Source organism: Arachis stenosperma, chromosome 6, assembly GCF_014773155.1.
Source record: "Arachis stenosperma cultivar V10309 chromosome 6, arast.V10309.gnm1.PFL2, whole genome shotgun sequence".
Taxonomy (NCBI): Eukaryota; Viridiplantae; Streptophyta; class Magnoliopsida; order Fabales; family Fabaceae; genus Arachis; species Arachis stenosperma.
In genome coordinates this window covers 12,192,536-12,264,624 of record NC_080382.1, presented here as the reverse complement: position 1 = coordinate 12,264,624, position 72,089 = coordinate 12,192,536, and the positions used below count along the sequence as shown (strand labels likewise).

The 72,089-nt window shown below is 35.0% G+C and overlaps 1 protein-coding gene and 1 long non-coding RNA gene across 2 annotated transcripts; both read right to left on the bottom strand.

The window, feature by feature from the left end:
- Positions 1 to 54,260: 54,260 nt before the first annotated feature.
- On the bottom strand, positions 54,261 to 57,766 carry LOC130936157 (uncharacterized). Its single transcript, XR_009068067.1, has 3 exons — positions 57,602 to 57,766; positions 55,089 to 56,250; positions 54,261 to 54,654 (listed from the first exon to the last, which is right to left on the bottom strand). It is a non-coding gene; the product is annotated as an uncharacterized LOC130936157 (long non-coding RNA).
- Positions 57,767 to 62,579: 4,813 nt separating this feature from the next.
- On the bottom strand, positions 62,580 to 65,682 carry LOC130936681 (probable F-box protein At1g53815). The gene is made up of 4 exons (XM_057866808.1): positions 65,608 to 65,682; positions 64,717 to 65,513; positions 64,573 to 64,628; positions 62,580 to 62,927 (listed from the first exon to the last, which is right to left on the bottom strand). The coding sequence occupies exons 1-4, from the start codon at positions 65,658 to 65,660 to the stop codon at positions 62,919 to 62,921; spliced, it is 915 nt and encodes a 304-aa protein (XP_057722791.1). The 5' UTR covers positions 65,661 to 65,682; the 3' UTR covers positions 62,580 to 62,918.
- Between the last annotated feature and the right edge of the window lie 6,407 nt (positions 65,683 to 72,089).

Sequence of the window (72,089 nt, the reverse complement as noted above, 5' to 3'; positions counted from 1 at the left end):
CCAGAAAAGGGGGAAAAGTTAGCGTTTAACGCCCATTTTCCACCCATTCCTGGTGTCCAAACGCCCAAGGAGGATCAGACACCTGAGAGTGCTGATAATTATCCCTCTAACAAGGCTTCTTCAACCACTTCTGTAAGGAATAAACCTGCAGCATCTAAGGTTGAAGAATATCAAGCCAAGATGCCTTATCCTCAGAAACTCCGCAAAGCGGAACAGGATAAGCAATTTGCCCGCTTTGCAGACTATTTAAGGACTCTTGAAATAAAGATTCCTTTTGCAGAGGCACTTGAGCAAATACCTTCTTATGCTAAGTTCATGAAAGAGATCTTAAGTCATAAGAAGGACTGGAGAGAAACTGAAAAAGTGTTTCTCACTGAAGAATGTAGTGCAGTCATTCTAAAAAGCTTACCAGAAAAGCTTCAAGATCCTGGAAGCTTTCTGATACCATGCACATTGGAAGGCACTTGCACCAAGACAGCTTTATGTGATCTTGGAGCAAGCATTAATCTAATACCTGCATCTACTATCAGAAAGCTTGGGTTGATTGGAGAAGTCAAACCAACCAGGATATGCCTCCAACTTGCTGATGGCTCCATTAAACACCCATCAGGCATAATAGAGGACATGATTGTCAAGGTTGGGCCATTTGCCTTTCCAACTGACTTTGTGGTGCTGGAAATAGAGGAGCACAAAAGTGCAACTCTCATTCTAGGAAGACCATTCCTAGCAACTGGACGAACTCTCATTGATGTACAAAAGGGGGAAGTAACCTTGAGAGTCAATGAGGATGAGTTCAAGTTGAATGCTGTAAAAGCTATGCAGCATCCAGACACACCAGATGACTGCATAGGCGTTGACATTATTGATTCTCTGGTAGAAGAGATCAATATGGCTGAAAGCCTAGAATCAAAGCTTGAGGACATCTTCAAAGATGCTCAAACTGATCAGGACGAGCCAGAGGAGGCAAAAGAATTTTCGAAAATTCCTCAGGAGGAGGATAAGCCTCCTAAGCCTGAACTCAAACCACTACCATCATCCCTGAAATATGTATTTCTGGGAGAGGGTGACACTTTTCCAGTGATTATAAGCTCTGCTTTAAATTCACAGGAAGAGGAAGCACTAATTCAAGTGCTAAGGACACACAAGACAGCTCTTGGGTGGTCCATAAGTGATCTCAAGGGCATAAGCCCAGCTAGATGCATGCACAAGATCCTATTGGAGGATAATGCCAAACCAGTGGTTCAACCACAGAGGAGGCTAAATCCTGCCATGAAGGAGGTGGTGCAGAAAGAGGTCACTAAATTACTGGAGGCTGGGATTATTTATCCTATTTCTGATAGCCCCTGGGTGAGCCCTGTCCAAGTTGTTCCCAAAAAGGGAGGCATGACAGTGGTTCATAATGAAAAAAATGAACTGGTCCCTACAAGGACAGTCACAGGGTGGCGCATGTGTATTGACTACAGAAGACTCAATACAGCCACCAGAAAGGATCATTTTCCTTTACCATTCATAGACCAAATGCTAGAAAGACTAGCTGGTCATGATTACTACTGCTTTTTGGATGGCTACTCAGGCTACAACCAAATTGCAGTAGATCCTCAAGACCAAGAGAAGACAGCATTTACTTGCCCTTCTGGCGTGTTTGCCTATAGGAGGATGCCTTTTGGTCTGTGCAATGCACCTGCAACCTTTCAAAGGTGCATGCTCTCTATCTTCTCAGATATGGTAGAGAAATTTCTGGAAGTCTTCATGGATGACTTCTCAGTGTATGGAGACTCATTCAGCTCCTGTCTTAACCACCTATCACTTGTACTGAAAAGATGCCAAGAGACTAACCTGGTTTTAAACTGGGAGAAATGTCACTTTATGGTGACTGAAGGAATTGTCCTTGGGCACAAAATTTCAAGCAGGGGAATAGAGGTGGATAAGGCAAAGGTAGAGGTAATTGAAAAATTACCACCACCTACCAATGTTAAGGCAATCAGAAGCTTTTTGGGGCATGCAGGATTCTATAGAAGGTTTATCAAGGATTTTTCGAAAATTGCTAAACCTTTGAGTAACCTGTTAGCTGCTGACACACCATTTGTGTTTGACACACAGTGCCTGCAGGCATTTGAGACCCTGAAAGCTAAGCTGGTCACAGCACCAGTCATCTCTGCACCAGATTGGGCATTACCATTTGAATTAATGTGTGATGCCAGTGATCATGCCATTGGTGCAGTGTTGGGACAGAGGCATAACAAACTTCTGCATGTCATTTATTATGCTAGCCGTGTTCTAAATGATGCACAGAAGAATTACACAACCACAGAAAAAGAATTACTTGCAGTGGTCTATGCCATTGACAAGTTTAGATCCTACCTAGTGGGATCAAAGGTGATTGTGTACACTGACCATGCTGCTCTTAAATACTTACTCACAAAGCAGGATTCAAAACCCAGGCTTATAAGATGGGTGTTGCTTCTGCAAGAGTTTGATATAGAAATAAGAGACAGAAAAGGGACAGAGAACCAAGTGGCTGATCATCTGTCCCGGATAGAACCAGTAGCTGGAGCGTCCCTCCCTTCTACTGAGATCTCTGAGACTTTCCCAGATGAGCAACTCTTTGCCATTCAGGAAGCTCCATGGTTTGCAGACATTGCAAATTATAAAGCTGTAAGGTTCATACCCAAGGAGTACAGCAGTGTGCAAAGAAAGAAATTAATTTCAGATGCCAAGTACTACCTTTGGGATGAATCATATCTCTTTAAGAGATGTGCTGACGGAGTGATCCGCAGGTGTATACCCAGAGAAGAAGCACGAAGGATCCTATGACACTGCCATGGATCACATTATGGAGGACATTTTGGAAGTGAGCGAACAGCTACTAAAGTTCTCCAGTGCGGCTTCTACTGGCCTACTCTCTATAAAGATTCCCGAGAGTTTGTGCGTAACTGTGACAGTTGCCAAAGAGCTGGTAACCTGCCTCACGGATATGCCATGCCTCAACAAGGAATATTAGAGATAGAATTGTTTGATGTATGGGGAATTGACTTCATGGGGCCATTCCCACCATCATACTCAAACACTTACATTCTGGTGGCAGTGGACTATGTATCTAAGTGGGTAGAAGCAATTGCTACACCCACTAATGATACCAAGACCGTGCTGAAATTCCTCCAGAAAAACATTTTCAGCAGGTTTGGCGTCCCCAGAGTGCTAATCAGTGATGGGGGCACTCATTTCTGCAATAAACAGCTATACTCTGCTATGGTTAGATATGGAATCAGCCATAAAGTGGCAACTCCGTATCATCCACAGACAAATGGGCAAGCTGAAGTCTCTAACAGAGAGCTAAAAAGAATCCTGGAACGGACTGTAATGGCCCGAAGAAAGGATTGGGCAAAGAGCTTGGATGACGCTCTGTGGGCATACAGAACAGCATTCAAGACTCCTATAGGAACCTCTCCATACCAATTGGTGTATGGGAAGGCCTGTCATTTGCCTGTGGAACTGGAACACAAAGCCTACTGGGCAACCAGATTCCTAAACATGGATGCACAGTTAGCTGGTGAGAAAAGACTGCTCCAGCTAAATGAGCTAGAGGAGTTCAGACTCAATGCCTTTGAAAATGCAAAAATTTATAAGGAAAAGGCAAAGAAGTGGCATGACAAGAGATTGTCAACCAGAGTCTTTGAGCCAGGACAAAAAGTTCTGCTCTTCAACTCCAGGCTCAAATTGTTTCCAGGAAAACTCAAATCCCGGTGGAGGGGTCCGTATGTGATTACAGGAGTATCACCATATGGATATGTTGAGCTTCAGGATATGTTGAGCTTTAGGATATTGATTCTGACAAGAAGTTCATTGTTAATGGACAGAGAATCAAGCACTATCTTGAAGGAAATTTTGAACAGGAATGCTCAAAACTGAGACTTGAGTGATTCTCAGTGAAAGTCCAGCTAAAGACAGTAAAGAAGCGCTTGCTGGGAGGCAACCCAGTCATTAGAAGGTTGTATGAATTGTTCTTACAAAGGCAAGTATCAAAAATGAAGGAATTCACAGAGTTACAGAAGGATTCAGCTCAAAAAGCAGAGAAAATGAGCTTACTGGCGAAAAAATGCCAGTAAGGGGCATTTTGGGCGTTAAACGCCAGAATGGGCACCATTCTGGGCGTTTAACGCCAGTAATGGTACCATTTTGGGCGTTAAACGCCAGAATGGGCACCATTCTGGGCGTTTAACGCCAGGTGTGCAGCATCCTGGGCGTTTTGGAAAAACGCCCAGTGATAAAGGATTTCTGGCGTTTAACGCCAGCCAGGGCACCTGGCTGGGCGTTAAACGCCCAAAAAGGGTAGCAAATGGGCGTTAAACGCCAGAATGGGTGCCATTCTGGGCGTTTAACGCCAGAAAGGTGGGGGGACCACATTTTTGTTTTCAACTCAATTTTCTTCAAACTTTCCTCTTTTTAACCATACTCTTCTACATAAATGCACTTCAATCCTTCATCATTCACTTTCAAATCTTCACAAATCAAAACCATTCTTCAAATCTATTTCAAATTAATCCCAAATCTTCTTCAAAAACTCACCCTTTTCTCAATTTCTTTCCATATCTTTTCAAATCCCTCTCTTGTTTTTTGAAAACTCCCCTCCCCACCTTATAAATACACGTTTGGCTCCCTCATTCCACCACACCATTCGAATTTTCTCTTCCTCCCCCTCTCTTCTCTCTTTTATTTTGCTTGAGGACAAGCAAACCTCTAAGTTTGGTGTGCTTTTCCGTGATCACTAAGCCAAGATTCATCAATATCATGGCTCCTAAGGGAAAACAAACCAATTTAAGAGGCAAGAAAGAGAATAATCCAAAGAATCTTTGGAATGAAGAGAAGTTCTTAACCAAAGAACATGAAGACCATTATCATAAAATAATGGGTCTGAGGTCAGTGATCCCGGAAGGGAAATTTGATCTGAAAGAAGATGAATATCCGGGGATCCAAGAGCAAATTCGAAACAGAGGATGGGAAGTTCTAACCAATCCTGAGACAAAGGTTGGAAGGAACATGGTTCAGGAGTTCTACTCTAATCTGTGGCTAACAGATAAGCAGAGAATGACTGGAACCGCTTACCATACCTACAGAACCATGGTCAGAGGGAAAGTTATATACTTTCATCTGGACAAAATAAGAGAAATCTTCAAGTTGCCTCAACTGCAAGATGATCCTGATTCCTTTAATAGGAGGATGGTGAGAGTAGATAAGGGGTTGGATCAAGTTCTAGAGGACATATGCCTCCCTGGAACTAAGTGGATAACCAATTCTAAGGGTATCCCAAACCAACTCAAGAGGGGAGACCTCAAACCAATTGCAAGAGGTTGGCTAGACTTTATTGGGCGTTCCATACTACCCACTAGCAACCGTTCTGAGGTCACCATCAAGAGAGCAGTGATGATTCATTGCATCATGCTTGGAAAAGAAGTGGAGGTGCATCATGTGATTGCTTGTGAGATCTACACAATTGCAAATAAGAATTCCACTGAAGCCAAATTGGCTTATTCAAGCTTGATTTCCTTGCTCTGTAAAGAGGCTGGGGTGAAGATGGGAGTGGATGAGTTCATACCCATTGAACACCCAATCACTAAGAAGTCAATGGAAGGACAAGTGCAAGACAACTCCATCAAGAGGAGGGCGCAGGAATTCCTCCCTGAATTCCCAAGAATTGACTACTGGTCCAACCTAGAAGCATCTATTAACAAGTTGCAAGAGACTATGGAGCAACTGAAGGAAGAACAGCAGAATCAGAACTGCATGCTCTGCAAATTGCTGAAGGAACAAGAGAAGCAGGGGCGTGAAATTCAAGAGATGAAACGCCAAAAGTTCTCCTCTCAAGCTGAGGGAGCATCCACTTCTCAAAATCAAGGTTGTTGAGTTCTAACTCTGTGAAAACCTCTATCATTAGGAGCCTATGTTTGCGTTTTTCTTTGTTTTATTTTCTCTTTATAATTTTTTAGTTTCATCTTATATCTATATTTAAGTCATGTTCTTAGTTCATAATTAATAAAATTTAAGTTTATGCCTTAAAGTTATGAATGTCCTATGAATCCATCACCTCTCTTAAAAGAAAAATGCTTTAATCACAAAAGAACAAGAAGTACAGGATTTCGAAATTTATCTCTGAAACTGGTTGAATTAGTTTGATGTGGTGACAATACTTTTTGTTTTCTGAATGAATGCTTGAACAGTGCATATGTCTTTTGAATTTGTTGTTTTAAGAATGTTAAAATTGTTGGCTCTTGAAAGAATGAGGAGAAAGAGAACTGTTATTGAGGATCTGAAAAATCATTAAATTGATTCTTGAAGCAAGAAAAAGCAGTGAAAAAAAAATTTCGAAAAAAATAGAAAGAAAGAAAAGAAAAGAAAAAAAGAGAAGGAATAAAGTTGTGATCCAAGGCAAAAGAGTGTGCTTAAGAACCCTGGACACCTCTAATTGGGGACTTTAGCAAAGCTGAGTCACAATCTAAAAAGGTTCACCCAATTATGTGTCTGTGGCATGTATGTATCCGGTGGTAATACTGGAAGACAGAGTGCTTTGGGCCACAGCCAAGACTCATACACTAGCTATGTTCAAGAATCAATATACTTAACTAGGAGAATCAATAACACTATCTGAGTTCTGAGTTCTTATAGATGCCAATCATTCTGAACTTCAAGGGATAGAGTGAGATGCCAAAACTGTTCGGAGGCAAAAAGCTACTAGTCCCGCTCATCTAATTGGAGCTATGTTTCTTTGATATTTTGGAGTCTCTAGTATATTCTCTTCTTTTTATCCTATTTTGATTTTCAGTTGCTTGGGGACAAGCAACAATTTAAGTTTGGTGTTGTGATGAGCGGATAATTTGTATGCTTTTTGGCATTGTTTTTAGTATGTTTTTGGTATCTTTTAGTTAGTTTTTAGTATATTTTTATTAGTTTTTAATTAAAATTCACTTTTCTGGACTTTACTATGGGTTTGTGTGTTTTTCTGTGATTTCAGGTATTTTCTGACTGAAATTGAGGGTCCTGAGCAAAAATCTGATCCAGAGACTGAAAAGGACTGCAGATGCTGTTGGATTCTAACACCCTGCACTCGAAGTAGATTTTCTGGAGCTACAGAAGCCCAATTGGCGCGCTCTCAACGGCATTGGAAATTAGACATCCTGGGCTTTCCAGCAATATATAATAGTCCATACTTTTCCCAAGATTTGATGGCCCAAACCGGCGCTCAAAGTCACCTACAGAAATTCCAGCGTTAAACGCCGGAACTGGCATAAAATTTGGAGTTAAACGCCCAAACTGGCATGAAAGCTGGCGTTTAACTCCAGAAAAGGTCTCTACACGAAATTCCTTCATTGCTCAGCCCAAGCACACACCAAGTGGGCCCGGAAGTGGATTTTTCTGTCATTTACTCATTTCTGTAAACCTTAGGACACTAGTTTACTATTAATAGGATCTTTTGACATTGTATCCAGACACCTTATGACCCCATAACATTTTGTACACGTTTCTTTCCACAGTATGAGCCTCTAAACCCCATGGTTGGGGGTGAGGAGCTCTGCTGTGTCTTGATGGATTAATGCAATTACTACTGTTTCTTATTCAATCATGCTTGCTTCGATTCTAAGATAACACTTGTTCTTAATCCGGATGAATGTGATGATCCGTGACAATCATCATCATTCTCAACTATGAACACGTGCCTGACAACCACCTCTGTTCTATCTTAGATTGAGTAGTTATCTCTTGGGTTCTTTAATCGGAATCTTCGTGGTATAGGCAGGACCTGATGGCAGCATTCAAGAGAATCCGGAAGGTCTAAACCTTGTCTGTGGTATTCTGAGTAGGATTCAATGATTGAATGACTGTGACGTGCTTCAAACCTGTAACCTACTGGGCGTTAGTGACAGACGCAAAAGAGGGATTCTATTCCGGTAGGGGAGGGAACCAAACCGGTGATTGGCAGTACTGTGACAGAGTGCGTGCATTAGCTTTCACTGCGAGGATGGGAGGTAGCCATTGACAACGGTGAAACCCTACACGAGCTTGCCATGGAAGGAGACTTGCGTGTTTGATGAAGAAGACAGTAGAAAAGCAGAGATTCAGAAGATGGAGCATCTCCAAAACCCCAACCTATTCTCCATTACTGCAAAACAAGTAACCATTTCATGTTCTTTTGCTTTTCACAATCAATCCTGATAATTTCTGATCTCCTGACTAAGATTTACAAGATAACCATAGCTTGCTTCAAGCCGACAATCTCCGTGGGATCGACCCTTGCTCACGCAAGGTATTACTTGGACGACCCAGTGCACTTGCTGGTTAGTTGTGCGGGATTGCAAAAGTGTTATTGCAATTTCGTGCACCAGTTGGGCATTAGTGACAGACGCAAAAGAATCAAGGGATTCTATTCCAACCTGATTGAGAACCGACAGATGATTAGCCGTGCTGTGACAGAGCATTTGGACCATTTTCACTGAGAGGATGGGATGTAGCCATTGACAACGGTGATGCCATACATACAGCTTGTCATGGAAAGGAGTAAGAAGGATTGGATGAGTGAGTAGTGAAGCAGAGTTTCAGAAGGAGCACAGAATCTCCATACACCTATCTGAAATTCCCGCCATGGAAATACATGAGTAAATTTATCTTTATTTTATGTTTATTATTTATTATTAATTTTCGAAATTCCATAATCAATTATTATCTGCCTGACTGAGATTTACAAGATGACCATAGCTTGCTTCATACCAACAATCTCTGTGGGATCGACCCTTACTCACGTAAGGTTTATTACTTGGACGACCCAGTACACTTGCTGGTTAGTTGAACGGAGTTGTGTCCACACATAGCAAAGAGCCATTATAATTATTCCATACAACAACAAAGAATACAACATTGATGATCACAATTTCGTCCACCAACGAGCTTCAAACTCGCGATTGTAAAGCGTAGTGACAGACGCAAAAGGATAGTAAATCCTATTCCTACATGATCGAGAACCGACAGATGATTAGCCATGCGGGAAACCGTAGAGGACCTTTTTCACTGAGAGGACGGGAGGTAGCCATTGACGCCGGTGAAACCCAACATACAGCTTGCCATGGAAAGGAGTATGAAGGATTGGATGAAGGCAGTTGATGAGCGGATAATTTGTACGCTTTTTGGCATTGTTTTTAGTATGTTTTTAGTATGATCTAGTTAGTTTTTAGTATATTTTTATTAGTTTTTAGTTAAAATTCACTTTTCTGGACTTTACTATGAGTTTGTGTGTTTTTCTGTGATTTCAGGTATTTTCTGGCTGAAATTGAGGGACCTAAGCAAAAATCTGATTCAGAGACTAAAAAGGACTGCAGATGTTGTTGGATTCTGACCTCCCCGCACTCAAAGTGGATTTTCTGGAGCTACAGAAGCCCAATTGGCGCGCTCTCAACGGCATTGGAAAGTAGACATCCTGGGCTTTCCAGCAATATATGATAGTTCATACTTTGCCCAAAATTTGATGGCCCAAACCGGCGTTCAAAGTCACGATCCGAATTCCTAGCGTTAAACGCCGGAACTGGCACCAAAGCTGGCGTTTAACTCCAAGAAGAGTCTCTACACGAAAATGCTTCAATGCTCAGCCCAAGCACACACCAAGTGGGCCCGGAAGTGGATTTTTATGTCATTTACTCATCTCTGTAAACCCTAGGCTACTAGTTCTCTATATATAGGACCTTTTACATCTTTTGATCTTGACATCTTTTGATCACTTTAGATCTCTAGATCATCTTTGGACGTCTAGTTCTTAGATCATGGGAGGCTGGCCATTCGGCCATGCCTAGACCTTGTTCTTATGTATTTTCAATGGTGGAGTTTCTACACACCATAGATTAAGGTGTAGAGCTCTGCTGTACCTCGAGTATTAATGCAATTACTATTGTTCTTCTATTCAATTCCGCTTGTTCTTGTTCTAAGATATCACTTGTTCTTCAACTTGATAAATGTGATGATCCGTGACACTCATCATCATTCTCACCTATGAACGCGTGCCTGACAACCACCTCCGTTCTACCTTAGATTGGGTGGATATCTCTTGGATTCTTTAACCGGAATCTTCGTGGTATAAGCTAGAATTGATGGCGGCATTCAAGAGAATCCGGAAGGTCTAAACCTTGTCTGTGGTATTCTGAGTAGGATTCAATGATTGATGACTGTGACGAGCTTCAAACTCGCGATTGTGGGGCGTTAGTGACAGACGCAAAAGAATCACTGGATTCTATTCCGACATGATCGAGAACCGACAGCTGGATAGCCGTGCTGTGACAGGGTGCGTTGAACATTTCCACTGAGAGGATGGGAGGTAGCCACTGACAACGGTGAAACCCTTGCATACAACTTGCCATGGAAAGGAGTAAGAAGGATTGGATGAAGACAGTAGGAAAGCAGAGAGACGGAAGGAACACAGCATCTCCATACGCTTATCTGAAATTCCCACCAATGAATTGCATAAGTATCTCTATCTCTATCTTTATGTTTTATTCATCATTCATAACCATTTGAGTTTGCCTGACTAAGATTTACAAGGTGACCATAGCTTGCTTCATACCAACAATCTCTGTGGGATTGACCCTTACTCGCGTAAGGTTTATTACTTGGACGACCCAGTACACTTGCTGGTTAGTTATGCGAAGTTGTGTTTATGCCATGGTGTTGAACACCAAGTTTTTGGATTATTTGAGTTGTAGTGATCACAATTTTGTGCACCAAGTTTTTGGCGGCGTTGCCGGGGATTGTTGAGTTTGGACAACTGACGGTTCATCTTGTTGCTTAGATTAGGTATTTTTCTTCAGAGTTCTTAAGAATGAATTCTAGTGTTTCAAGGTGATGTTCTTATCATCACCAAAGCTGATTGATCTTCATCAATTTAGCTCTTGAATGCAATGTCCTGCTGAAGCTTGGCTAGCCATGTCTAATTTCCTTAGACTGAAGCTTTAGACTAACATTGCATGATTCCTGGAATTCTCATTAAGAATTTTGATACCTTTATTTTCTTTTCCACTTAATTTTCAAAAAAAAAAAAGCACAAAAAAAATTTACAAAATCATAAAAACCAAAAATATTTTATGTTTCCTATTGAGACTCTAGTCTCATTTTAAGTTTGGTGTCAATTACATGTTTCTGTTTTTCTTGCATTTTTCATGTGTCTTCAGTGATCTTCAAGTTGTTCTTGATGATTTACTTGCTCTGATCTTTGAATTCTCTTGACTTGAGTGTTTTGTTGTTTCTCATGTGCATTCTCATTCTGTTAGTGTCAATAGTATACAAACTTTTAAGTTTGGTGTCTTTGCATGCATTGTTTATTTGATTTCAGTTGTATTTTGATTATTCCTCATTATTAAAAATCCAAAAATATTTTTTATTTGTGTCTTTTCAAGTCAATAATACAGAGAATTGAAGATTCAGAACATACAGCAGAGAAATTACACAGAAAAAAGCTGGGCGTTCAAAACGCCCAGTGAGGAAAGCAAACTGGCGTTTAAACGCCAGCCAGAGTGCCTGGCTGGGCGTTTAACGCCCAAAAGGGTAGTAGTTTGGGCATTAAATGCCAGAATGTGCACCATTCTGGGCGTTTAACACCAGGATGGCACAAGAGGGAAGATTTTGTTTTCAATGCAAATTTTTTTTCAAGTTTTCAAAGTTTTTCAAAATCAAATCTTTTTCAAATCATATCTTTTCAATCAAATCTTTTTCAAAATCAATTTCTTTCCATTTTCAAAAATACTTGCTATCAATTAATGATTTGCTTCAACATTTCAAGTATGTTGCCTTTTCTGTTGAGAAAGGTTTAATGTTTGAATCATATCTTTTCTTGTTAGCCAAGTTATTAATTTTTAAAATCAAATCTTTTTAAAATGTTTTTCAAATCATATCTTTTCAATCACATTTTTTTAAAACCAATCATATCTTCTTAATCACATCTTTTTCAAAATAGTTTTCAATCATATCTTTTTGATTTCTAATTTCAAAATCTTTTTCAAAAATCACTTTACTTCTTTCTCAATCTTGATTTTCGAAAAACAATTAAAGTTTTTCAAAATGTATTTTTTTTAAATGTTTTTAATTAATTTTCGAAAATTTCTTCCCCTCTTCTCACATCCTTCTATTTATGGACTAACACTATTCCTTAATGCACAATTCGAACTCCATCTCTCTTGATAAGTTCGAATTCCTCTACTTCTACCTTCTATTTTTCTTTTCTTCTGACACCTCAAGGAATCTCTATACTGTGACATAGAGGATTCCATATTTCCTTGTTTTCTTCTCTTTCATATGAGCAGGAGCAAAGACAAAAGCATTCTTGTTGAGGCTGACCCTGAACCTGAAAGGACCTTGAAGCGAAAGCTAAGAGAAGCTAAGGCACAATTCTCTGTAGAGGACCTAACAGAAATCTTCAAAGAAGAAGACCCCATGGCAGCCGAAAACAACAACAATGCCAACAATGCAAGGAAGGTGCTGGGTGACTTTACTGCACCTACTCCCAACTTCTATGGGAAAAGCATCTCTATCCCTGCCATTGGAGCAAACAACTTTGAGCTTAAGCCTCAATTAGTTTCTCTAATGCAACAGAATTGCAAGTTCCATGGACTTCTATTGGAAGATCCTCATCAGTTCTTACCTGAGTTCTTGCAAATTTGTGACACTGTCAAGACTAATGGGGTTGACCCTGAGGTCTACAGACTTATGCTATTCCCTTTTGCTGTAAGAGACAGAGCTAGGATATGGTTGGACTCACAACCTAAAGAAAGCCTGAACTCTTGGGAAAAGCTAGTCAATGCCTTCTTGGCAAAGTTCTTTCCACCTCAAAAATTGAGTAAGCTTAGAGTGGAAGTCCAAACCTTCAGACAGAAGGAAGGAGAATCCCTCTATGAAGCTTGGGAAAGATACAAACAATTAATCAGAAAGTGTCCCTCTGACATGCTTTCTGAATGGAGCATCATAGGTATTTTCTATGATGGTCTCTCTGAACTATCCAAGATGTCTTTGGATAGCTCTGCTGGAGGATCTCTTCATCTGAAGAAGACGCCTACAGAAGCTCAAGAACTAATTGAAATGGTTGCAAATAACCAATTCATGTACACTTCTGAAAGGAATCCTGTGAACAATGGGGCTAATCAGAAGAAAGGAGTTCTTGAGATTGACACTCTGAATGCCATATTGGCTCAGAACAAAATATTGACTCAGCAAGTCAATTTGATTTCTCAAAGTCTGTCTAGAATGCAAAATGCACCAGGCAATACTAAGGAAGCTTCATCTGAAGAAGAAGCTTATGATCCTGAGAACCCTTCAATGGAAGAGGTGAATTACATGGGAGAACCCTATGGAAACACCTATAATACTTCATGGAGAAATCATCCAAATCTTTCATGGAAGGATCAACAGAGACCTCAATAAGGTTTCAACAACAATAATGGTGGAAGAAACAGGTTTAGCAATGGCAAGCCTTTTCCATCATCTTCTCAGCAACAGACAGAGAGTTCTAAGCAGAACACCTCTGACTTAGCAACGATGGTCTCTGATCTAATCAAAACCACTCAAAGTTTCATGACTGAAACAAGATCCTCCATTAGAAACTTGGAGGCACAAGTGGGTCAGCTGAGCAAGAAAATTACTGAACTCCCTCCTAGCACTCTTCCAAGAAATACAGAAGAAAATCCAAAAGGAGAGTGCAAGGCCATCAACATGGCCGAATTTGGAGAGGAGGAAGAGGCAGTGAACGCCACTGAGGAAGACCTCAATGGACGTCCACTGACTTCCAATGAGTTCCCCAATGAGGAACCATGGGAATCTGAGGCTCAAAATGAGACCATAGAGATTCCATTGGACTTACTTCTGCCATTCAAGAGCCCTGATGAGTACTCTTCCTCTGAAGAGGATGAGTATGTCACTGAAGAGCAAGTTGCTAAATACCTTGGAGCAATCATGAAGCTAAATGACAAGTTATTTGGAAATGAGACTTGGGATGAAACCCCCTTGCTCACCAAAGAACTGGATGACTTGTCTAGGCAGAAACTACCTCAAAAGAGACAAGATCCTGGGAAGTTCTCAATACCTTGTGCCATAGGCCCCATGACCTTCAAGAAGGCCTTGTGTGACCTAGGGTCAAGTGTAAACCTCATGCCTCTCTCTATAATGGAGAAGCTAGGGATCTTTGAGGTGCAAGCTGCAAGAATCTCACTAGAGATGGCAGACAACTCAAGAAAACAAGCTTATGGACTTGTAGAGGATGTTCTGGTAAAAGTTGAAGACCATTACATCCATGCTGATTTCATAGTCCTAGAGACTGGGAAGTGCATGGATGAATCCATCATCCTTGGCAGACCCTTCCTAGCCACAGCAAGGGCTGTGATTGATGTTGATAGAGGAGAATTGATCATTCAAGTGAATGAAGAATCCTTTGTGTTTAAGGCTCAAGGATATCCCTCTGTCACCATGGAGAGGAAGCATGAAGAGCTTCTCTCAAAACAGAATCAAACAGAGCCCCCACAGTCAAACTTTCAGTTTGGTGTTGGGAGACCACAACCAACTTCTAAGTTTGGTGTTGAACCCCCACATTCAAACTCTAAGTTTGGTGTTGGGAGGTTCCAACATTGCTCTGAGCATCTGTGAGGCTCCATGAGAGCCCTCTGTCAAGCTACTAACATTAAAGAAGCGCTTGTTGGGAGGCAACCCAATGTTATATTTTATCTATTTTCCTTTGTTATTTTATGTTTTATGTAGGTTGATGATCATGAGAAGTCACAAAATTAATGGAAAAAGTAAAAACAGAATGAAAAACAGAAAAAAAATAGCACACCCTGGAGGAAGATCCTACTGGCGTTTAAACGCCAGTAAGGCTAGCAGATGGGCGTTTAACGCCCAGTCTGGCACCATTCTGGGCGTTTAACGCCAGAAAGGGGCACCAGACTGCCGTTAAACGCCAGGAAAAGGCAAGAAGTTGGCGTTAAACGCCAGAAATGGGCACCAGCCCGGCGTTTAACGCCAGAATTGGCACAAAGAGCAATTTTGCTCGCCACTTGGTGCAAGGATGACTTTCCCTTGACACCTCAGGATCTGTGGACCCCACAGGATCCCTACCTACCCCACCACACTCTCTCTCTTCTTCACCCATTCACCAATCACCTCAACACCTCTTCCCCAAAAACCTTTCACCTATCAAATCCCATCTTTCTCTTCACCACTCACATCCATCCTTCATAAAACCCCACCTACCCCACCATTCAAATTCAAACCACTTTCCCTCCCAAACCCACCCATACATGACCGAACCATAACCCCCCCACTCCTATATAAACCCTTCTTCACTCCTTCATTTTCACACAACCTAAACACTACTTCTCCCCCCTTTGGCCGAACCACAAGGTCATCTCTATCTCCTCTATTTCTTCTTCTTCTACTCTCTTCTTTCTTCTTTTGCTCGAGAACAAGCAAACCTTTTAAGTTTGGTGTGGTAAAAGCATTGCTTTTTTGTTTTTCCATAACCATTTATGGCATCCAAGGCCGGAGAAACCTCTAGAAAGAGGAAAGGGAAGGCAAAAGCTTCCACCTCCGAGTCATGGGAGATGGAGAGATTCATCTCAAGGGTGCATCAAGACCATTTCTATGAAGTTGTGGCCTTGAAGAAGGTGATCCCCGAGGTCCCTTTCAAACTCAAAAAGAGTGAATATCCGGAGATCCGACATGAGATCCGAAGGAGAGGTTGGGAAGTTCTTACCAACCCCATTCAACAAGTCGGAATCTTAAAGGTTCAAGAGTTCTATGCCAATGCATGGATCACCAAGAACCATGATCAAAGTGTGAACCCGGACCCAAAGAATTGGCTTACAATGGTTCGGGGGAAATACTTGGATTTTAGTCCGGAAAATGTAAGGTTGGCATTCAACTTGCCCATGATGCAAGGAGATGAACACCCTTACACTAGAAGGGTCAACTTTGATCAAAGGTTGGACCAAGTCCTCACAGTCATTTGTGAAGAGGGCGCCCAATGGAAGAGAGATTCAAGAGGAAAGCCGGTTCAATTGAGAAGGCATGACCTCAAACCCGTGGCTAGGGGATGGTTGGAATTTATCCAACGCTCAATCATTTCCACTAGCAACCGGTCCGAAGTTACTATAGACCGGGCTATCATGATTCATAGCATCATGATTGGAGAAGAAATAGAAGTTCATGAGGTGATATCCCAAGAACTTTATAAGGTGGCGGACAAGTCCTCTACCTTGGCAAGGTTAGCCTTTCCTCATCTCATTTGTCACCTCTGTTATTCAGTTGGAGTTGACATAGAGGGAGACATCCCCATTGATGAGGACAAGCCCATCACTAAGAAGAGGATGGAGCAAACAAGAGACCCCTCTCATCATCAAATCCCTGAGATGCCTCAAGGGATGCACTTTCCTCCACAAAACTATTGGGAGCAACTAAACACCTCCCTAGGAGAATTGAGTTCCAACATGGGACAACTAAGGGTGGAGCACCAAGAACATTCCATTCTCCTCCATGAAATTAGAGAAGATCAAAGAATCATGAGAGAGGAACAACAAAGACAAGGAAGAGACATTGAGGAGCTCAAGCACTCCATAGGATCTTCAAGAGGAAGAACAAGCCGCCATCACTAAGGTGGACCTGTTCTTTGATTTCCTTGTTCTTTATTTGTCTGTTTTTCGAAAATTATGCTTATGTTTATCTATGTGTGTGTCTTGTGATCATTAGTGTCTTAGTGTCTATGCCTTAAAGTTATGAATGTCCTATGAATCCATCACATTTCTTAAATGAAAAATGTTCTTAATTGAAAAAGATAAGAATTGCATGAATTTTGAATTTTATACAGTTTAATTATTTTGATGTGGTGGCAATACTTTTGTTTTCTGAATGTATGCTTAAACAGTGCATATGTCTTTTGAATTTGTGGTTCATGAATGTTGGCTCTTGAAAGAATGATGAAGAAGGAGACATGTTACTGAGGATCTGAAAAATCATAAAAATGATTCTTGAAGCAAGAAAAAGCAGTGAATACAAAAAAAAGAAGGAGAAAAACGAAAAAAAAAAAAGAGAAAAGAAAAAAAAATAAAAGTTGTGATCCAAGGCAAAAAGAGTGTGCTTAAGAACCCTGGACACCTCTAATTGGGGACTCTAGCAAAGCTGAGTCACAATCTGAAAAAGTTCACCCAAATTATGTGTCAGTGGCATGTATGTATCCGGTGGTAATACTGGAAGATAGAGTGCTTTGGGCCACGGCCAAGACTCAATAAGTAGCTGTGTTCAAGAATCATCATAATTAACTAGGAGAATCAATGACACTATCTGGATTCTGAGTTCCTAAAGAAGCCAATCATTCTGAATTTCAAAGGATAGAGTGAGATGCCAAAACTATTCAGAGGCAAAAAGCTAAAAGTCCTGCTCATCTAATTAATACTGATCTTCATAGATGTTTTTGGAATTCATTGCATATTCTCTTCTTTTTATCTTATTTGATTTTCAGTTGCTTGAGGACAAGCAACAATTTAAGTTTGGTGTTGTGATGAGCGGATAATTTGTACGCTTTTTGGCATTGTTTTTAGTATGATCTAGTTAGTTTTTAGTATATTTTTATTAGTTTTTAGTTAAAATTCACTTTTCTGGACTTTACTATGAGTTTGTGTGTTTTTCTGTGATTTCAGGTATTTTCTGGCTGAAATTGAGGGACCTAAGCAAAAATCTGATTCAGAGACTAAAAAGGACTGCAGATGCTGTTGGATTCTGACCTCCCTGCACTCGAAGTAGATTTTCTGGAGCTATAGAAGCCCAATTGGCGCGCTCTCAACGGCGTTGGAAAGTAGACATCCTGGGCTTTCCAGAAATATATGATAGTTTATACTTTGCCCAAAATTTAATGGCCCAAACCGGCGTTCAAAGTCACCATCAGAATTTCCAGCGTTAAACGCCGGAACTGGCACAAGGATGGGAGTTAAACGCCCAAACTGGCACCAAAGCTGGCGTTTAACTCCAAGAAGAGTCTCTACACGAAAATGCTTCAATGCTCAGCCCAAGCACACACCAAGTGGGCCCGGAAGTGGATTTTTATGTCATTTACTCATCTCTGTAAACCCTAGGCTACTAGTTCTCTATATATAGGACCTTTTACATCTTTTGATCTTGACATCTTTTGATCACTTTAGATCTCTAGATCATCTTTGGACGTCTAGTTCTTAGATCATGGGAGGCTGGCCATTCGGCCATGCCTAGACCTTGTTCTTATGTATTTTCAACGGTGGAGTTTCTAGACACCATAGATTAAGGTGTGGAGCTCTGCTGTACCTCGAGTATTAATGCAATTACTATTGTTCTTCTATTCAATTCCGCTTGTTCTTGTTCTAAGATATCACTTGTTCTTCAACTTGATGAATGTGATGATCCGTGACACTCATCATCATTCTCACCTATGAACGCGTGCCTGACAACCACCTCCGTTCTACCTTAGATTGGGTGGATATCTCTTGGATTCTTTAACCGGAATCTTCGTGGTATAAGCTAGAATTGATGGCGGCATTCAAGAGAATCCGGAAGGTCTAAACCTTGTCTGTGGTATTCTGAGTAGGATTCAATGATTGAATGACTGTGACGAGCTTCAAACTCGCGATTGTGGGGCGTTAGTGACAGACGCAAAAGAATCACTGGATTCTATTCCGACATGATCGAGAACCGACAGCTGGATAGCCGTGCTGTGACAGGGTGCGTTGAACATTTCCACTGAGAGGATGGGAGGTAGCCACTGACAACGGTGAAACCCTTGCATACAGCTTGCCATGGAAAGGAGTAAGAAGGATTGGATGAAGACAGTAGGAAAGCAGAGAGACGGAAGGAACACAGCATCTCCATACGCTTATCTGAAATTCCCACCAATGAATTGCATAAGTATCTCTATCTCTATCTTTATGTTTTATTCATCATTCATAACCATTTGAGTTTGCCTGACTAAGATTTACAAGGTGACCATAGCTTGCTTCATACCAACAGTCTCTGTGGGATCGACCCTTACTCGCGTAAGGTTTATTACTTGGACGACCCAGTACACTTGCTGGTTAGTTGTGCGAAGTTGTGTTTATGCCATGGTGTTGAACACCAAGTTTTGGATTATTTGAGTTGTAGTGATCACAATTTCGTGCACCAGCAGTAGGAAAGCAGATATTCAAAAGGAGCAAAGCATCTCCATACACTTATCTGAAATTCTCACCAATGAATTACATAAGTATCTCTATCTTTATTTTATGTTTAATTATCTTTTAATTATGAAAACTCTATCACCCATTTGAATCCGCCTGACTGAGATTTACAAGGTGACCATAGCTTGCTTCAAGCCGACAATCTCCGTGGGATCGACCCTCACGTAAGGTATTACTTGGACGACTCAGTGCACTTGCTGGTTAGTTGTGCAGAGTTGTGACAAAGTGTGATTCACGTTTGAGAGCACCAAGTCTATTGGGGCCATTGTTGATGATCACAATTTCGTGCACCAATAGCTCACTTGGCCATACATATATCCTCACCCTTATCTTAGCCCTATTACAACCTTGAAAAGCCCTCATGATATTTGCATTTGTACGCTAAATATTTGTTGATTGGTTAGATGAAGAACAAAGTTTTAGAAAGCATGATTAGAGGATATTTGAGTGGAATAACCCTAAATACTTGAGTGATTAGAGTGTATATACACATCCTGTGAGGGTTCAATTGTTCAATTCCATATGTTCATATTTGATCATTGCTTATCTTGCAAGTTTGTGAACTCTTTTGAATAACTCAATTCAATTGTGAATGTGCTTTGATATGATTAATTTATCCCTTTATTGTGCATATATGATTTCTTGAAAATTTGACTCACTTTGACCAAATATATGCATGTAGGTAGCTTGCATTTAGATGGGTTGCATTGTATAAATTCCACCATTTTTTTCACTCTTTTGGTTTTCTTGAGCTTAGTATGAGGACATGCTAATGTTTAAGTGTGGGGAGATTTGATGAGCCACTATTTTATGGTTTATTTTGTACTGAATTGAGTGGATTTTATCCATTATTCTCACACTTATTCATAGAAGTTGCATGTTTTACATTTTCCTTCCTAATTTTGTACTATGATTGAAAACATGCTTCTTTGGCCTTAAATTTGCAAATTTTAATCCTCTCTTATTACCATTCAATGTCGTGATATGTGTGTTAAGTATTTTCAGGTCTTATAGGGCAGGAATGGCTTAGAGGATGAAAAGAAGCATGCAAAAGTGGAAAGATCGCAAGAAATTGTAGTTTTGAGAAGCTGGCAGCGACGCGCATGCATGGATGACACGTACGCGTGACCGGTGCAGCAGAGAAGCGATGCGTACGTGTGGCTAACGCGTACGGGTGACAGAGCGTCACGTGCCTCAGTAAAGCAAATTCGATGGGGGCAATTTCTGGGCTGATTTGGATCCAGTTTCAAGCCCGAAAATGAAGATTAGAGGTTGCAGAGTGGAGTATAATGGGGGGATCAATCATTCACTTCTCATTATTCACATTAGTTAGGTTTTAGATGTAGAATTCTAGAGAGAGAGAGAGGCTCTCTCCTCTCTCTAGGTTTTAGGGTTTTTAGGTTTATTTCTTCTCAAATTCAGATTTCTACCTTGCTTTAATTTAGGTTTCTTCTACTTTTATTTGTTCTATTACTTTAGTTTATCTACTTCTCTTATTGATTTTTTTATTTTGCTAATTTAATTTATGAGTTCATGTGTTACTCTCATTTTCATTAATGCAATTTATGTTTCATGTTTCTTACTATTCAATTGTTTGATTATTGTTATTTCTTTCCTTTGGTTAGACTTAGATTTTGCTATTCCTTGTTAATTTTCTATATTTTTACTTTGTGCCTTCCAAGTGTTTGATGAAATACTTGGGTGAATTTTAAATTAGATTTCTATGTTCTTAACTTGGATTGATCAATTAGAGACTCTTGAGTTATCAAAACTCTTTTGTTGATTGGTAATTGAAGATTGCCGGTTAGCTTGAACTTCACCAAAGCTAGTCTCTCACTTTGAGTTGACTAGGACTTGTGAACTCAAGTTGATTATATGCACTTGATCTTCCTCCATTGGTTAGAGGTTAACTAAGTGAAAGCAATTCACGTTTACCATCACAATTGATAATGATAATGAGGATAGGACTTCTAATTCTCTTTCCTTGCTAAGAGCTTTCTCAGTTATTAGTTTATTTTCTTGTTATTTACATTCCTTGCTTATTAAACTCAAAACCCAAAAAGATACAATCTCATAACTAATAATACATATACTTTCCTGCAATTCCTTGAGAGACGACCCGAGGTTTGAATACTTCGGTTAATTTTATTGGGTTTGTACTTGTGACAAACAAATTAAATATTGATTGAGGTTTAATTGTCGGTTTAGAACTATACTTGCAATGCGATTACTTTTGTGAAATTCTTTACCGACGATTTACCCACATCAATTTTTTGGTTCCGTTGCCGGGAAATAATAAGGGTGACGGCCAAGGGTTGGAATCAAGGAGAGAAAGTGAAAGCACAGAGTTCTCATAGCTACTCGAGCTTCCTGAGTTCTTCTCCTTCAAAGATGTTCATTTTGTTTTCTTTTTCTTAGTTTTGTTTGTCTGGGTCTCATGGTGAAAAAGGCAAATATGGTGAGATTTGTTAAGAAAAAATCAGTAAGAGAAAAAAGGCAGTGATCAAAATTAAAGAAAAATTCATAGATGTCTCATAATTTCTTTGTACATCTTTCTATTGTCTTTTATGATTCTGTGAGAATTCCCTTACAAGTTGGGTTAGCACTGTGCAGTTGAAAGCTTGGTGTGAGTCCAAGTCAAGTTCAGATTAGGTTAGAATCTAAATTTGTCCCGGATAGGAATGGGTAGTTCCTAGAAATTGGTGTATGTAATGTTGTGAAAACATAGTGAAATTCTATCATTGTTTGTGATGGAGACTGAATGTAGGTTACATTGCACCTGGTGGCTGAACCAGGATATATCTGATGTTAATTCTTCTTCCCTACCTCTTTTTCTGTTTCTGTTTACCAGGAGACAAAAACAAAAGTGTCTTTCAACTCGGCACGAGACAAAACAAAAGTGTCTCTTAACTTGATACAAGACAAAAGCAGAAATATCTCCTGAAGTTTCTCTAAAAATCAAAAATTAATATACAGCGAAAAATGGACTAAGATTCAACCTCCTTCTCTTAACCACTGATTACCATCAAATTTTATTATAATAACATTACTCTTTTATTTAAAAAGAAACTAATAATAAGCTTCAGAAGCTTAATAACAATAATAATTTTATTTAAAAAACTAAATAGAAAGATAATAAATATCCATGGTTTTTATAGTGTTAAGTTAGTTGGTTGTTAAGGTTTATAATTTAAATTTAAATTTAAATTACAATTTATTTCTTTAATTTTCAAAAAATCTATAATATTAAGTTGGTCGGTTGTTAATGTTTATAATTCAAATTTAAATTACATCTTTATTTTTGGGTAATACAAATAGAAAGTTTTATACCGATATGATGTTCACAGATTGAATTTGAGATTATTTACTTAAGTGTCGTGATTAAAAATTTTTATAACTTTATTTATAAATTATAAATTAAATTATTTATTTAGATTATTACTTTTTAAAATTTTATTCTATAAATTTGAATTTATATATTTTAACATTTTCTATTTAAATTATTATTTTAACTTTATTTCGTTATAAATATTTTTATAATATCAATTTTTTTTGTGTTTGAAGGATTTTAATTTGTTGAACAAAAATAATTCAATCACATGTCGCTAAATAGCTTTACAGATATATCACACCAAAGATTAAGCATCTGGTGTCCAAATTGACAATTAATATGAAAAATTTTTACAATACCGAAGATGGGTTAATACTTAATAGTTAAATTCGTCCTTAAATTAGTTCTCAAATATGTTTTTAGTCATATTAATTCTCTCATTAGTTAGATAATAACGTGTCATGTTAAGTGTCATATGGCATGATAATATAGTAGATTAATACCACGTGTCACAAGATAATTGGTTGACGCATCAGGTCAATGACACTTAGTACGCATGCCACGTATCACTTGACATTTAAAAAAGTTATTTATAATTAAAATAATCCTTAAAAATTCAGACGTAAATAATTTTCATTCCTAAAATTTTAAAAATTAATCAAATTAGTTCTTATATAAATTTTTTTATTTTTCTTCATAATATTAAATTTAAAATAGGTTTAATTATTCTGTTGGTCCCTATATTTTTACAAAATTTTTAATTAAGTTCCCTGTACTTTTTTTACTTTTAATTGAGTCCTTGCACCAATTATTTTTTTGATTGGGTCACAACACTTTTCTTTCCTTTTATTTGAGTCCCTGCACTAATTTTTTTATTTTAGTTAGGTCCCTATAAAATTAAGCCAATTACTGCTAAAAAGGACCTAATCGAAAAAAAAATTTTAGTGCAAGGACCCAATTAAAAAGAAAAAAAAAGTATAGGGACCTAATTAAAAATTTTGCAAAACTATAGGAACCAACAAAGCAATTAAATCTTTTAAAATATTTTTTGATAGTACTAATTTTAATATTATTTTTTAGACCTTAATAAACAAAATTTTCTTTACATAAAAATAATTAAATTATTATAAAGTTATTTTGTCATTTGTATTTTAAAATTTTATATTTTTAAATTATAATTTTTTCATAATAATTTTTTTTATTTAAATGAGTTTATCAAATTATTATTGATTATATATTTAAAAATTTAGTATTTTAAATCTCACTAAATGATATAATAGTTATTTTAAGATTTAAATCTTTAAATTTTTTAAAATTATAATTTTTATTATTATTTAATTTATATGGTAAAACTCAATTATTGAAAAATCGATTTGTGGGATCACTTATTGAATCTTAATTTATAAGAAATCTAAAATATTAAAACTAGTTATATACTAAAAGTTTAATATTTTGGATTTCACTAAATAAATATAATAAAATTAAACAAGTAGTTTTATAAATCGGCTTTTCAATTATTGAGTTCTAATAATACTAAAAATTATAATTTTAAAAAATTTAAAATATTTAAATTTTAAAATAACTCTTATATTATTTAATAAAATTTAAAATATTAAATTTTAAATATATAATCAACCATAATTTGATAAACTCATTTCGGTGAGATTAGGCTCTATGGGGTTAATCTCAACAGCCACTTTCGGTGAATAAATTTATTTTTTAGTATATACCCATTTTGGTCCTTAAAAAATTTCAAACTGGACACTTTAGTCTTCAACTAAAATTAATTACTCGATTGGTCCCTAACAAATAATTCTGTCACTCACTTAGGTCCTTTACTCCGTTAACTCTAACGGAGGACAAAAATAGTCCCTAACAACTCTAACAGGAGACAAAATGGTCCATGATCTCCTCTGTTCGAAAATGACACTGTTCTCTCCCAATTTCCATCATATCTCGCATAACACTAACAGTCTAACACTGTAACTTTAAACTACACAACTCTATAAATTTAATGTTCACAAGAAAAAAATCCTCAACTTGTTCTCAACCAATTCATACTGATGAAACTAATGCCTATGTCTCTCAACTAGCTGTCGTCTTCAATGGATCACATAAATCTAGACAGCAAGTCTGATTTGTTAAGACCCGTCGTCGTCGTTGCCATCTTTCTCCTCCTCTGTCCTATCATCTCCATGACCACATTGTCTACCACTCCGATCGCTTCCTTTAACTTCTTCTTCGAACAATGTTCAGTAGTCACTTTAGTTTCCATATGAGCGACAACAGTGACATTGCTCGTTGTACTAATAGCTTGGATACGAGGTCAAAACTGTCTGCCAACTTGGACTCCGGAAAAGAAGGAATGAAGCACTCGGTGTCTATTTCAAATGAGAATTTGTATATGATGTTGAAGGAGAATCTTCTCATGATGTCCTAATGTCCAACAATCTATATTGCTTACCGGAGAGTGGAGAAAGGCGTGCCCTTGGAGTAGTTGTGGAACTTGGTCTTGAGGATGTCGTGGATGTTGTCGGGATTGGAGGTGATGTTATTGAAGACATGGAAGTGGATGCTTTTGGTGGGTGAAGTGCAGAGGAGGTGGATGTATCAATCACAAAGATTTAGGAAGTGTGTGGTCCATGACATATTGAGGTAGGTGCGACACGTGTGACAATTACACCATGGCTTAATCTTGGAGTTAAAGAGGAAGAAGAAAAAGATGGAAAAGAAGACTGTGAAGGTGAAGAAGGAGAGTATGAATGTTAGGGTTATGCGAGATATGATAAAAATTGAGGAAGAACAGTGTCGTTTTCGAATAAAGGGATCAGGAATCATTTTGTCCCTTGTTAGAGTTGTCAGGGATCATTTTGTCCCATGTTAGAGTTTTCAGGGACCATTTTGTCTTTCGTTAGAGTTGACGGAGCTAAGGACCTAAGTGACTGACGGAATTAATTGTTAGGGACCAATCTAGTAATTAATTTTAGTTGAAGACTAAAATGTCTTGTCTGAAATTCTTTGAGGACCAAAATGAGTATATACTCTTTATTTTTTAACTGGTCTTTGTCAAATTAATTAATTTGTTCATCGTGATTGATTTTTATAAAACTAAAATTATTAATTAATTATTAATTTTTAAACTATAACTATTTTCGAATAAAAATAATTTATAAATTATGTTTAAAATTTTATGAGATTATTAATTTTTAAATTTTAAATTTAAATATAAAAACTTACACATAATAGATGAATAAAGCAAAACATAAAAAATTTAATATTAATTTTTATGAAAATTTAAATTTATTTGTTTTAATATTTTTATTTAAATTGTTATCTCAAATTTATTTTGTTATAAATATTTTTGTAATATTAAAATTTTTTTGTGTGCTTGACGAATTTTAATTTGTTAAAAAAAACTTGTTTTCCGTGATTAAGTATATGGTTTAGTACAATTTTTTTAGTGGTTAGTTTTTAAGTTGTAATTAAATTTTTTGAAATTATAATTTTTTCTATGTATTTAATTGCTAATTGAAAAAATATATTTAACATTAAACATTGTGTTTGATATAAAAAATAATGGAATGTGCACTTTTTTAAAATTATGCATAAGAGTTAAATGCTTTTTTAGATTTTGGCAACAAAGATAGAGTTGTTGTTGTCTTATAATTTGTTAGAGTGAAGTCATTTAACAGTAATATTTATCTATAGCTTTTTCGAAATATGTTTTTTTTATGTGAGTTTCTACTCATTGTGTTTTGTGTATTAAATTAAATTTTTAAAAAAAATATTATTTTACAAAATTTTATGTATGACACAAAGATATTCTTCAATTTTAAAAATAAAAATATCGTTTAATTTAAAATAGGTGTTGTTCATACCCCGAGTTAAGCTATCCGACCTGGGATATTTGACGACAAAGCGACTGGCCTCTTCGGGTCAGACTATCCGACCTCTTCTCAAAGAGCTCGGCTAAATTGACAGAAAAGCCCAGAAAATGGCTCAAATAGAGAAACACGATCCAAATCCAAAGGCAGCCCAGGTCTATAGAGATAAGGGCGGTTCCCTTGAAGATAAGCTGACCTCACCCAAAGATAAGATAAGATAAGATAACTAACTTATTTTATCTAAAAATGTCACTCCACACCATTATAAATACGCTGGAGCACCCAAGTATAATTCATACTCTGATTCTACTAAAAATCTGCTTAATTTTTTTGCTAACTTAAGTATCAGAGTCCCTTGCAGGTACCACCACCCTCTGGTGACGAAGGATCAGTAGCACCACCAAGTCTAACAAGTTGGACACGGCGGCTCCGACCACCATCATTAAGTCAGACACAACCGTGCCGACCAATACAAAAGATCTCGTCCGAGATCGACCTACAGCTTCAGGTAACCCTCGAAACAAGTGTGTATATTTTTTTTTAATTCTTGTGTCTAGTTCTATGTATGTGTTAATCTAATAGATTTTTTTGCTTTATTTATTTAGTTTTACAAGATCTGAAGAATCGAAGGAGTAATATAGGCAGAATTTTAAATGAAGTTGTATTTTTTAAAATTTATAAAAGCAAAACTATGAACAATTAAAGAAATTAGATACAGTAATATATTTAACAGAAAAAAGGCATTAGATCGCTAATTCTTAATTATTGACTCTCTGAATATTATTCTTTTTACTTATCAATAACAATGATTGAATATATAATTTTAAATTAAAATTTGTCTATGTTTTTTTTTAAGAATGTTGATTATGTTATTTTGACTATCATAAGTTATATCATGGATATTTCAATTTTCAAACCATAGTTATCAAAATTGAATGGATAATTAATTCAGTGATATGATTGGGTTATCGGGTCACTGGTTCAACTAATGAATCACTAATTCGTTCAGTTGACTCATTTATATTTATAATTAGATAAAAATGTAAAATCTATTATTTATTATATCTATCTAATTTTACAACCAAAATGTGCCACATGTCACTTTCTTATTGCAATTGAAATCAATTTTTTTCTTCCAAAATTAAAGAGTTTTATCCTCTTTCCTACTAATTTTACAACCAAAATGTGTCACATGTCACTCTCTCATTACAATTAAAATCAAATTTTTCCTCCAAAATTAAAGAGTTCTTCTCTCATCTCTACTAATTTTATAACCAAAGTGTACCACATGTCATTTCCTCATTGCAATTGAAATCAAATCTTTTCCTCTTAAATTAAAAAGTTCTCCCCCTCCCTCTCCTTTTATCTATCCCCCTCATTTCTTCAACCACTTTATCTCTTTTATATATCATTATCAATAATTAATTATAAATTTGACAATCAAAATGTGCAACATGACATTCTTTAATTATATTAAAATTAAAATTAAAATATTAAAATTGAAACTAAAATATAGCTATATTATATTATATTATATTATATTATATTATATTATCTAATTTAATAACAAAATGTGTCACATGATACTCTTATTAAATTTGAGAAAAAATATTTTTCTCTAAAATTAATAAACTCCCTTCCTAAATGTTCTCATTTACGTCTCTCCATTTTTTCTATTTCTCTCTATCATTCTCACTCAATATATAATTCTGATATATTTATATATTATTATCTAATTTAATAACCAAATGTGTCAAATGACATTCTCTTATTCAAATTGAGAAAAAATATTTTCTTCCAAAATTAATAAACTTCCTTCTTAAATTCTCTCATCTATCTCTCTCCCGTTTTCTATTTCTCTCAACTCTTCCACTCTATATATAATTTATAATTATTTTATATTAGTAATTTGACAAATCAAAATGTGTCATCAAATATTTTTTTATTATAATTAAAATAAAATTTTTTTCTATTAAAATTAACAAACTTCCTCTCTCGATCTTCATCTTTATCTTTCTCTCTTTTTTCTCTCATTTTCTATTTTTTCTATCTTTTTGTTCTAAAAAAATAAAATTAATAGAATAATATAATTCAAATAAAAAATTATTATTATTATTAGGGAATAAATTAGTTGGAGGTAGATTTTACCTAAATACAACTTTTGAAATGGCGGGATGCAAATGCAATTTTTCATATCTCTATAGAAACTGCTACTGGCAGCTGCAGTTTACGTGGGTTAGGATTTTACACAGAAATTATTATAGGCAGCAGCAGTTTCTGTTGAGTGTGACATGTGCATAAACCGCTACAGGCAGTAGCGGTTTATGTGTTTGGGGGTGTGTGTGTAAACTGCTAGAGGCTGTAGCGGTTTATGTTGAGTGTGCTTATAAAAACAGTGGAAGGCAGTTGCGGATTTCTTATTTGGTGTGGGTTTTGAGTTTGGCTAGAGAGAAAAAATTCTAGAGAGAGGGAGGAACAATTTGAAAGCCGACAAAATGCCCGATAAGCATGGGAAGGTCGCCAATCACTATCAGGTGGCTCTAGTGTAGCTTTGGTGCCATTGTGTCTGTCAGATATCACCATAATACCCAGTTGTGGAGTCATATGTCTTCTCAGGTTGGATAAAAAGTATGCCCATGACTCTATATTTTCTCCTTCCACAAGTGCAAACGCAACGGGCAAGATGTTCGAGTTTCCGTCTTGAGCAATAGCCAACAACAAAGTTCCTCCATACTTGCCATAAAATGCGTACTGTCGATGCTGACTAGAGGCTTACAGTGTCAGGAAGCCTCAATATTTGGAAGAAATGTCTAGAAAAGACGATGAAAGTAGACTGTTGATTCATCAACCTGATCACCCACTCTAACCGGAGAGGTCTTCAACAGAGCAATCATACCCTCCATGGTGGATATCACCCGAAGGATCCAACAGGACAACTTACCATAAGACTCATCCCAATCGTCATAGATCTGTACTACTGCCTTCTGCTTCGCCATCCATACCTTCCTATAGCTAGGCCTGAAACTATAGGTTGCCTCTGTTGTTTCCTTCAACACTTTAATTGTAACTGAGGCATCGACTCTAACCAACGGAAAGATCCTCACACATATGACATGATAATCAAGCTATTTGTGGTTGCTCGATATCGATGTGGCCAAACACGTGTGCGGTCCGTTGTACCTCCTAACTTTCCAAGTGCTATTCCATTGTCGGAGCGTGATATGAATCATCCACATGCACCATTTTCTAAACTCCTTGCATCTTCTGTGGTATTTGAGATGGTCTGACTCCATCACCCTATACGCAACTCCACGCCAAATGCTGTAATCTTTTACACTCATCACAACTTCCTCCTTATTCTAGAAAGATTGACCAATCTTAAATTCCGTCAAAGCAGTCGCATCATGCAGACCTTGGCTCGCGAAAGTTGCCTCTACGTTCTGCTGTTGGCCGACAGCTTCCAAGTTCAAGGTTGACAAGTGTGGAAGATACTGTTGTGTGCTGGAACCCAAAGCTCCATGGGGTATATGTGAATTGCTCAGAATATCATCATCACTGTCCCCACCAATGTCAACTGGCTCATCGTCCGAATCATCATCCCGCATCGCATTCTCAACTCGATCTGGTCCGGCCTTAACTTCAAAATCAGGAACACCACGAGGCACACCATCAATATGAGCCGCAACACGTGGAGGATCAGGGATCGGACCTGAAGGTGCTACCACAGTCATCGATGTCAAGGCACCACCCATCATCGTCGACTGAGGATTCGACGCCGATGACCCGGATCTGTCGACACCATCTTCCAACTTCACAAGTAGCTCGGGTATTCTAACCTCCGAAAAAATCTGCTGACAGTGAAACAAGACCTGCATGTCTTCATCGGATCCCATCACAAAGGTCTCATACTTCACATCGGCAATGAAAATTTTGTAGAACAATTTTTTTACACACTTTGTCCTACATACACCGAGCTTCTGTAATATGTTATGTTTTATTTCTGCCAACGTACTCGACGACCGGATAAAAATACTAAGCGATTCTCTATCCATAAATTTCACACTGTACCTTTTGCTTTTTTGAATTTTTTCAGAGCAATGCATTAGAGCCACAAAACTCTCCTCACCATTCATTTGTGAGAAATCACACTCCTCTTCTACCTCAATGCCTTTGAGGGTATATATAGCCAACTATTGCGCACACACACTCAACATAAACCGCTACTGCCTCTAATGGTTTACGCACACAACCCCAAACACATAAATGGCTACTACCTGTAGCGGTTTATGCACATGCCACACTCAACAAAAATCGCTGCTGCCAATAGTAATTTTTGTGTAAAATCCTAACCCATGTAAACTACGGCTGCCAGTAGCGATAAACCGCTACTACCAATAGCGATTTCTACAGAGATATCAAAAATTGCATTTGTGTCTCGCCAAATTAAAAGTTGTATTTGGGTAAAATTCTTCTTCTAATAATTTATTTAAGTAAATTGCCCTTATTATTATTATATTCATATTTGTTTTTTTAGTTTTTTGTTTAGATTTAAACTTTTACTGTTTATCTTTCTAATATATATTTTTTTCTTCTTTCAAATATTTATTAAATATAATTTGGAGAGAATACTAATGTTATGATTAAAAGTTAAAATCAAGATTCAGTTGTTTAAAAAAATTAATTTTGAGTTAATTTTATAACTGTCAATATAATTTTTTTCATGCTAATATCTTATTATATTTTTATATACATAGAGAGAAAAAATATTATTTTAAATAGCAAGCATAAAAATTAATTATTTCTATTTGTGCAACAGACTTAACACCGAATAAAAAATATACAAGTTAAATCGTTTCAAATTTTAAATAACGAATATTAAAATTAATTATTAGTAATAAATCAAACTCTTTCACATGAAAACAATAACTAAAAATCTTATTATTTAATTTTTTTTTCTACGGAGACCCTAGTCTTCTTAGTCAACAGGGACTTTTATGCCCTACTATCTTTTTTGTAAAAGTAGTTTGATTTTATAAATCTTTTGTATTATAATCTATAATGTCAGGACAAAATCGACATAGTTTTAAAAGATTTATATTCCTGTAATGTAATTACGGGTAAAAATATTAGTTATAAAAATCAATTAAAATCAAAAGTTAAAACTTAAAATGCATGTCTTCACAAATATATTAATAATGTTACGTCAGTAAAAATAATTATTTTATATATTAATTACATGAATGGTTATTAAAAAAAGGATATAATAAAACAATTGTGTAAAATATTTTACAATATTAATGTATCAAAATTAAATTATAAAAGTAAATAAGTACAATATTATTATTGGAGAATAAAATAATGTTTTACATTATCTAAATTTCATTGTTATATCCTATTATGAGTGCTCCCAAATTCGAACCACATTGGTGTAAAAATATTTAAAATAGAGTGAACTATCAATTCAATTTCTATCTATTTTTTAAAATGATAACAGGTATTTTTTTGTCAACTCTGAATGAAAAATAATGACATGTCAAGTTCAAAATAGACATGGATCTAATTGTCTCTAAATTTAAATTAGTTAGAGATTTATTTATCCTTATTCTTTAAACAATATCTTTTTAAATTATTTTTTATTCATTATATTAATATTTTTTTTAATAAATTATTGAATATATGGTATAATAAGTACAAACTAATTAATAAATTATTCAAATTTAAAAATATTATTTCTTATGAAACTAAATAAATAATTCTTAAATATAATTTTTAAATATATAAATAATAAATATTCAAATACGGTTAATACATTAATAATAATAATAATAATAATCCTATGATATACTATATATTAGTATTATGATTTAGATAATTTTTATAATAAAGTGAAAACTAATGAATACATTATTTGATATATAGTAAAAAATTTCGAGTAAAAACAAATTTAATTTTTTATCTCTTTAAACTAAATTAATAATTCTATTTGATATCTTTCATTAAAATACACAATGAGTAGACTACTAATACTATATACATACATATATACATATATATATAATACATATTGTCATAAAATTAAAGATCGATAAAGATTTATCAATATAAAAATAGTGTAAATTAATTAAAATTTTACATGTGTGTATTTATATAAATCGTAATATTAATAGTATATCATAGGATTATTATTATTATTATTAATGTATTAAACATATTTTAATATTTTTTATTTATATATTTAAAAATTATAATTGAAAATTATTTATTTAGTTTCATGATAAATGATATATTTAAATTTGAAATTTATTAATTAGTTTATACTTATTATACCATATATTCAATAATTTATAGAAAAAAATATTAATATAGTGAATAAAAAATAATTTAAAAAAAGATATTATTTAAAGAATAAGGACAAATAAACTCCTAACCACTTTAAATTTAGAGACAATTAAGCCCCTGTCCATTTTTGAAACTGACACGTCAGCATTTTTCATTCAGGGTTGACAGTAAAACACCCATAGGGACTGCATTGTGTCACGGAAGTAGAGGACAGGGACCGAAGTGGATCGTTTTTATCTTGAGGGGTCACATTGTCATTTTGAGAAATGGACGGAGACCGAGTTGATAGTTCATTCTATAAAAATACTTGATCACTGTTATTGGTAGGTTCCAACCAATATTTATTTCTAAACACATTAGTGGATATATTTTTAAGGATAGTTTTTATATTTTTTTATTATTAATATATTAAATGATACCCTATAAAAAGAAGATCTATAAGATACACTTAAACTTTTGTTCAACCTAATTGATAAGACCTTCTTTTTCATGATTGAAGTCCAAATTTTTTATAATCCACATTTTTTACCTTCTTATAAAGTTAAGAAGACGATCAATGATGTGGATCTCATAAATAAATTTAAAGCGGTTCACTTTATTCAAATTATGGGTGCAATTACAATTATAATTTCTATTAGAAATGAATTAAGTTTTTTATTCCTTCATAATTGAAAATATTTAATTTATATAAAATAATTAATTACAATCTTCGGTTGTTGACTATATTAGTGGTTTGCTTTCAACCTCAAGGACATCTTTAGTCATTGAAAAGAGAAAATAACAAGTGCAAATATTAATTATTCAAAAAATAAATTTTTAAATTGTAATTAATCTTTATTCTTATTATGGTTATAGTAAAGTTTTAAAATTAACAATTTGCTTATTACAACTACATACTGATGACCTTCTCTCTCATTTGATAGACTTTGCATATTTAAATTTGTTATAAAACATGTCAAATTATATGTATTTTTAAAGTAGGACAATTCTAGCACCCACACTTAAGAGTGTCGAGAAGGTAAACAATTTCGTATTAACAGTTTTTTCTAGAGATGAAAAAGGAATATCTAAATTCTAAGATGAGAATGAAGATGTACAATAAGACTGGTTTATGCCAAAGTTTTTAAATAATATCAAATGATCAAGAATGAATTTGATGCTTTCATATTTAGGGTTGCTATTTAAGTTTCAATAGAGACAATTTCTATTAACAGTGTGCTTGGCAATGACTATCAACAAGAATAGTTATTATCATATATAGGGCTTTACTTGTCAAAATAAGTGTTCACTTATGGACAACTTTATGTTGCTTTGTCAAAAATTAAAAGTTGTAATGTAAAACCCAGAATTTTCGAAAAATATTATTATGAGTTAATTTCAATTTATATATTCATTAAAGACTTTATTTTTAGAAATTATTTTATTAAAAGTAATTAAATTAAGTTTTGATAATTAAATTAAAAATTTTACTTAATCTTATAATATTGAATAATTTTCTATATTTAAATTATAGAACTTAATAGTTGTAAAAGAAAAAGAATTTGGTATGATTTAGTTTAAATAATTGAGATTTTAGAATTTAATATTTTAATTTTTATAAACAAAGAAAATTAATTATAGGGATAAATACTTTTTTCATTCCCAAGGTCTGGGGTCAAAATCAAAATCGTCCCCGACCTTTTTTTCTTATTAAAACCATCTTCAACGTTACAAAACGTTATAAAATCGTCCTTTTCTATTTTTTTCGGACCAAATTACCCTTGACTATTAATAAAAATAATATTAAAAAAATAAAACCCCACCCCACCTACACCCAGCATCTCTTCGTCTCTCCCCTCATCCCAAACCCACCCCCAATTTCTCTTCCTCCTACTCTCTGACCCTCCACCCCAAATCTCATCCCATCCCATCCCATCATCATCATCAGTTCTCATCTTTCATCTTCTTCTTTTCATATTTTCTTTCTTTTTCATCTTCTTCTTCTTCTCATTCACAACAACAAAATAAATAAAAAATTTAGCAACAACATCAATCATAAAATAAATCAACAATCCAACATCAATAATTACAAAATTAGTAACAATCCGTCAAAAAAAAAACAGAAAAATAGGAAGAACGAAGATCAGAGAAAGAGAATGGTGAATCAACACTGCCACCATAGCCAAATCATCATCATGCAATTACTATAATTAGAAGCAATTACTAATTTACTATAATCAGAAGTAGTATCACTAATAATAAATTAACAACAACAATTGTGAAGGGTGAATCAATGATGAGCGGATAATTTGTATGCTTTTTGGCATTGTTTTTAGTGTGTTTTTAGTATCTTTTAGTTAGTTTTTAGTATATTTTTATTAGTTTTTAATTAAAATTCACTTTTCTGGACTTTACTATGAGTTTGTGTGTTTTTCTGTAATTTCAGGTATTTTCTGACTGAAATTGAGGGTCCTGAGCAAAAATCTGATCCAGAGACTGAAAAGGACTGCAGATGCTGTTGGATTCTGACCTCCCTGCACTCGAAGTGGATTTTCTGGAGCTACAGAAGCCCAATTTGCGCGCTCTCAACGGCGTTGGAAAGTAGACATCCTGGGCTTTCCAGCAATATATAATAGTCCATACTTTGCCCAAGATTTGATGGCCCAAACCCGCGTAGCAATCCGGCCTCAGAAATTCCAGCGTTAAACGCCGGAACTGGATTAAAAGTTGGAGTTAAACGCCCAAACTGGCATGAGAACTGGCGTTTAACTCCAGAAAACGTCTCTACACATAAAAGCTTCAATGCTCAGCCCAAGCACACACCAAGTGGGCCCGGAAGTGGATTTTTCTGTCATTTACTCATTTCTGTAAACCTTAGGATACTAGTTTACTACTTATAGGACCTTTTGACATTGTAATCAGAACCTTATGACCTCATAACATTTTGTACACGTTTCTTCCACAGTATGAGCCTCTAAACCCCATGGTTGGGGTGAGGAGCTCTGCTGTGTCTTGATGGATTAATGCAATTACTACTATTTCTTATTCATCATGCTTGCTTCCGTTCTAAGATAATACTTGCTCCTAATCCGGATGAATGTGATGATCCGTGACAATCATCATCATTCTCAACCATGAACACGTGCCTGACAAGCACCTCTGTTCTATCTTAGATTGAGTAGTTATCTCTTGGGTTCTTTAATCGGAATCTTCGTGGTATAGGCAGGACCTGATGGCAGCATTCAAGAGAATCCGGAAGGTCTAACCTTGTCTGTGGTATTCTGAGTAGGATTCAATGATTGAATGACTGTGATGTGCTTCAAACCTGTAACCTACTGGGCGTTAGTGACAGACGCAAAAGAGTGATTCTATTCCGGTAGGGGAGGGAACCAAACCGGTGATTGGCGGCACTGTGACAGAGTGCTTTGCATTAGCTTTCACTGCGCGGATGGGAGGTAGCTGCTGACAACAGTGAGACCCTACACGAGCTTGCCATGGAAGGAGACATGCGTGTTTGATGAAGAAGACAGTAGGAAAGCAGAGATTCAGAAGATGGAGCATCTCCAAACCTCAACCCATTCTCCATTACTGCAGTACAAGTAACCATTACATGTTCTTTTGCTTTTTACAATCAATCCTGATAATTTCTGATATCCTGACTAAGATTTACAAAATAACCATAGCTTGCTTCAAGCCGACAATCTCCGTGGGATCGACCCTTGCTCACGCAAGGTATTACTTGGACGACCCAGTGCACTTGCTGGTTAGTTGTGCGGGATTGCAAAAGTGTTATTGCAATTTCGTGCACCAAGTTTTTGGCGCCGTTGCCGGGGATTGTTCGAGTTTGGACAACTGACGGTTTATTTTGTTGCTTAGATTAGGACTTTTTGTTTTAGTTGGTTTAGAGTCTTTTTAGTTGAGTCTAGTTTCATATTCTAAGTTTGGTGTCAATTGCATGCGTTTGTTTTTCTTTTAAAATTTTCGTTCTTGCATGTTCTTAGCCCTTTTTGATTCATAAAAGTTCTAAGTTTGGTGTCCTCTTTGTGTTTTTCCTTTAAAATTTTCGAAAAAATTAGTGTTTGATTTTCTAAAATTTTAAGTTGGTGTCTTTTTGTGTTTTTCTCTTTCCTCTTTTAAGAATCAAATCTTTTTCATAAAAAATTTTTTCAATCATATCTTCTTAATTGCTGTTTTCAAAATCTTTTTCTTTACTAATTGATTCAGTTCCCAATTTGCTTTGATCTTATTCTATTCTTAATTTTCGAATTTTATTTTATTTTCCTTTTGTTTTATTTTATTTTATTTTAATTTTTCGGTTATTTCAAAAAAAAAATAATAATAATAAAAAATAAACAAAATTCATCTCTTTGCAATTATTCTCTTTCCCTTTTGTCTATTATGGACTTAAGTGGAATTAATCAGTCCAGAAGGACTCTGGGTCCTATGCCAACCCCAGTACAGCTGCATATGGAGTAGCATCTGTGTACCTCCCATCAAAGCAAGCAGCTTTGAGCTAAACCCTCAACTCATTATCAGTGCAGCAAATTTCCAGTATTCCGGTCTTCCAGAGGAAGAACCTACTGAGTTTCTGGCACAGTTCTTACAATTGCTGACACAATACATGATAAAGAGGTAGATCAGGATGTCTACAGACTGTTACTGTTTCCATTTGCTGTAAAAGATCAGCAAAAAGGTGGTTAAATAACCAACCTACAGCAAGCATAAAGACATGGAACAGTTATCAGAAAAATTCCTGAATCATTTTTACCCTCCAAAAAGGATGACACAGCTAAGGCTGGACATCCAAGGCTTTAACAAGAGGATAATGAATCCCTTTATGATGCCTGGAGAGGTTAGAGGTATGCTAAGAAAATGTCCCTCTGAAATGTTTTCAGAGTGGGTACAGTTAGACATTTTCTACTATGGCTCACAGAAAAAGCTCAGATGTCTTTAGACCACTCAGCTGGTGGATCTATACCATGAGGAAGACAATTGAGAAGCTCAGAGCTTATAGACATTGTTGCTAGAAACCATACTTATATTCTAGCAAGGAATTCGTTCCACAAGAAGAGGTCATGGCAGTAGTCACTGATCCTGATCCTCAAGAACAGATGAATGAGCTTAATCAACAACTACTCCTGATGACTGAACAGTTAGCAGAATTTAAGAAATGCTCCATGATACTAAGGTTGCTAACAGAGCATAGAACTGCAGTTGAATCAAGCAAAACACAAATATCTAAACAATAACAGAAGAATGTCAAGCAGTTCAACTGAGGATGGGAAACACTGATGCCACTGCTCAAAAGAGCAGAAGTCAATTAAGGAACAGTTGACAGAGGATGACCAAGCCACTGTTCAAATCCCTCTGAGGACAGTAGAGCCCAGAGAGGAATATTATTGGCGTTCAAACGCCAGAAAGGGAGGAAAATTGGCGTTAAACGCCCATTCCTTGCCCAATATTGGCGTTCAACGCCAAACAGGGAGAAAGCTGGCGTTAAACGCCCATTCCCTGCCCAGTTCTGGCGTTCAAACGCCAGAAAAGGGGGAGAAGTTGGCGTTTAACGCCCAAACTTCATCCACTCCTGGCGTTCAAACGCCCCAGGAGAATCAACCCTGAGAGTGCTGACAGTAATCCCTCTAACAAGGCTTCTTCAACCACTTCTGTAAGGAATAAACCTGCAGCATCTAAGGTTGAAGAATATCAAGCCAAGATGCCTTATCAAGCCAGAAACTCCGCAGAAAGCAATACCCTCTTATGCTAAGTTCATGAAAGAGATCTTAAGTCATAAGAAGGATTGGAGAGAAACTGAAAAAGTATTACACCAAGGTAGCCTTATGTGATCTTGGAGCAAGTATTAACTTAATACCTGCATCCACTATCAGAAAGCTTGGTTGATTGGAGAAGTCAACCGACCGGATATGCCTCCAACTTGCTGATGGCTCCATTAAACACCCATCAGGCATAATAGAGGACATGATTGTCAAGGTTGGGCCATTTGCCTTTCCAACTGACTTTGTGGTGCTGGAAATGGAGGAGCAAAAGTGCAACTCTCATTCTAGGAAGACCTTTCCTAGCAACTGGACGAACTCTCATTGATGTACAAAAGGGGGAAGTAACCTTGAGAGTCAATGAGGATGAGTTCAAGTTGAATGCTGTAAAGCTATGCAGCATCCAGACACCAGAGGACTGCATGGGCGCTGACATTATTGACTCCTGGTAGAAGAGATCAATATGGCTGAAAGCCTAGAATCAGAGCTGAGGACGTCTTCAAGATGCTCCAACTGATCAGGAAGAGCCAAGAGGCAAAGGAATTTTCGAAAATTCCTCAGGAGGAAGATAAGCCCTCCTAAGCCTGAACTCAAGCCATTACCACCATCCCTGAAATATGCATTTCTGGAGAGGGTGATACTTTTCCATGATTATAAGCTCTGCTTTAAATTCACAGGAAGAGGAAGCACTGATTAAAGTGCTAAGGACACACAAGACAGCTCTTGGGTGTCCATAAGTGATCTCAAGGGCATTAGCCCAGCCAGATGCATGCACACAAGATCCTGTTGGAGGATAATGCCAAACCAGTGGTTCAACCACAGAGGAGCTAAATCCTGCCATGAAGGAGGTGGTGCAGAAAGAGGTCACTAAATTACTGGAGGCTGGGATTATTTATCCTATTTCTGATAGCCCCGGGTGAGCCCTGTCCAAGTTGTTCCCAAAAAGGGAGGCATGACAGTGGTTCATAATGAAAAATGAACTGGTTCCTACAAGGACAGTCACAGGGTGGCGCATGTGTATTGACTACAGAAGGCTCAATACAGCCACCAGAAAGGATTTTTCCTTTACCATTCATAGACCAAATGCTAGAAAGACTAGCTGGCCATGATTATTACTGCTTTTTGGATGGCTATTCAGGCTACAACCAAATTGCAGTAGACCCTCAGGACCAAGAGAAACAGCATTCACCTGCCCTTCAGGCGTGTTTGCCTATAGGAGAATGCCTTTTGGTCTGTGCAATGCACCTGCAACCTTTCAGAGGTGCATGCTCTCTATCTTCTCAGATAGGTAGAGAAATTTCTGGAAGTCTTCATGGATGACTTTTCAGTATATGGAGACTCATTTAGCTCCTGTCTTAACCACCTATCACTTGTCCTGAAAAGATGCCAAGAGACAGGTAGAGGTAATTGAAAAATTACCACCACCTGCCAATGTTAAGGCAATCAGAAGCTTTCTGGGGCATGCAGGATTCTACAGAAGGTTTTATCAAGGATTTTTCGAAAATGCTAAAACCTCGAGTAACCTGCTAGCTGCTGACACACCATTGTGTTTGACACACAGTGTTTGCAGTCATTTGAGACCCTGAAAGCTAAGCTGGTCACAGCACCAGTCATCTCTGCACCAGATGGGCATTACCATTTGAATTAATGTGTGAGCCAGTGATCATGCCATTGGTGCAGTGTTGGGACAGAGGCATAACAAACTCTGCATGTCATTTTATGCCAGCCGTGTTCTAAATGATGCACAGAAGAATTACACAACCACAGAAAAAGAATTACTTGCAGTGGTCTATGCCATTGACAAGTTTAGATCCTACTTAGTGGGATCAAAGGTGATTGTGTACACTGACCATGCTGCTCTTAAATACTTACTCACAAAGCAGGATTCAAAACCCAGGCTTATCAGATGGGTGTTACTTCTGCAAGAGTTTGATATAAAATAAGAGACAGAAAAGGGACAGAGAACCAAGTAGCTGATCATCTGTCCAGAATAGAGCCATAGCTGGGGCGTCCCTCCCTTCTACTGAGATCTCTGAGACTTCCCAGATGAGCGACTCTTTGCCATCCAGGAAGCTCCATGGTTTGCAGACATTGCAAATTATAAAGCTGTGAGGTTCATACCCAAGGAGTACAGTCATGTGCAAAGAAAGAAACTAATTTCAGATGCCAAGTACTACCTTTGGGATGAACCATATCTCTTTAAGAGATGTGCTGACGGAGTGATCCGCAGGTGTATACCCAGAGAAGAAGCACAAAGGATCCTATGGCACTGCCATGGATCACAGTATGGGGGACACTTTGGAAGTGAGCGAACAGCCACTAAAGTTCTCCAGTGCGGCTTCTACTGGCCTACTCTCTATAAAGATTCCCGAGAGTTTGTGCGTAACTGTGACAGTTGCCAAAGAGCTGGTAACCTGCCTCACGGATACGCCATGCCTCAACAAGGGATATTAGAGATGCCAAGTACTACCTTTGGGATGAACCATATCTCTTTAAGAGATGTGCTGACGGAGTGATCCGCAGGTGTATACCCAGAGAAGAACAAAGGACCTATGGCACTGCATGGATCACAGTATGGGGGACACTTTGGAAGTGAGCGAACAGCCACTAAAGTTCTCCAGTGCGGCTTCTACTGGCTACTCTCTATAAAGATTCCCGAGAGTTTGTGCGTAACTGTGACAGTTGCCAAAGAGCTGGTAACCTGCCTCACGGATACGCCATGCCTCAACAAGGGATATTAGAGATAGAGCTGTTTGATGTATGGGGATTGACTTCATGGGGCCTTCCCACCATCATACTCAAACACTTACATTCTGGTGGCAGTGGACTATGTATCTAAGTGGGTAGAAGCAATTGCTACACCCCCTAATGATACCAAAACCGTGCTGAAATTCCTCCAGAAAACATTTTCAGCAGTTTGGCGTCCCTAGAGTACTAATCGTGATGGGGGTACTCATTTCTGCAATAAACAGCTATACTCTGCTATGGTTAGATATGGATCAGCCATAAAGTGGCAACTCCGTATCATCCACAGACAAATGGGCAAGCTGAAGTCTCTAACAGAGAGCTAAAAGAATCCTGGAACGGACTGTGATGTCCCGAGAAAGGATTGGGCAAAGAGCTTGGATGAGCTCTGTGGGCATACAGAACAGCATTCAAGACTCCTATAGGCACTCTCCTACCAATTGGGTATGGAAAGGCCTGCCATTTGCCTGGAACATAAAGCCTACTGGGCAACCAGATTCCTAAACATGGATGCACAGTTAGCTGGTGAGAAAGACTGCTCCAGCTAAATGAGCTAGAGGAGTTCAGACTCAATGCTTTGAAAATGCTAAGATCTATAGGAAAAAAGGCAAAGAAGGCATGACAAGAGATTGTCAACCAGAGTCTTTGAACCAGGACAAAAAGTTCTGCTCTTCAACTCTAGGCTCAGACTGTTTCCAGGAAAACTCAAATCCCGGTGGAGGGGTCCATATGTGATTACAAAAGTGTCACCATATGGTATGTTGAGCTTCAGATATGATTCTGACAGTAAGTTCATTGTTAATGGACAGGATCAAAACTATCTTGAAGGAAATTTTGAGCAGGAATGCTCAAAACTGAGACTTGAGTGATTCTCAGTGAAAGTCCAGCTAAAGACAGTAAAGAAGCGCTTGCTGGGAGGCAACCCAGTCATTAGGAAGTTGTACGATTTTTACAGAGGCAAGTATCAAAAATGAAGGAATTCACAGAGTTACAGAAGGATTCAGCTCAAAAAGCAGAGAAAATGAGCTTACTGGCGAAAAAAAACGCCAGTAAGGGGCATTTTGGGCGTTAAACGCCAGAATGGGCACCATTCTGGGCGTTTAACGCCAGTAATGGTACCATTCTGGGCGTTAACGCCAGAATGGGCACCATTCTGGGCGTTTAACGCCAGGTGTGCAGCATCACTGGCGTTCAGAAAAACGCCCAGTGAGGAAGGTTTTCTGGCGTTTAACGCCAGCCAGGGTACCTGGCTGGGCGTTAAACGCCCAAAAGGGGCAACAATGGGCGTTAAACGCCAGAATGGGTGCCATTCTGGGCGTTTAACGCCAGCTTGGTGGGGGGACCACATTTTTGTTTTCAACTCAGATTTTTTTCAAACTTTCCTTTTCTCCCCATACTTTTCTACAAAATCACACTTCAATTCATTATACACTTTCAAATCTTCAAAAATCAAAACAATCTTTTCAAATCTATTTCAAAATAATCCCAATTCTTCTTCAAAAACTCACCCTTTTCTCAAAAATCTTTCATATCTTTTCAAATTTCCTTTCAAATCTCTCTTTTGTTTTCGAAATTCTCCTCCCCCCCACTCTATAAATGAACGTTCCTCACCCTCCTTCCTCACACCATTCGAATTTCTCTCCCTCTCTCTCTCTCTCTTCTTTCTTTTCTTTCTTTTGCTTGAGGACAAGCAAAACCTCTAAGTTTGGTGTGCTTTTCCGTGATCACTAAGCCAAGATTCATCAATATCATGGCTCCCAAGGGAAAACAAACCACTCAAGAGGAAGGAAAGAGACTCCAAAGAATCTTTGGAATGAAGAGAAGTTCTTAACCAAAGAACATGAGGACCATTATCACAAAATAATGGGACTGAGGTCAGTGATCCCGGAAGTTAAATTTGATCTGAAAGAAGATGAATATCCGGAGATCCAAGAGCAAATTCGAAACAGAGGTTGGGAAGTTCTGACCAATCCTGAGACAAAGGTTGGAAGGAACAGGTTCAGGAATTCTACTCAAATCTGTGGCTCACAGATAAGCAAAGAATGACTGGAACCGCTTTTCCTACCCAGAACCATGGTCAGAGGGAAAGTTATGTACTTCCATCTGGACAAAATAAGAGAAATCTTCAAGTTACCTCAACTACAAGATGATCCTGATTCCTTCAATAGGAGGATGGTGAGAGTAGATAAGGGTTGGATCAAGTTCTAGAGGACATATGCCTCCCTGGAACTAAGTGGATAACCAATTCTAAGGGTGTCCCAAACCAACTCAAGAGGGGAGACCTCAAACCAATTGCAAGAGGTTGGCTAGACTTTATCGGGCGTTCCATATTGCCCACTAGCAACCGTTCTGAGGTCACCATCAAGAGCAGTGATGATTCACTGTATTATGCTTGGAAAAGCAGTGGAGGTGCATCATGTGATTGCTTGTGAGATCTACACAATTGCAAACAAGAATTCCACTGAAGCCAAGCTGGCTTACCCAAGCTTGATCTCCTTGCTCTGTAAAGAGGCTGGGGTAAGATGGGAGTAGATGAGTTCATACCCATTGAACACCCAATCACCAAGAAGTCAATGGAAGGACAAGTGCAAGACAACTCCATCAAAAGGAGGGCGCGTGAGTTCCTCCTGAATTCCATTGGCTACTGGGCCAGCCTAGAAGCATCCATCAACAAGCTGCAAGACTATGGCAACTGAAGGAAGAACAGCAGAATCAGAACTGCATGATCTGCAAATTGCTGAAGGAACAAGAGAAGCAGGGCGGATATCAAGGAACTGAAACGCCAAAAGCTCTCCTCTCAAGCTGGGGGAGCATCCACTTCTCAAAATCAAGGTTGTTGAGTCCTAACTCTGTGAAACCTCTATCATTAGAGGCCTTTTTTTCGTTTTTTTATCTCTTTCCTTTATTTTAGTCTCATCTTATATATTGAGTCTTGTTCTTAATTAATAAAATTAATAAAGTTTATGCCTTAAAGCTATGAATGTCCTATGAATCCATCACCTCTCTTAGAAGAAAATGCTTTAATCACAAGAACAAGAAGTACAGGATTCCGAAATTTATCTCTGAAACTATTGAATTAGTTTGATGTGGTGGCAATACTTTTTGTTTTCTGAATGAATGCTTGAACAGTGCATATGTCTTTTGAATTTGTTGTTTTAAGAATGTTAAAATGTGTTGGCTCTTGAAAGAATGAGAGAAAGAGACTGTTATTGAGGATCTGAAAAATCATCAAATTGATTCTTGAAGCAAGAAAAGCAGTGAAAAAAAAAAAATTTCGAAAAAAAAAGGAAAGAAAAAGAAAAGAAAAGAAAAGAAAAAAAGAAAGGAAATAGAGTTGTGATCCAACAAGAGTGTGCTTAAGAACCCTGGACACCTCTAATTGGGGACTTTAGCAAAGCTGAGTCACAATCTAAAAAGGTTCACCCAATTATGTGTCTGGCATGTATGTATCCGGTGGTAATACTGGAAGACAGAGTGCTTTGGGCCACAGCCAAGACTCATACACTGGCTATGTTCAAGAATCACTTCACTAAGAGAATCAATAACACTATCTGAGTTATGAGTTCTTATAGATGCCAATCATTCTGAACTTCAAAGGATAGAGAGATGCCAAAACTGAAAAAAAAGCTACTAGTCCCGCTCATCTAATTGGAGCTATGTTTCTTTGATATTTGGAGTCTATAGTATATCTTCTTTTTATCCTATTTTGATTTTCAGTTGCTTGGGGACAAGCATTTAAGTTTGGTGTTGTGATGAGCGGATAATTTGTATGCTTTTTGGCATTGTTTTTAGTGTGTTTTTTTAGTATCTTTTAGTTAGTTTTTAGTATATTTTATTAGTTTTAATTAAAATTCACTTTCTGGACTTTACTATGAGTTTGTATGTTTTTCTGTAATTTCAGGTATTTTCTGACTGAAATTGAGGGTCCTGAGCAAAAATCTGATCCAGAGACTGAAAAGGACTGCAGATGCTGTTGGATTCTGACCTCCCTGCACTCGAAGTGGATTTTCTGGAGCTACAGAAGCCCAATTTGCGCGCTCTCAACGGCGTTGGAAAGTAGACATCCTGGGCTTTCCAGCAATATATATAGTCCATACTTTGCCCAAGATTTGATGGCCCAAACCCGCGTAGCAATCCGGCCTCAGAATTCCAGCGTTAAACGCCGGAACTGGATTAAAAGTTGGAGTTAAACGCCCAAACTGGCATGAGAACTGGCGTTTAACTCCAGAAAACGTCTCTACACAAAAGCTTCAATGCTCAGCCCAAGCACACCAAGTGGGCCCGGAAGTGGATTTTTCTGTCATTTACTCATTTCTGTAAACCTTAGGATACTAGTTACTACTATAGGACCTTTTGACATTGTAATCAGAACCTTATGACCTCATAACATTTTGTACACGTTTCTTCCACAGTATGAGCCTCTAAACCCCATGGTTGGGGGAGCTCTGCTGTGTCTTGATGGATTAATGCAATTACTACTATTTCTTATTCAATCATGCTTGCTTCCGTTCTAAGATAATACTTGCTCCTAATCCGGATGAATGTGATGATCCGTGACAATCATCATTTCTCAACCATGACACGTGCCTGACAAGCACCTCTGTTCTATCTTAGATTGAGTAGTTATCTCTTGGGTTCTTTAATCGGAATCTTCGTGGTATAGGCAGACCTGATGGCAGCATTCAAGAGAATCCGAAGGTCTAAACCTTGTCTGTGGTATTCTGAGTAGATTCAATGATTGTGATGTGCTTCAAACCTGTAACCTACTGGGCGTTAGTGACAGACGCAAAAGAGTGATTCTATTCCGGTAGGGGAGGGAACCAAACCGGTGATTGGCGGCACTGTGACAGAGTGCTTTGCATTAGCTTTCACTGCGCGGATGGGAGGTGCTGACAACAGTGAGACCCTACACGAGCTTGCCATGGAAGGAGACATGCGTGTTTGATGAAGAAGACAGTAGGAAAGCAGAGATTCAGAAGATGGAGCATCTCCAAACCTCAACCCATTCTCCATTACTGCAGTACAAGTAACCATTACATGTTCTTTTGCTTTTTACAATCAATCCTGATAATTTCTGATATCCTGACTAAGATTTACAAAATAACCATAGCTTGCTTCAAGCCGACAATCTCCGTGGGATCGACCCTTGCTCACGCAAGGTATTACTTGGACGACCCAGTGCACTTGCTGGTTAGTTGTGCGGGATTGCAAAAGTGTTATTGCAATTTCGTGCACCAATCAACAATGGTGAAGCAACAATAAAACCAAAAATAGAAGTAAAAGTAGAAGCAAAAGGCAGAAAACAAAAGCAGAAAAGCATAAGAAACAACAGGGCTCGATTTCTTCCTTGGGAGGCGCCGAACCCGCGGACAACTGCCACTGATGACGATGTGAGGAGCAGAGCCGCCGTCGGTGATTTCGCGGCGCGAAAAGGAGAAGGTAGGGAGAACTCGAACAGCAAACAGTAAAGGGTCGGGAGCTGAATGGCAGCGGCGGTGCCTCCATGCAAGCTTGCGATAGCCGATGGCTGCAGGTTAGACGCAAGGGCGGCGGCGAGTGCACCTCTGAGGCAGTCCAAACGACGGCATGAGGCGAGGGTGGAGTAAAAATAAAATTGAAGTAAAAAAGGATGATTTTATAACATTTTGTAATGTTGAGGATGATTTTAATAAGAAAAAAAGGTCGGGGACGATTTTGATTTCGATCCCGGACCTTGGGGATGAAAAAGTACTTATCCATATCTCTAATTTTAAATTAGAATACTTGATTTAAAAGAAAATTAGCAAATTGATAACTAAATAATATTTTCAAAGTAATTTTAAGGAATTAAATTATATTTTTATTTAATATTCTATACCCTAATTTAATTAAAATTACCAAATTTTAATTTACCCAAAAACCCTAATTTTACATTTTCTAAAAAAAACGAACCTTAATTCCCAAATTGAAAACCCTAACCCTTTTACCCTAACCCCTTACCGCCACTCCCATGCTGCCACTCCTTTAACCCAGCCCCAATTCCTTCGTAAAGAAAGAAAACCAAAAGGGAGAAAGAGAGAGAATCAGCGAAGGAGAAGAGAGATAGAGAGGGGAGGGAGTCGCCGGTTGAGCTTGTTGCTGCGTCGTCCAACCGCTGCCGCCATCATCGCACGTGAGATGAGGGAGAGCATCGATGTTGTAGCACGCGGAGGAGAAAAACAGCGTCACGGTGGGAGCCGCACCCTTCTGCCACCATTGAGTCACCCTTCGCCGTCACCGTAGTCATCATCCTCGCGATCTGCAGCGTTGCCGTTCAACCCCATCCGGTCGCGTCTCCATGGTCGCCGTTGCTGTCACGTGAGGAAGGAAGCGAGAGAGGAGAGGTGGTGAACAAAGCTATCGCGTCTTGCCGCCATCGTGCACGCAGCCACGATCGATTGAAGCTACCTCCGTCGCAACCAACCTGTCGTAGTTGATGTCGCTACCGGTCCCTGTTGGATTCCACCGTGGAGAAAAGAATGACGCGAGCGAGAGAAGGAGACAGAGTCGTGCATGCCAGAGGAGCCACCGTCCTTGCCGTTGCTGCCACGGTCGCCGGTGAGTCATGCACTACCATCAGAATCAAAGATAGCACCAACCTTCTTGTTCTGGTTTTGATTCTCCTATTCTTGAACCTGTAAGATTTAATCCTTACTCTGCTTCCATTTTGTTTCTTAGTCTTTTCTGTTCTGAGTAAGAAAAACCTATGTTTCTGTTTAACACTGCTGCTCTGCCTTCCCTGTTTGCTGATGTTATTATCATAGGTGATAGTATTAATGGTATTAACGAACTATTAGTGTTGCTGCCACCGCTGAAATTAACAAAGAAGGGATCATCGCATTTAAATTCGATGGGTTCGACTAACTGAGGTAGGGGTTTTCTTAAAATTTATTTTATCTTATAGAGTTCTTATAAATAGATATTAATGTGAAAAACATATGTCTGTGATTATGATTGTTTTATGAATGTGGTTGTTTATTGCACTGAATGACTGATTGCTTGAGTGGTGTGTGATTGTTGAAAAGAAATTAGTTTGAAAAGTTATTTAGTTGATTATTATGAAAAGTGATTTTTCTTGGTTTTGAAGTTAATTTGATAATGTAAATGAATCGACTTTGGAAATGATTTGATATATGAAAACGAATTAAATTTGGAAGCGGTTTAATTTTGAATTAGTTTAATTTTATAAATGATTTAATATTTGAGCTGGTTTAATTTTGAAAAAATATTTATTATTGAAAATAGTTGGATTTGAAAATAATTTAATATTAGAACTGGTTAAATTTTGGAAAATGATTGAGATTAAAATGGCTGAGAAATGGTTTGAGAAATATTTGGATGGGACCCGAAAAGGATGGCAGAGTTCGAGTTTTAGAGGAGATGTTACCAAAATTTTATAACATTGGAAGTTTTGTTTGAGGTAATTATTTAAAAAGATTTGGTTTTAAACATTATATGTTTTAAAATTGATTTATTTAGAAAAGAAAGAATTATGTTTTGAATTAGGATTGTTGATGAACGGAATGGAAAGAAGGATGATGAGGATTGAGTTTAAAATATGATTTTTGAATGAATTTGGAAATGAGATATGGGTTGACGAATGATGATGATATTGAGAATGACTTAGATATTAATGAATGTTGAATGAATTATTCATATGGCTTATGAATTTGAATTATCTGAGACACGAGTTTCCCTGTGTAGACAAAGTGGCTTGCCACCACTTGTTCCATGTTGAGACTCGATACTCTTTTGACTGGTTCACAAAATTGTGATCATCAACAATAGTGCCAAAGACTTGGTGCTCTCAAATGTGAATCACACTTTGTTACAACTCCGCACAACTAACCAGCAAGTGCACTGGGTCATCCAAGTAGTACCTTACGTGAGTAAGGGTCGATCCCATGGAGATTGTCGACTTGAAGCAAGCTATGGTCACCTTGTAAATCTCAGTCAGGCGGATTCAAATGGGTTATGAAGTTTTCATAATTAAAAGATAAATAAAACATAAAATAAAGATAGAGATACTTATGTAATTCATTGGTGAGAATTTCAGATAAGCGTATGGAGATGCTTCATCCCTCTTGAATCTCTGCTTTCCTACTACCTTCATCCAATCCTTTATACTCCTTTCCATGGCAAGCTGTATGTTGGGCATCACCGTTGTCAATGGCTACTTCCCGTCCTCTCAGTGAAAATGGTCCAAAATGCGCTGTCACCGCACGGCTAATCATCTGTCGGTTCTCGATCATGTTAGAATAGGATTTACTATCCTTTTGCGTCTGTCACTACGCCCAACACTCGCGAGTTTGAAGCTCGTCACAGTCATTCCTTCCCAGATTCTACTCGGAATACCACGGACAAAGTTTAGACTTTCCGGATATCAGGAATGGCTGCCAATAATTCTAGCTATACCACAAAGACTCCGATCTTTCGGAATGGAGGCTAAGAGATACACGCTCGATCTAAGGTAGAACAGAAGTGATTGTCAGGCACACGTTCATAGGTTGAGAATAGTGATGAGTGTCACGGATCATCACATTCATCATGTTGAAGTGCAGCGAATATCTTAGAATAAGAATAAGCATGAATTGGATAGAAAACAGTAGTAATTGCATTAATACTCGAGGAACAGTAGAGCTCCACACCCTTAATCTATGGTGTGTAGAAACTCCACCGTTGAAAATACATAAGAACAAGGTCTAGGCATGGCCGAATGGCCAGCCTCCCCAAATAGCATATGAATTCAAAGATTCCAAGATTCCAAGATGTAAAATACAATAGTAAAAGGTCTTATTTATAATGAAACTAGCTACTAGGGTTTACAGAAATAGGTAAATGATGCAGAAATCTATTTCTGGGCCCACTTGGTGTGTGCTTGGATTGAGCATTGAGCTTTACACATGTAGAGGTCTTTCTTGGAGTTAAACACCAGCTTTGGTGCCAGTTTGGGCGTTTAACTCCAACTTTTATGCCAGTTCTAGCGTTTTGACGTCAGAAAATGGTAGAGAGCTGGCGTTTTGACACCATTTTACGTCATCAAAACTCGCGCAAAATATGGACTATTATATATTGCTGGAAAGCCCTAGATGTCTACTTTCTAACGCAGTTGAGAGCACACTATTTGGAATTCTGTAGCTCCAGAAAATCCACTTTGAGTGCAGGGAGGTCAGAATCCAACAGCATCTGCAGTCCTTTATCAGCCTCTGAATCAAATTTTTGCTCAAGTCCCTCAATTTCAGCCAGAAAATACCTGAAATCACAGAAAAATACACAAACTCATAGTAAAGTCCAGAAATGTGAATTTTGCTTAAAAACTAATAAAAATATACTAAAAACTAACTAAATCATACTAAAAACTATATAAAAATAATGCCAAAAAGCGTATAAATTATCCGATCATCATTGACCCTACGACGTAAGGGTGACCGGGCACTTACAAATTTTTGGGAATGGTACCCCATTGAGCAATTCGATATATATATATATATATATATATATATATATATATATATATATATATATATATATAATTATATATATATATATATATATTGTGTGTGTGTGTGTGTGTGTGTTCATGGGATGCGCGTCGGGGGACAGTCTAAGGGTTTAGCAAACCGGACTTGTCAGGTTGGCTTTATAACCGACAGATGAGCTCATTAGCCATAGGACAGGCATGCATCATATGCATTTGTATGCTTTGCTTGGGTTTGAATTTGTTTTGGTTTGCCTAATTGTTAAACTGTTATTAAGTGCTATCTGAACTATTTGCTGTAACTGCTACCTAAACTTGTGCTTTCTTTGCCTGTTTTGGCTGTATTTTTCCTGGTGTGCTACTTTTGAGAATGAGCTTTGGTGCTGAATTGATGATTGAGTTGATTTATTGCGTGGTTCATTTTTTATTAAGATTTTCTTATAAGAAAAGAAATGTTTTGGATTTCTGGATAATTAAATGTTGATTTTCGAAAATAGTTTTTGGATGACTAGTTGTTGGTTTTTAAAAGATTCAAAGGACGAACAATAATCACTGAGCCTAAAAATAGATTTCTCTTTAAATATCTTATTATGACAATTCTAAAACTCTGTGATGAGACCGTGTGGTCAGGTTCTCACCCCTACAGCTTTATCTTTTCAGGAGACGGATGAAAAGCTCACGAAGGGTTGTATTGCGTTTCGCTTAGTCAATAATGCTGTTTAGTTTTTATTTATTTACCCCTCGCCATCAATATTATATTATGTAAGAGAGATAGGAGTTGTATGATTTGTATGTATATAATATGTATAAGTTACTTGAGTAAGAAGTTTTGTACATATATATATGCTTGTTTTGTTTTATTTAAAAAGTATTCTTTTTTTCGATTTTCAAAAAGAACAGTGATACGATTTCGAGTCAAATGCTCCTATTTTATTATTAAGTATCTAAAGTCATCGTAAGACTTCTTGCTATCAGAGTAGCGCAGCCGAAAACGTGACATTCTGATAGTGAAGGTGTTACATGTAATGCCCTGAAGGTTCTAATTCTAGATGACAACGGAAATCCAAAGTCATCAACAACAAATGTCGTATTCAAAGAAGATTTTGATAATATTTAGGTAAGAAAATAGTATTTTAATTTTAATAACATATTATGATTTACACTTTTGTACAAATATTTATTGTAGATATAACTAATTTATCTATAACGCTACTTTTAGACTTGAAATGAAATGTGTAAAAGGGAGCACAATATCATATGACAATTGCTTTTTTAATGATGTTAGTAAAATACTAGATAGTTGATAAACTTTCATTAGCCTTTTGATATAAAGTTTAGTATAAAATTGATATGCTACTAATACAGTTATATATGTTTTTTTTTTCAAGTTTCTTTTGTTATAGTTCAAAAATATTATAAACTTCAATCTGTTCAATTTTCATTTTACTTTGAATAAATATAAAACACTATATTCAGTATATTTATTATATAATGATGATAGTGTCATACTAAACTCGAGAAATTTAAAATTATAAATTATTTTCAATTTTTCATGTCAAATTATACTAGAAGCTTCCTCTGAAACTCTAACTCTTTATTCACGTACTTGAACAAATATTTGATAGTATTTTACTTATTGCAGTACTCTATATTAACATGCGGTTGATAAGACATCAGCAAATATATATTATATGGAATCACATTCCTATTACTCATCTTCTTCTCAGTAATTATTTCGGTGTCTTGTCTTCAATATGATGAGTATCCACTATCATCGATAACTGTGGTGTTATTGAATATTTTAGGATAATATTTGGTGCATTACTCATCTTTTATGCAGGAAGATCTTAAAAAAGTTTTACCACATAGTTTATGAATCATATATGTAGACACAACTCTAAAAAATTTTGGGTACCGAATAAAATCGGATAACTCTAACAATATTAACCAGTCAATTTAGATTATCATTGTTATCTTGTGATCTCCATTTAACCATAAAAAATATGAGCATATAGCATACCTTCGTATGAGCAAAGAGTAACTTGACAAAGTTTGAATTCCAATGTTTGCAAACATATCTACGAATTAGAACAAACTTCATGGAAAGTATAATAAAAATGTCGGTAATTATATCGACTAGAAGACCGACAAAAACAAGACCTTTGTATTTGGAGTTTCTTGGCATTAAGCACAAAATAATTCACAGAAAGAGAAAAAAAAATTCACGGTGTTGTTTTGAAAATGACTTACCTCACCTAGGTGAAAAGAAGCATTGGAAGAAAAATTTGATATTTTAACCATCACTCACGTAGCAATGATTGTTGGGAGAAGATACCCACCGGTGATTGAAAAATGTGAAGATGCTTTCAAGAGTAAAGTTTGCTGATTTTTAATTTTTTATAACTACCATGCTAGTGGTATGTGAAATCATTTACCAAAAGAATAAAATTGTATTTATTGTGAATGTTTAGTGTGTATCGGGTCTATCTCAACTAATTTAATTCAATCCTAAATTTACTTGAAAACTAATTGGATAAACCAGGTTAATTTAAAATAAAATAGTGGATATAATTTTATAAATTTTATATAATAAATTTTAAAAATTAAATTTAATAAAAATTATATTACATTTATTTCAAAACAAATTATTTTAATTTAAATTAAAATAATAATATATAATATAAAAATTAATGTATAAAATTATAATATTTTATATATATATATATATCTATATATATATATATATATATATATATATATTATAAAATACGTTTTGAATTAGAACGAGTTCACTAAAAAAAAATCCGAATCAAAAAGTAAATCCAAACCTAATAAAATATACTGAAAATCATATCAATTCAGATTGAGTCTCTAACACTCTTAATTTGTAATTTCTTTATGGATTTTTGTACATGACCAACAACGCACTTTCGGCTTTTCCATTCACCATTTCATCTTATAAAATAATGCATACTTGAGATGGCCAAATTTATGATGCTTTGGTTTGCATATTTATTTTATAATTTTATTTTTAGTGTCATATATTTTTAGAATTTTATGAAAAAGGATAAAAACATAAATATTAAAAATAAAAATACAAATCAAACATCTATTTACTTTCTCTTGTTCATTTATTTTTGTCCTTGTCTGAGTTAGGGTTACAAATGTTCAAATACACTTCCATTGAGTATATAGTAGCCACTTAGCATTAGAATTCCCAAAAAAAAAAAGATCAATTAAAATAATTTCTAAAATAATTAAACACTAATTAAATTTAGTTTGGTAATGACTCATGACAACTTATAGTTACTTTGTTCCACCTTTTTTTTTCCCGTCAATTTGAAACGCCGGCAAATTATTTGGTGAAGAAGCAAACTTGGCCTAATAGCAATACGAGTTCAATTTATTCATTTACATAACAATTAAAATAGTAAGAAATGTGAAAATTAACCATTTTTATTGATATAATAATAGTATAATAAAAGAAAAACTTAGAAATTAAATCCTAGCAATATATATAGCATTGCCATTGCTCATAATTATTTCTTGTTTAATTTGAATTGCTCATACGGCAGAAAGTTGGTAAACCATGTAGTAGTAAAAACGTTCCATAGTAGGGGGAAGAAGCAGAACTGCATAAGAGAAAGAAGGATTGGTAATTAGTAGAGTGGGGGATCTTTACAATAGTATGTGCAGAGGCAAGTGGCACCCTTGCAATATCCACCGCCATATTGTTCTTTAGAGCACTCCTCATAACATTTCTGTGACTCACATTTGTTTAAACGAATCATCTTGTGGCACCAGTGTTCTGGGATCCTTGCCCCATTGGCTCAAGCTCCTCCTTTTACTACATAATCACATGCTAATCCTGCCCAAAACAAAAAATGCACCAATCCTCATCAATGAACTTTAGCTAATTGGTTCTGTTACGTATAATATTATTTAGGTAGTTACTATGTCTTCGTGAGAAGATGACGGTTAAGATAATAACGCGTATTATGTTAAGCAAATTAGTCAAACATTTTAAATTATTTATTGGGATTCAGATATTATCTTTAGATGAATCATTTGAATAGTCATCTTTATCTTAGTATTAAGAATGATTAGCTACTCCGTAAAAGTGTTGTTTATCATAAGGTCTAAATCTCTGGAGACCTTTAAAACAAAAACAAATCACGCCTTGGGTAGTAAACATAAATTGATACAATTCAGTAAGAGTGAGAAACAACAGAAATTAGTAGATAATAATGCATGCATATAGTGAAAGAAATAAGCTAAAGGATTATAGAAGATGATTAATACCTGAGAAGATAAGCATGAGGAGGAGATGGGGGAGTATGTAAGGTGATTTCATCTTGTAACACCCACAACTAAGTACTCCAATTATCTCAAAGGAATGGGTAATATAGACAGTAATTGGTGCAGTTTTTAGTTCAATCAACAAAATCCAAAAAGCATAGACTAGTTATTTGAGAATTGACAGTTGTCTAGAATTGAAATAGAGTCACATGAACAAAGTAGAACATTACCATGATAGATACCTCATGTTTGGCCAAATCTGAGTAAAACAGAACAACTTTATCACTTTAAAAAGAGTATGAACAAATCAAAGTATCTAATAACTCCAATATTGCTTTCTATACCAGTTGTGACAAGTTTTTTTATCTTTGAGCACTGAATCTTTCCTTTTAAATTACTCGATTACTGTTTATATGATATTCGAAGGTGATATTGATTCATCCGAAACCTTTGTTAGGTTCATAAGTTGTGTGTCTTAATGGAGATAAAAAGTTCTGATAATACTAATAGTGGTAAATTTGTTACCTATGGAAAAAGGAGTTTCCATGACATGTGAAAGCATTACAAATTGAAGCTTTTACAAGGTAGAATTTCGTATCAAATACATTCAATACAATAGTGGCCCTCAATTCATCAAGATTATTAATTTGGTTTTGTTTGGGGCTAAAAAATTTGGATATGGAAATAGGATGAATGTTATACCTTAACGTGATAATTTTTGGTATTTTTTAAACTATGGAAGGTACTAAAAAATTGTGTTTAAAAAATTTTTAAAATTTAGGGTATACAAATTGTACCCACCGATTTGTGTTTAAAAAATTAAAAAAATTTGGAGTACAAAAATCAGACGACCCAATTTGTGTACTCCAAATTTTTTTAATTTTTTAAACACAAATCGGATGGTCCAAATAGAAATCGGACGGTTCGAGTAAAAATCGGACGGTATCTTGCCTCTTCATAAACTTCTAAGAGGATCAAAAAGAATAAGTTATGCAAAGAGAAAGCTAAGTACATATATATATGCATCTCTGTATAACAAAATAACCTAGTAACCAATTCGCTAGCTTCAGGAGTATCATACATGATCATCCGTAACATTTCATAGTCAATTCATCACTTTTCAGCTTTACTTCATCTCCAAGTTATCCCCATTTCCTAACTTCATCTGAATATCAGGTTTAATACTATTATTAATGAGTAACGGAATGAAAATAGAGGTTTAAAGGTTTGAAATAAAGTTTAAAACTCCAAAAATCATGTTTACTAGAACACGGGCCACGCGTACGCATACGCGTGACTTACGCGTACATGTGGGAGTGTAAAGGTGCAACTCGCGCGCGTCCCCTTGTCATGCGTACGCGTAGGTAAAAACTTCATGTCACGCGTGCGCGTGGGTCACGCATACGCGTGGACATGCTTGTTAGCTCCTTACGCGTACACATAGGACCAGTCGTGTACACATTGCCAATACCCACGCGTAGGCAACGCGTACGCGTGGGCAACGCGTAGGCAACGCGTACGCGTGGGCAACGCGTAGGCAACGCGTACGCGTGGGCAACGCGTACGCGTGGACGCACGTTCTTTTAAAAAAATACAGAATCAGTAGCAAAAGCTGTAGAATTGTAGTAAAAAACGGTTTAGGTATAACTTTCCAACAACCATAACTTTTTCAATTTAAAATATTTTTCTCCCGTTCTTCAAATGGCATGAACTTCACAAACCCAATTTTTACTTTAAAACAAGTTGGGAGAAAATTGAGGGTCTGAAAGCCAAATTATACCTCACCGAAATTCGACCAAAAACTAACTTTTGTAAACCCACAAAACCTCTTTCCCATTCAACACAATTTCCATGATACTAATACAATAACCTGCACATGCTAACTCCAAAAGTCCTTCTTCCTCAACACAACATCCACCATGAGAATCACACTTCGTACCAACATTAATTACACATACACATGCCTAATCCACCAACCACAGTTACATGTACACATGCCAAATCCCACAACCAAACCATAGCTTATAAATCACATACTTGTATCCTCAAATCAATGATTAACAATTTACCAATCCTTCAACTATTCAGCACCATATCAATTCACATTTAAAAATAAGATATTAATCCACAATGTACACATACGTTCCTTATCATATGGTCATCTAGTCTAAATTTTAACAGAATATTATATATTAAATAAAAAAAATTTAAACCATATCTTGACCGATTCTCACATAACAATCAAGGCAATTTAATTAAAACCAATCACAGCCCTAAAACCTCAACTACACAGCTTCCTCTAAGTTCCGGTATTCACAATTTCAAACTCAAATTACTTATTCATAACCTAATATACATTCATAACACATATATACCCAAACTTCACATAAGTAAGAGTGAACGTTTTTCTCAAACTAATTTGATTCTAAAACATCAAAAATCTAATAAATTCAACATCTCTTCCAATTTTCCAAAAATTGGGAGAAAAGAGTGGCTGAGAATAATTAATGGCTTACCTATGAAATTATTCCAGTAGAAACGTAGAGCTCAACACGGTAGACGTGTGACCGCAAACGGTGTGGCGATCGAAGTTCGGACGGAGAAATTACGGCAAATTAAATTTACCGTAAGGGTTCGGGGAGGTTTCTCTTCTTTTCTTCCCTGGAAGGCTTTCAGCTTCGTTATGAAAGTAGAGAGAAAGAAGAGCCCGTGGTTCATTTAATTGCTGGGCCAGTTGGGCCCACGGTCTTGGTTTGGACCTGGTTCAAAAGGTCCAGTCCGTTCAGTCCAATCTTGGATTGTTTTCTTTGAAATTAGTGTTAAAATTCTCGATGAGCTCTATCTTAATTTGATATAATTAATATTCGCATTTCTAATTTTCTTTTTAAAAACTAATTTATCGACTAATTATTTCCTAATTTAACGGGGTTTACACATGCAAAATCAGTACACTAACAAAAATAATATAAAAAATATTTATCATATAAATAAAATAAATACAATAAAAAATAAAAATATGAAAGAGAGTACTATAAATTTTATAGTTTCAAACAAAAAAAATATTCTATAATTTTTCTAACACTGTCAGTATTCTTTAATTTAGTAATATTTTAAACTATAAATTTTTATTATTTATAGCTATATTATTACTTATAATTAATTTTTTATTTATTTTGTCTTTTTTTATTGAGTACATCAAAGAAATAAAAAAAATCATACAAATAAGAAATAATAAAAATTCCATAAAACTAACAACATATATCATATGAAAAAAATTCAATAAAAAATAAATAAAATTCAAATGAATAAAATCAAATAAAAAAATAAAAAAATTTCATACATAACATAAATACAATGTAGTAAAGGATAAAGAAAGAATTTATATGAACAAAAAATAATAAAAATATTATAAAAATTAATAAAATACTTGAAAAATTAGAACACTATAAAAAATAAAAAAAGTCAACAATATTTGTCATATGAATAAAAGAAATATAATAAAATAAATAAAAAATCATATGAACAAAGCCAAACAAAAATAAAAAAAGATTTCATACAAAGCATACATATAAAAAATAGTATAGTAAATGATAAAAAAACTCATATAAAAATAATATGAGAAATCAGAATACTACACAAATAATATAAAAATATTTATCATATAAATAAAAAATACAATAAAAAACATAAAAATTAAAATATAAAAATGAGTACTAAAAATAATAAAAAATTAAAATATTCAATTTGTTAGTGATTGAAACAAATCCGAATGATTTTGATAAAAAAAATTGGAACAAAAAACTATGAAGAAGTAGGAAAAACTACAAAGAACTACTGTGAAGGTAATAGTTACCGGTATGCCTTTTATAGAAGAAAATAAAAGGTAGGATTGGTAAAAAAGAAATAAAATTTTCACCTAATTTCCCAAGAGTAATTAGCAACCATGAACATGAAACACAGAAACTACACATTTTAGCTTCTCCTAAACAAACATAAAAGTAAAACTTTCAAAAGGTTCAAACGCGCTTCTCTCTTTCCTAAGGCATTTACCAAATACACCTAAGTGTATCTACAGTGTGAGGCGGTAACAAAATATACCATGCATGACAGGATCATCCCTTATTTTGAGAGGGTTGGGTTACATTAAATGATCTTTCAAATTGGTCAAGACTATCTAGTTTATGGCCGCTTCTCTATGGTACCAGTTGTTGCTTCATTGAATTTGCTTCATTAATAGGATCACGATTCGACTTTCTAGTCCTAGGCAGGCAGACCTTTTTTTAACAGCGGGCACAGTAACTATGAAAATGGCTCCTTCTTTAGTTAGATTATATGAGCAAATGCCCGAACCAAACCAAAATATGTTATTGCTATGGGAGCCTGTACAATTACAGGGGGTATGTTCAGTACCGATTCTTATAGTACTGTTCGGGGAGTTGATAAGCTAATTCCCGTGGATGTCTATTTGCCAGGCTGTCCACCTAAACCAGAGGCCATTATAGATGCTATAACAAAACTTCGTAAGAAAATATCTCGAGAAATCGATGAAAATCATATTAGGTCTCGTATCACTTAGCCGAATTCTCTGTCCTCATTATATCGTAACAAAATCGCTACTACCTACAGCGGTTTACACGCACGTCCCCAAACACATAAACCGCTACTGCTAGTAGCGGTTTATGCACATTCTCCGTTAATAGAAACCGCTGTGTTGCACCCTAGCCACGTAATCCGCAGCTACCTATAGCGGATTATGTTTTTCTATAAATCGCTGATATCAGTGACGGTTTCTATAGAAATATGAAAAAATGCATTTACGTCTCCGTATTTCAAGAGTTGTATTTGCATAAAATTAGAATCCAAACATTTTATTTACGTAAATTGCCCTTGAAACGCCGGCAAATTATTTGGTGTGGAAGCAAATTTGGCCTAATAGCAATACGAATTCAATTTATTCATTTAGGTAGTGTTTGGTGGAGAGACGGAGACGGAAAAGACAGAAATTGAAATAAATCTCAATATTCTATTTGGTGTAAAGTGGGAGTAAGAAATTGAAATAAAAAGGAAACTCTAATTTAATTTGCACAAAAGGTAAAATTGGAATTAATTAATTGAAATGAGGATATTTTAGGTATAAAATGTTATTTAAATTTCAATCTTCATCTTTAAAAATTTTAGTCTCCTGTGTCCCTACTTTTTAAAGGTACTGAAATACTGAAATTTTGGAACAGAAACAGAAATTTTAGTACTAGTCTATGAACCAACAAATATGATACCGAATCTCAGTCTCTCAATCTCTGTCTCAATACCTCAAAACAAATGCTACCTTACATAACAATAAAAATAGTAAAAAATGTGAAAATTAACCATTTTGATTAATATAATAATAGTATAATAAAAAAACTTAGAAATTAAATCCTAGCAACATATATAGCAGAAAGTTGGTAAACCATGTAGTATTAAAAGTTACATAGTAGGGGGAAGAAGCATAACTGCATAAGAGAAAGAAGGATTGGTAATTAGTAGTGTGGGGGATCTTTACAATAGTATGTGCAGAAGCAAGTGGCACCCTTGCAATCTCCACCGCCATATTGTTCTTTAGAGCACTCCTCATAACATTTCTGTGACTTACATTTGTTTAAACGAATCATCTTGTGGCACCAGTGTTCTGGGATCCTTGCCCCATTGGCTCTAGCTCCTCCTTTTACTACATAATCACATGCTAATCCTGCCCAAAACAAAAAATGCACCAATCCTCATCAATGAACTTTAGCTAATTAGTTCTGCTACGTATAATATTATCTAGGTAGTTACTATGTCTTCCTGAGAAGATGACGATTAAGATAATAATACGTATTATGTTATGCAAGTTAGTCAAACATTTTAAATTATTTATTGGGATTCAGATATTATCCTTAGATGAATTATCTGAATAGTCATCTTTATCTTAGTATTAAGAATGGTAACTACTCCATAAAAGTGTTGTTTATCATAAGGTCTAAATCTCCGGGGACCCTTAAAATAAAAACAAATCACACCTTGGATAGTTAACATAAATTGATAAATTCAGTAAGAGTGAGAAACCATGGGAATTAGTAGATAATAGTACATGCATATAGTGAAAGAAATAAGTTAAAGGATTATAGCAGATGATTAGTACCTGAGAAGATAAGCATGAGGAGGAGATGGGGGAGTATGTAAGGTGATTTCATCTTGTAACATCCACAACTAAGTACTCCAATTATCTCAAAGGAATGGGTAATATAGACAGTAATTGGTGCAGTTTTTAGTTCAATCAACAAAATCCAAAAATCATAGACTAGTTATTTGAGAATTGACCGGTGTTGCCTAAAATTGAAATGGAGTCATGAACAAGGTAGAACATTACCATGATAGATACCTCATGTTTGGCCAAATCTGAGTAAAACAGAACAACTTTAATTAAAAAAGAGTATGAACAAATTAAAGTATCTAATAACTCCAATATTGCTTTCTGTACCACTTGTGACAAGTTTCTTATCTTTGAGCACTGGTTCTTTCCTTTCAAATTACTCAATTACTGTTTATATGATGTTCGAAGGTGATTTTGATTCATCCGAAACCTTTGTTAGGTTCATAAGTTTTGTGTCCTAATGGAGCTAAAAAGTTCTGATAATACTAATAGTGGTAAATTTGTTACCTATGGGAAAAGGAGTTTTCATGACATGTGGAAGCATTACAAATTGAAGCTTTTACAAAGTAGAATTTCGTATCAAATACATTCAATACAATAGTGGCCCTTGATTCATCGAGATTATTAATTTGGTTTTGTTTGGAAGGCCATGCCACCAAGAGTTTCTATAATAATTTGTAGAAGTCCTTATTAGGTCCTACAACTTGCATTCTCATTTTTCTTCCACAAAAATAATTACTAAATCATAAGTCCAAATGATGACAACGTTGTTAAATCAGCTTGTTCTTAAAGACAAGCGTAATTCTCCTGTGAATTAGTTATAGTGATGTCACAATGAAAGAGTGATACCTAACTACATGTTTATAGAAAGATATTGGATACTCTATCCACTTGGAATGACCAGAAAACATAGTCCTGATGCATCCAATCCAAAATTATTACATTATGCTTTTATGTCAGGTTTAAAAAATTAAAGCATTACAATTACGAAAACTAGAAATTAGCAACTGTGTTGACTTTGCTAGTAATTGAAAACAGCAATATCATGTTGTAACAGCTTAAAACCAAGATCCGAAGTCCACTTCAGGTTCATATAGAAGATTGCCATGCTTGACGAATTTGGCATAAGAAACTTATAGGTTTTGTTATCAACAATTGTTACGCTCTGTTTATGAATTTATCTCTTCAATTTCATAATAGTAATTGAAGTTATATTGCTTTTGACTATCAAGAACAGGTACTCCACTTGGCGCTCAGCATATGAAATAATTGAAAACAAAAAAGCACATATTAAAGAGAATAAAAGCACATAACCTTGCATTTAGAGTTAAATAAACAAGACAAAACTTGAGTTTGATTGTTCATAAAAATATATGGCTTCCCAATGCAAAAAGGAAAGAGGACTCAATATCCAAACAAAACTAAGTAAATTCCAAAAAAACAAGAAACAACAACCTAGTACCCTCCTTTAAGATCATTGACAACATCATATGGAATGGGAGTCACAGTCTCTAATGTGGCACCTTCAACCATGAATCCAGGTTTAGGTCCCTCAGGCTGTCTCTTGGTACTGATCTTTTGTCCATTAGCCTTTGCCTCAGCCTTCAGTTTGTCATTGTTGATCTTCCTGAGGCGGAACTCCTCAGTGCACCTTGAAGGCATTACGTGCTCTACACGCACATGAACACAGGCTATTAATAAGCTTTTATAAATGTATAATAGAAACATTCAACAAAAAAAAAAGTTATAGTGGATACTTTTTTTATATTCTCTTTAACAAAAGAGTCCCACAAACTGAAACACTGAATGAAATACAACAATTCGTTTGCTCAAAGTTTGACAAACCACACACCAACTTTTTTTATATTCTCTTTAATCATTGTATTTCCACCAGGCAGGAAACTGAGGAACACAATAATAATTCATAACTCAGAGACCGTAAAAAACAATTTTTTTCTACAGAACACACTACTAGAGCAAGTAAGCACGCTAACTCACATTTAGAAGATGCACCAATTAGCAACAATCATCAAAATAAATTGAAAAATCCTAAAAGCATGTATAACCTGATCTGTGTCAACATTGAACTAATCACCAGCAATGAGCTATAGATCAAATGATATAGTCACCCATATTCATCTAGAAGTCGCGAGTTCGAGTTTTTCTATCTTTGGAAAAAAACATTATTATTAAAAAATCCTTTTGATATTTTCGTTAAACACCAATAAATCAATCTGTTTGTGCCAACAAATTAAACAACCTTTTTTTCTTTCTACGTCAAGATTATTTAAAAAAAAAAAGATTTGACTATAAGCGATCTCTTAATAGCACCAGCACCAATACTATTATACTGGTACTCAATTATCAACATACACCTTTGTTAATTCCCTTTAATTATTTTGACTTAGTTTAATGCAATTGTTACAATAATCTGTATCTAGCTATATAGATTATTATGGAATATGTACTTACATATGGAAGGACAGTAGATTGATGCCTAATTCTTGATTCAGTAACGATCCTCTTATTCTTAATTTATTGTACCTCATTCTTTATTAATTCTATGTTTGAATTTTAATGTGGACGTAACAAACGACATCGCAGTCAATATATAATTTTTCAATCATGTTATAAATATACTAAAAATTAGTTCCTAATTAACCATTTTATATAAAAAAAATATATTTTGCATTTCATAAAACAATTTTTTTATATTACTGTAAATAAATTTGACTATTCTAATAATTAATTATTTAATAGAAACAAATATATATATATATATATACAAATTAGTTCTTTAATTTATTTTTTAATATTTAAAATTTAAAATTTTATTTTGTCAAAGATGATTAAACCAATAAAATTAAAACAGGGATTACAAAATGAATTGAATTAATTTAAATTACATTTCAAATTATAATAATTTAGAAAAAGGAATTTCCCTAACATTGCAAACACTATTGAGTAGTTAGAGACAATAATTACGCAACTAAATAGATGTGAGTATTATATGTAAAACTAAAATAATTAAACATAAATTTGCTATTAATGAAAAAAATATCAAAATAAATATTTTTTTTTCTAAAACTAACAAATAGTAGAACCTCAATTTGAATTATGAGTAAATATTCTGCACCCAAACATTATCTCCGATGATAATATTCTTCAATGGAATGAGAGAAGGAACATGGTGAACTATTTGAAAATTGTTATCATACCAAGGAGCCAACAAAATCCTAAACTCTTGATTTTCAGGATCATGGTAGACAATGTAACCATGTAATTGAGATGTAATTATGGAAGAATTAATATTACTGTCGAAACTTGCAGAATACCGAAAAATGGATGTCCAAGATTCTCCATCTCCATATCTTTCCATCCTCCACATTGTGACAAGCAGCTCATTAAAATATATCAAGCAAAGAGAACCCCTGAATTCAAATAAGGTGAGTTTTGTACCTTGATCCCTGGGCGCCATAGAAAAGGATTGGAACCTCTCAGTGTCGAAATTGAAAGCCCATATTGACACATTTCCATCAACATCCTTACCAGTCCAATGAAGTGCCCCATTTAAATAAGTACAATAATTATACAAATTTCTCAAATATTTGGGATAATCTACCTCAATATTTATCCATGTCGATGTTCCAACTGTGTGCATTTCAACAACCATACTATGATCATGTTTAAAAATATGTATTCTCATTACCTTGTATTGGTTTGATTTTGGGTGGAAACCAAAACCCCAACATATTTGCTTGCAAAGTTTCAGGATTGAAGGGTTTTTTGGAAGTCGTATGAACTCACCTGTAATCGGGTTACAAACAAGCGAAATGTTTCTATACTTTGCACCGCTCAAGTAAAAAAGACCATTACAAGAAAGCACGTCAACATAAACTCTTGTACCCTGAATTGATTTAAGATTAGGAAGAGGAATCTCAAATTTAGGTTTTATGCTGCTGTTATTATTGGGATCCAGGACCTCAAACACAAATGGATTATTTCTCCTTTCACGCCATTCAATTCGGTCATATTCAACAAGGTGAAAGATTCTTGAATGGAAGGATCGGATCATGGTAGCAGGAAGTGTATAAGTAAAGAGTAACTTGGCAAAGTTTGGATCAGAAATCAATGTGTTCCAATGCTTGCAAACACATCTGCAAATCAGAACAGATTTTATGGGAAGTCTAACAAAAATATCGGTAATTATATGGACTGGAAGACTGGCAAAACAAGACCTTCGTATTTGGGATTTCCTGGCATTAAGCACAATATAATTCAGAAAAAGAGAAATAAGAAATTTACGGTATTATTTTGTGTTAATCCATACAAAAATAAAATATAACTTACCTCACCCGGCGTGTAAAGAAACATTGAAAGAAGAATTTGATCATTTTAGTCATTACTCTCGCTTAGCAATGATTGTTAGAAGAAAGCAGTCACCCGATAATTGAAACAAGTAAAGTTGATGGTTTTAAGGGTGAAGTTTGCAGATTTTTATAAAACTTTTAATATTTTGAGTATCTATGATTGGTATCAGCTCTAATCCAATATATTATCGTATGAACGTATTGCTTATTTAATAATTAAGAACCCTTAAGTAAGGGGAGAGAATTCGGTTAGAGTTTTTAGCTTTTGATTTTAATTTTTGAATGAATAATGGAAATGTATCTTATCATTATCATTGCGCGTTTAATTTGCGTTTTTATTATTTACTTTTAATATTTTTTATTTTTAAGATTTTGTAAAAAGAATAATAAAAATAATAAAATTCTACTTTTTAGTTTTTCTTTTGTTTTTATAAAATTGTAAAACAAAATATTAAATGAAGTAGAAAAATAAAAGCCGAAACCAAACTGAGAATTTAATTTATAGGATATTTGATCTTTGATGTATTGTATCTTCTTTTTTTTTGGTGACTGTATTGTATCTTCTTTAATTTCTATAAATGATAGTCAATATCATATTTTAGATATAAAAGGAGAGTGAAAAACTCAAGCTTATCTATGAACACATAAAACGTGACAATAAGGAACAATTTTTTTTATATATATAAAATAATACAATAATAGGGTCAGTGACTAATTGTTGATGACACTAATAATCATAAATTAACAAATTGCACCCCCCCCCCCTTCCCTTCCAAAAGACTAAAATTGTATTTGTTTTGAATATTTAATGTGTACCGAGTCTATCTTAACAAATTTAACTTAATTTTAAATTTACTTGAAAATTAATTGGATAAATCAGGTTAATTTTTTTTTTTTTACCTAAGATGGAAGACTCGAACCCGCAACTTCTTATTGAGTATGGAGAGATTATGTCATTTGAGCTATTACTCATTGGCATAAACCAGGTTAATTTGACATAAAAGTAGTAATATAATTTTATAAATTTTATATAATATATTTTAATTTTATAAATTTTATATAATAATTTTAAAAATTATATTTAATAAATGTTATATTACATTTATATCAAAAAAATTATTTTAAATTAAAATAATAACATATCTTTATTTTTAAATTATAAATTAAATTATTTACTTAGCTGGTTGCTTTTTAAATTTTTAAATATACTTTCTCAGATTGTTAGATATTTAATTTTTAAAATTGTTAATTAATTTAAAAATTTATTTATAAATTATAAATTATTTGCTTAAGTTATTAATTTTTTTAATTTTTAAATTATAGTTATATTTTATTTTTATTATTTTTAAATACACTTTTTTTAAGTTGTTAGATATTTAAATTTTAATATTATTGAACTAATTTAAAAAAAAAATATTTATAAATTATAAATTATTTGCTTAGATTATTATTTTTTAATTTTTTAATTATAGTTATATTTTAACTTTATAATAACATTACTCTTTTATTTTTAAAAAGGATAATAATAAGTTTTCGTAGCTTAATAACAATAATAATTTTATTTAAAAACTAAATAGAAAGATAATAAATATCCCATGATTTTTATAGTGTTAAGTTAGTTAGTTGTTTGGGTTTATAATTCAAATTTAAATTTAAAGTTACAATTAATCTCTTTGATTTTTGAAAAATCTATAGTGTTAATTTAGTTAGTTGTTAGGTTTATAATTCAGATTTAAATTTAAATTTTATTTTTATAGTAATATAAATAGAAAGTTTTTATGCTGATATGATGCTCATATATTGAATTTGGGGATTATTTGCTTATGTATTATTATTAGAAATTTTTTAAAATTTTATTTATAAATTATAAATTAAATTATTTACTTAAGTTGTTTTTTTTAAAATTTCAAATATACTTTTTTAGGTTATTAGTGATTTAGTTTTAAAAATTATTGAATTAATTTAAAAAATTATTTATAAATTATAAATTATTTGTTTAAGTTGTTACTTTTTAATTTTTAAATTGTAGTTATATTTTATTTTTGTTATTTTTAAATACATATTTTTAGATTGTTAGATATTTAGATTTTAATATTATTGAAATAATTAAAAAATATTTATAAATTATTAATTATTTACTTATTTTTAATTTTTAAATTGTAGTTATATTTGAATTTTATTATAATAACATTACTCTCTTATTTTTTAAAAAAAGTAATAATAAGCTTCCGTAGCTTAATAACAAATTTACAAAAATAATTTTATTTAAAAAAATAAATAGAAATATAATAAATATCCCATGGTTTTTATAATGTTAAGTTAGTTGGTTGTTAGGGTTTATAATTTAAATTTATATTAAAGTTACAATTAATTTCTTTAATTTTTGAAAAATCTATAATGTTAAGTTAGTCGATTGTTAGTTTTTATAATTTAAATTTAAATTGAATTTTTATTTTTGTAATAATACAAATAAAAAATTATTATGCTAATATGATGCTTATAAATTGAATTTGAAATTATTTACTTAGCTGTCGTGATTAAACATTTTTATAATTTTATTTATAAATTACAAATTAAATTATTTATTTAAGTTATTATTTTTTAATTTTTAAAATTTTATTCTATAAATTTGTATTTATATATTTTAGTATTTTTATTTAAATTGTTATTTTAATTTTATTTCGTTAAGCAGATATATCACACCAAAGATTAAGCAGATTTTTTTCTGAAATAAAAGAAAAAAATTATTATTTTGCTAAACTTCATTTTTCAACTTTAATTTTTTAAATATAATTTTTTTTAAGAACAAGTTTGTCGGACCCCAGCAAACTCTATAATATTGCCTTACTCCAACGAATTCCACTCAAATTTTTTAAAACCTATATTTTAAATCCATTATCATCGTCCCAAATAATATATAGATCTCTATCCAATATATGGGAGTACCCAAAAATACACAAAAAGCATGGCTTCTTTAAAAAAAATTTTAATTCTAAATTAAAATAAATAAGCTACATTGGAATAAGTTATATTTAACTAAAATTTTTTAATTATAAATTAAAAAAATAACTATTTTCCCAAAATAAAATACTACTTATTCCTATGTACTCTTGTGTACTCCTATGTATTTCGGAGACGATGATAATAGTTACCATATTGTTAATCATCTAAACTCAATCCGATATAAATGAAGTAAAGTTCGCCAGGAACTTGCCTAACTTCAAAAAAATTTGTATTTGGAGAATTAAAGTTCAAAAATCGTATTTAGGGAAATAATAATTTTTTTTATTTTATTGTAGTAAAAAAACCAAGATTAAGCATTTGGTGTCCAAATTGATAATTAATATGAAAAATTTTTACAATACCGAAGATGGTTAATAGTCAAATCCATCCCTAAAAGATCATTCATTCTTTAAATTAGTTTTCAATTAATTTTTTTAGTCATATTAGTCCTTGAAAGATAAAACGTAAATCAAATTGTTCATTGTATTAGTTAGATGATGACGTGTCAACGTTAAGTGTCACATGGTATGATAACTAAATAGGTTAATACCACATGTCATTGGTTGACGTGTCAGGTCAATGACACCTAGTATGTAACAATCCAATTTTCTGACGGGTCTCGTCACTGCTAGTCATCAGGTGTCACCTTCCAGTAATCTTATAAAATTCTAGACTCGATAATATTTACTACCTACGAGCCTTTCTTACTAACGGAATCGCGTATGTTAGCTTATTTTTATCATATGTTTTCCTTAACAAACCTATTAGCAATCTTCAGAGATATACAATATAAAATAAACACCAAACTAACAACAAAATTAAAATAGCAACAAGATTACAGAAAAGCTTCCATACATTCATACGTCTTAAGTTAGTTCATACAAACTTGACACGCTTAGCTTTATATATATATAAATATAGACTTATATACAACTGATAACTTTTCAAAATACCTGGTTCATATAGAAAATTCCTAAACTGGTATCCGTACTAAAAGAAAAGAAAATATCAAGTCCTATCCTTAAAAAATATTACAGAAGTGAGGGCAGCAAAGTCTAAGGAACGAATACCATCTATTGTACATTCTTCTACCATCGAGGCACAAGTTTGCAACCATCAGCTCAGGCATCTCCTGTATGGTCCGACAACACGTGCTCCTCTGGTACCTCTCTGAATATAACTCCAGTGGTGGCAGACAAGTCGAGATCCTCCATCTGAGGGGAAAAGAAAAAAGAAGGGGTGAGAACCTATATGGTTCCCAGTAATGCAACACTGTAAAAACACATCTCTCTCGTGAAACCTAAGGTTCTGGCTCTATCGTAATAACTGGCTTGCTAAATCCCTCGGCTACTTCCGTATCGCATTTTTGACATAACTCTATCTTGGCATCTTCCGTTGGGGTTAATGCTGCTTTTTACGCTATTCTCTATGGCTACTGTTCCTAGTTTTATTATCTTAATCTAAGTTTTGGGGAACTTGTGATTATACAATTTTAAATACAAATAGAAATCAGAGAATAGAAGATTAACAAGAAGCAAATAGCATGTAGCAGAAAGAATGAAAAGTAAACAATCACAATTAAATGCGCAAACAATTTATGATGAATGCCTGCTCCTAGCGCAGGTCATGAGCTCATGCGTCGGTTGTCTATCCGCAACCCGACGTTACTCGGAGCAAATCCCGAATATGGTTTCTTTACTATGTAAGTTAGACACCTTGGCATCACGGTTACCCGTGTCAATTAGGCCTCATCATATAATGTGCATCACAATAAGAAACAGTTCTATCAGTTAGGTGAACATTCCCGCATTAGCAACCTTAGGCTATCCGTTAGGCAGACACTTTCGCATTAGCAGTTTGGCACAAAGGCCCATTTAAACAAACAATATGCTATCAGTTAGGCGGGCACTTCCACATTAGCACTCGGCACAAAGGCCCATTCGAATATACAATATCAATTATCCTTTCTTTCCTAATTTTTCATTCCTTTTCTTTCCCTTTAAGTATCTTTTCCATCCTTTATTTCTCACCTTCTTTCCTTTCCATTATGCCTCCGCATCACCTTACAGCTAAGCACACCTCCGCATCATCATGAAACTAGGCGTACCTCTGCATCACCGTTTAACTTTAAATCTTCCTAGGGACAACTTACCTTCTTATTCATTTTCCAGACTTGTTTAGCCTAATACCTTCTTGGCGATCAGTTTTCTATTCAACAATTAATATAACAACCAGACTCAGATTTGCGCAAACTTTATGTTCACGTGTTTGTATCGAACTTAAGTTTCATTTGGTTCAAGATTTAAAGAATTTCCATTTCCAGAACAAAAGTTATGCCTATTCTGTTTTGAGAGATTTCTATTTGGTTAACCGGTAAACTGGTTAACTTTCAAAGTGCATAACTAATTTTTTAGGATAGCCATAGCTCTGAAATTTGAACTGAATGAAGTAGACACCATAGGGTTTCATTTGGTTTTGGTTTCATTACAAAATATTTTCTACATCAGGAGGTATCCATCCAGAAAATCACTATTCTAAATTTGTAAATCCTGTTTACCCATTAGTGAGCAGTAAAATGTTAAAGCCTATAACTTTTAATCCATAACTTCTAAAATTCTGAACTTTTGAGGGAACAAAATATACATCATGAGGGTTCTATAAAAACTAGTTGCACTCAATTTGGAGTTTAGTATCAATACCAGTAACTCAAACAAATCACAGGAATTACCAAACGAGTTTTAGAATTGCATGTTAATTGCATGTTAATAAAACAGTGAACCTTCCATTTTGTAAATTGCGTATTTAATTCTATAAAAATGGAATTACCCCAAAATTTGAAGACAATGTTCTTCACATGCTAATATTTCAACTCTTTTTGGTTTGAATCCAAAAACCTATCAGAATCAAAAGTTGTGTTAGTTGGAAGTTGCTACTGAATTATTTTGAAAACAGATTTTTCAGCAGAATCCATTTATTTTCAAACATTTTTATCTTCCAACCTACTCATCATAAAATTATTAAATTTTGAGAGAATGATCTAACCTCATCAAGGATTACCAGGGAATTATTACAAGATTTTTTAGTGGCTAGATGTTTCCCATAAGATCGCGCAATTCGCTGCCTAATTTTTAGTAACCATATCGATAGAATTTTGCTTAGATTCTAACTAACCATTTTGGTTTCCTAAGCTTCCTATCATCTCTTAATCATCTTCATCATTATCAAACACAAACCAACATCATAGCTAGCAAATTACTCATTTCATCATCAACAATCATCATTCACATAATCACAAATATACAATTACACTAGCCTAACCCCTACCTCAATGGAGTCCACTCTTTGATCACCAATTTGGTTTAGGCTCTCTCTTCCTTTCTTGGTCAGCTTCACTCCAAGCTTTGGCCGGCTTCTTTTCTTTACCATCTCTTGTTCTCCTTGCTTAGCTTGATTATCTCC

Excerpts from the sequence above, each read along its gene's own strand:
- LOC130936681 (XM_057866808.1), bottom strand. The coding sequence starts at position 65,660 with ATGACTAAAATGATCAAATTCTTCTTTCAATGTTTCTTTACACGCCGG. Across the intron at positions 65,514-65,607 it reads TTCTTTACACGCCGGGTGAG|GAAATCCCAAATACGAAGGT; the intron begins GTAAGTTATATT and ends GCTTAATGCCAG. Across the intron at positions 64,629-64,716 it reads TATGGCGCCCAGGGATCAAG|ATATGGAGATGGAGAATCTT; the intron begins GTACAAAACTCA and ends GAGGATGGAAAG.